At 44.8% G+C, this 72,089-nt stretch overlaps 1 protein-coding gene and 1 pseudogene across 2 annotated transcripts; one reads left to right on the top strand and one right to left on the bottom strand.

Moving 5' to 3' along the window:
- Positions 1-18,324: 18,324 nt before the first annotated feature.
- LOC120843495 lies at positions 18,325-56,828 on the bottom strand (annotated as a pseudogene).
- Positions 56,829-66,851: 10,023 nt separating this feature from the next.
- On the top strand, positions 66,852-70,661 carry LOC121047374 (acanthoscurrin-2-like). 2 transcript variants are annotated; one of them, XM_040502569.1, is made up of 3 exons: positions 66,852-66,954; positions 68,009-68,141; positions 70,365-70,661. In XM_040502569.1, the coding sequence occupies exons 2-3, from the start codon at positions 68,130-68,132 to the stop codon at positions 70,659-70,661; spliced, it is 309 nt and encodes a 102-aa protein (XP_040358503.1). In that variant the 5' UTR covers positions 66,852-66,954; positions 68,009-68,129. The 2 variants fall into 2 exon arrangements, with proteins under 2 accessions (XP_040358503.1, XP_042148146.1); XM_042292212.1 differs by lacking the exon at positions 66,852-66,954 and having other exon boundaries at positions 67,991-68,141.
- The last annotated feature ends 1,428 nt before the right edge of the window (positions 70,662-72,089 follow it).

A 72,089-nucleotide genomic window follows, 5' to 3' on the forward strand; every position in this document is an offset into this window, starting at 1 on the left:
GACACGGCACAAAAATGCGAAACTCGCGACATTGCGTTTTCTATGCTTGGCTTGTTGGGGCACACAAGCACAACGTGGTCGGCATAGGCCAGAAGCTTGACTTCGCAGCTGTGGAGACTAAAGCCTTGAACTTTGTTGTCGTTCAGGATGCTTCTGCAGAGTGGTTCAAGGTAGAGATCAAAAAGGAGTGACAAGGGTCATCCTTGTCTGACCGAACGCTGAACTTCTATTGATCATGTAAGAGCTCCGTTGACTATTAATTTAGTTGATATGTCAGTATAACAAAGTTTTATCCCACGCTCGACATTTTCTCCTACTTGTATGTGCCTCAGAAGAGAGAACAGAAAGGAGTGTTGAAATTTATCAAAGGGCCTTTGCAAGATCGAGTTGTAAAATTGCCGCGGCTTCATGTGTTTGTTGGCAAATCTCTATTATAGATCGAACTATGTGAAGGTTGGTTTGTATATTCCTTCCCTTGATGGAGCAAGTCTGGTGGTCACCAACAATCAAAGATATTACGCTTTGGAATCGACCTGCTAGCACGCGTGCAAAATTTTGTAGTCGCTATCGACTGAACTTATAGTCCGATAACCTTCTGCCCTCTGAAGCTTGTCTAAGTCCTTTGATTTAGGTCTTAACACTGTGTGTGCCTTCCGAAATGATGGAAGTAGACATTCGTTGCAGTACGATTCCTTGAAAACATTTAAGAGTACAGGTGCAAGTCTCTTGCTTCATTTCTTGCAGAAACTGGCTGGTAAACCATCTGGACGTGGGCCTTTCAGTTTTCCTTCTCTTTTATATTTAATTAAACTTCGCTTACATCGATGGGGGTGTTCCGGTTTTCGGTTGTCTCTTTTGGTAGTGTTGGTAGCCCAGATAATAAGGATTCCCGCATTTGCATGGGTGCGGTAAGTGACTTGGACGTAAATATGCTTTCGTAATAGGCTTCAAATGTTTCGCGAATTTCCTTTTCATCAGTCAAAATACAACCATTTCCTTGTAATGTGTCAATTCGCTTCTTTTTCATATATTCTCTCTCGGCATTAAGGTACCTCTTCGTCGGTTGCTCTCCCTCTATGACTTGCAAGGTACGTGTTCTTACTGCGGCTCCTCCGTAGTGCAGTTTATCATGTTCTTCAATTTGTTGTCTAAGGTTCTTTATGTCATCTTTGTATTTCCCTAGTTCCTGGCATTTAAGGCGATACAGGTAAAGAATGTCTTCATTAAGTCGCCTTTCTTCCATTTTTGTCGGTATGTCACGATTGATGACAGTTCGATGCTCATCTTCCTTATTTCTTGTTTAAACATTTCCCATTTCTGTCCCCACCCATGTTTGGTACCCTCGATATTTTTAAGAGCTGATTCTACTCCCTTCTTGAATTCTTCGTTTTCAAGTAGGCTCTCATTTATTCTCCAAAGGGACCAGGCCTGTGGGTTCCCTGTCTTCTGAGATGTTTTCGTGCCTATTGTCACTTGAACCATACAATGATCAGAAAAGAAGGCAGGAATCACGTTGTAGCTACTCATTGCACCGGAGACTTCTCCAGAGATGTAGATTCTATCCAATCGTGCATTTCATTTCATTTATTGGTTCCCCTTAAGACCCACAAGGGGTATTACAAAGGGGGGGGGGGACATTTGGCAGGAGAGTGTCAAAACAAAAGAACGCTAGTAATATAAAACAAGAAAATTATCACAGCTGGAGATAAACGGCAACATTATCGACGAATTTCTGTGGGTCTATTATTGTGACAATGGCTTCGGGTAGTTGGTTCCAGTCACTAATAGCAAGCTGAAGAGGCGACAACTTGTGAAGGTTAGTTCTGGGAATGTCAAGGTGTAATTTGCAGGGGTGGTCAAGTCGGCGTGAGATAAAAGGGGCAGGTTTACAATAGATCGACTTAAGAGATGGAGAGTGATAAAAATGTTTGTGAAGCGATTTCAGTCTGTTTAACGTTCTACGGTCTTTCAAAAGAGGAAGCTGTAGAGATGATTTTAGAGAGGTTACACTTACTGGGAAGTTGTAGTTTCGCAAAATGAAACGAGCTGCTTTATTTTGAATTGACTCTAATTCTTTTTTTAAGAAGACTTGGTGAGGGTTCCAGATGGCTGAAGCATATTCCAGAATGGGTCGTATTAGAGCGGTATAAGCTGTTAGTTTAGTTTTTTGAGATGCGAGATAGAGGGAACGTCGGAGAAAACCGAGTGATTTGTTAGCTTTGGCTGATATACGGTTAACATGATATTCCCAAGAAAGATTACTGCTTAGGAAAACTCCGAGGTACTTATAGTGCATCACTTGCTCTATGTGGTTGTTGAAAAGAGTATAATTAGATTTTGTCGGAACACGTTTAGTACTAAAGACCATTAACTTAGTTTTTTGAACATTAATCTCCATCTGCCATTTTCCACACCAAGACTCGATCTTGACAAGGTCATTTTGCAAAGTGCTACAGTCATTTACATTATGAATTCTAGAGTACATCACACAATCATCTGCGAACAATCTTAGAGTCGAGTTAATACAGGGAGTCAAATCAATAACATAAATCAGAAATAATAACGGTCCCAGCACGGTTCCCTGCGGTACACCTGATCTTACTTGCATGGTCGTAGAAGACTGTTCATGAAGAGAAACATACTGTGTTCTAGATGTTAGAAATGATTCGATCCAATTTATTACGCCTCTGTCGATATGAAAAGAGTGAAGTTTTTGAAGCAATCGACAGTGAGGAACTTTATCGAAGGCTTTTGAAAAATCAATGAAGATGGCATGAATCTGTCTTGGCATATAGGCTTTCATGAATATCTGTAGTTAATTCAAAAAGTTGCAATTCACATGAGAGAGACCGTCGAAAACCGTGCTGGTTTGCAAACAATAGATTATTGGAAGATAAGTGATTCATTATTTGTGAATATATGACATGTTCCATCAGTTTACTAGGTACACTCGTTAACGAAATAGGTCTATAATTTGTTATACACATTTTAGAACCGTTTTTGAAAACTGGGGTTACTTTAGCATGTCTCCAGTCGACTGGTATGTTACAGGAGTACAACGACTGATTGAATAAACTGGATAATTTAACACATGACACTTTTTGGTTAGCTTAAGTAGTTTAGTTGAAATACCATCGGGCCCAGGGGCGGAATTGAATGGAAGATCATTTATTAGTTTTTCAATGCCGGCTGGTGAAACGTCGAATTTGGCCATTTCATGAACAACTTCATGGGGTGAAATGGGCATAGGTAATGGGCATTCTTCCTCTGTGAAAACACTACAGAAAGCTAGGTTCATGGCTTCACATGCTTCTAATTCGGTTCGACCATTCCCATCGGGATCAATAAACTCGGAAGGTAATCTGTCTTGGGGGGGCCGAATCGCTAACCAGAACTTTTGAGGGTTTGTTATGAGTAGATTTTGGAGATCGCAATCAAAATACTTATGCTTGGAGTTTTTTATCTGGTACTTATATTGTGAGGCACTCTCGCGATATCTGATCCAAGTATCTGGTGACCCCGTTGATTTGGCGAGTCTGAAGACGCGTTTCTTTTTCCTTAGGAGCTTTGTGTGCTTAGCAGAAAACCAGGGCTGCTGGGAACTGGATGCAATGCAGACCCTGGGCACAAATCTGTTTAACGACTCAATAAGAGCCCCTTTAACCAGTCTCCAGTTCTCTTCGACAGTTCTACTTTGAAACCCTCGAAAAAACGTAGTGGCAAAATTAGACATATATTGGTGAATGGCATCTATGTTTGCACGCGGGTAGCTAAAAAACGTTTTCTTAAAGGGCAGCCGTCGTAATATTGGAATTGAAAGTACAACGTTAATTGGGATGTGGTCACTAAGCGGCTCTAAATATGTAATTGCGCTTACAAGTTCAGGGGGAGTAGTAAAAAAGAGATCAAAGACAGCTGTGCCTCGTGTTGGCTGATTTACCACTTGTGATAAGGAAAGGGCGGTGGTTATATTAACGAATTCGCGGCTTGAAGTGGACGAAGACGACCCGTAAAAAGGTGTTCCGTATGCAGGTACTGTAGGCCACTCGATGTCCGGGTAGTTGAAGTCGCCAGCAAGTACGATTGTATCCATTGGGAATTGAGACGACCCTTGGAAGTGAGTAAAGCCGATCGCTTGGTTTGATGTTGCTGATGAGTCTACCAAGTCGCAGTCTCGTACCAGTGATTTTAAAACTTCTGCGCTTGGATCTACATTGTTTGTTGATCTAAACCTATCCTTTTTGTTTAGAATGCAGTTGAAGTCTCCTAATGGGATGACATTAAACCTAGTGTCGGCGTAAATTCTAGCCTGACAGAAGAGGCTTTCCCTTTGCGCAACGTCGTCGTAAGCGTACACAATAATTATTCGCCAAGGCTGGTTTTGTAGGAGGACGTTTGCTACCATTAGGCGCCCGCTGTCAGTCCCTTCGAGAACGCTACACATTTTGTAATTCATATGCTTCTTGAACAGAATTGCGCACCCTGCTGAGTAGTCGATTGCGGGACAGTGGACCACGTCGTAGGTCTTCATCCGCAGGTTACATTCCGAAAATAAGGTATTCTGTTCTGACACTTTGGTTTCCTGCAGGGCTAGAATGTCGCTGTCATGTTTCTCTAGAAACCGAAACAGTTGGTATTGTTTCTTTCTCGAATTTATCCCTCGCACATTTAAGGTGGAAATAGTCCGGATGTGGTAGACTCTAGTCATTGACAGCTATCTTCTTCCTCGTGTTTAGGAGCTTCTAAATGTGCTGCATGGCGCGAAATGTTTCTCCGAATTTGAGTTGCTGTGAGGTTACCACCAGGTCACACTTCACCCTGACAGCCGAGACTTAACCGCCCTTTCGGGGCACAAAGGCCTATTCCACTTCAAGCAAGTTTCATTTCATTTCATTTCATTTATTTATTGTCAAGGCCGAAGCATTACAAAAAAAAAGTGGTGAAGCAAAAAAAAAAAAAAACAACATGAACAGAAACACACCAGGGGATTACAAAAAATGGTTGCAAATGGCACTTTTGAAACGGTCGGTGACAGTGATTGAAGCGATGGAGGCGGGGAGGTGGTTCCAGTCGGTGCAGGTTTTGGGAATGAATGAATGGAAGTGCAAATTGTTTCGGCTGCTTGGGACGCCAACTTTGAACTGATGGTCGCTGCGGGAAGAAATGTACGATGGTGGCAGAAAGAGAGAGTCACTGACTAGAGAATTGAAATGATAAACCTTATGAAAGAGACAAAGACGAGATAGTTTACGACGCAATGAAAGATCGGGTAAGTTAAGAATATATTTCATAGAAGTGACACTGGCAGTTCAAAAGTAATTTGAGAAGATGAAACGCGCGGAACGGTTTTGAATGGCTTCTGTTTGAAGAATAAGGGAGTTAATATGAGAGTCCCAGATTGATGATGCCTATTCAAGCTTTGACCTCACTAAAGTTTTAAAAAGTATGAGTTTCAAGTTAGTTGGGGCTAAAGAAAAATTACGCCGTAGATAACCGAGTGCGCGATTAGCATTACTCGTGATGTAGTCGACGTGATCTTGCCATGAAAGGTTAGCAGATATGATAATGCCAATATATTTGTAGTAAGAAACTTGCGTTAGGCGAACACCGTTAAGTAAGTAGTCACACGGCAGAATGTGATTTGAATGACGTGAAATTCTAATTGACCTACATTTGGCAGGGTTAGGTTTCATTAGCCAGGTGTCACACCAAAATGAAATGTTATCGAGGTCAGACTGAAGAGCAGGATGATCAACAGGTTCCAGAATTTTGCGATAAAGTTTGTTTTATAGCATCCCGTCTGCTACAGCAACATTCCAGCATTTTGTGGCAACAATTCTAGAAGGACGCGAAGGTTCCTTGTTTTACCTAGACGACGTCATAGTCTTTGCAAGAACGAGAGAAGTACACCTGGAGTGATTGCGCCCTGTCATCCAGCGAATTGCTGAAACTACTCAAGCTTAAAGGTGCCATGAAACGATATCCGGTTGGATGTTCATGACTTTGCGGAACCGTACTGGTCCTAGCTTGGCCCAAGTATACTCGCACAGACCGCAACTGATTCAGAAGCTTCTATGTCAAGGTGAAATTGCGAGGATAGAAGGAGACTATTTCGTTCAGTCTTGCCTTCGCAAAGGTTGATGACGTGATTATGGGCGGGATCAAAACCACCCACCTGACGACATCCGAGCGCGGCTCATGGATTGGACACGAGAACAGCGTAAGCACTCGATTTCGGCTCGTAACTACCAATGCATATGGCAGACACTCGGGTAGTGACTCGTGTCGATTCTCTGTAGTGATGAGAATAGCTGAACTCTAACGATTCCTGGAGCTCAGCTCGCGTTTTCTACTTTGTCAACCCCAGCGCGGGGGTATAATTAACGTTGGCAGCATAGGATATCCACCAGGCCACACGGCCGCTTGTACCGGAACCGAGTTGAGGGGATGAACGATGTTCATGTTTCTAGAATTCGGCTACTGCCATTGCCCAGGAAGCAAAAATTAAGGCAAGCGCATTCAGCTATTAACGTTTGGGAGTGATTCTAAGTTGTATTTAGCGAAAGTTGAAATATAGTTTCATGGCGTCTTTAACATCAGCGGAGAGGAATCTTACCACTTAAACAAAAGGTAGACGTCATCAACACAGCTCCCATCCCGACGGACATTTCGCAATTCCTATCATTACTTGGGATGGAAGAGTATTTCACAGCCATATGCTCCTCCTTTAGCCACAGAGGTCGAGCCCCTTCGCAGGTTCTTGCGGAAAGGCATTCCATTCGTTTGGGATATTGAGCTTGGAATCATCTTCAAAAAAGAATAAAAGCAACGCTATTTTCAGGAAGCGTTTTGAAGATTTTTGATCCCATCCTCGTCGCCAGAAAGAATGTGGTGTCTGGAGGGCCGCAATAAAACGACTACAAACAAGCGCGACTGACACGACTGATCGTTGTAATCTCTACTACAGAAGAGAAAGTATGAAACGAAAATGACAAAAGAGGACGAAGACAGTTACCCTCTACATCGGTGCACCCAGGATTTTCATCTGGAGGGGGGCGGGGGGGGGGGGGGGGTTCTCGAAATTTTAAAAACTCAGCTGTTTCTTTTTCTTTGGTGAAGGGGGGGGGGGGGGGGAAGGGGGCGGCATGCTATGCAATTTTTAATAATTCTTTTCCGAGCTATTTAAAAAAAAATATACAGCAATGTCATTACTTCAAAATTATTAAAATCATCGACCTAAATACCTAAAGAGAAGGACGAGGAAAATATTTAAAGATTACACCTAAATAACTTAAATTGTAATCTAACCTGATGAATTGAGCACACAAGTTTGGGCAACAGAAGGGTAACGATCCCGAAATAGTCCAACTTACCGACTTGCAGGCGTGTATCCCGAGGTCATTCGGATGAATGGCTTAAAGGGACACTGACAGGCTATTTATGCTCGACAATGTTCCTTATTTTAACATAACACATGAGAGCCCAACCACCGAGAACACAATTCGCGGCTCAAAGTTCGTTTTCTTTCGGCCCGAAAACCGGCGATCGAGAACTGGTCGGTTTGAGTTGCGCTCACTCTCTTCTCCGTGGTCACGCGCCGTTTTCTATGATTTAGACAAAACCACCGAGGGTAATGAAAGTCATGGGTCATTGAAGGCAGACACTCAATACTAAAAATAGACGAAAAATATGATACCCATTTTTTTGTGGCTTTTAAAAAAGTCCAAATAAGCTAATAAAAAAAAAAAAAAGAAAATTTGCACAACCACGTGACTTTTGGTAACTTTCTCCTACACCATATTTTGTCTTCCTCCCCACCTCCAGTTTCGGTTTTGAGCAGTTGCGTTTTTTTTTTACTTGATTAAAAATATACGTGACGCTGAAGCAAAATATTGCTTGGGGTGTCTAGTGACGCCTAAACTAATCGCCTGATATATATATATATATATATATATATATATATATATATATTATTTTTTGAAGGGGGGGGGGTCAGTGTCTTTTATAGGGATTGAAGAAAGCTCGGCACTGACAAATTGATCAGATGATTGTGCTGAAGTCGATAGCGTCTGCTAAATCACCTGTTCTCGAATTCTTAGAATTTCACATTCCGGTGTTCACGGAAAGCCCGTTGAGTACAAATCTAGACTTTTTTTTGAGAAGCAGGTAGGCCTCATAATAGACTGTCGCTTCAGGCAGCTTTTAATGACGTAACTCATCCGGGACTCTTGGATTTCCGCAGCAGAAATCACGCTCGAAAAAAAGTGGCAGCGAGTGAACGGCATCGGTGCACAACAAATTGCGGAGCTTCGATGGGGCTAAAAGAACAATTGTGAGTATAAAAAAAAAGCGATTAATAAGAAAGAGAACAAAAGCAAAAACAGAGAGAGATGCAGAGAGGGACATAGAGAACGAGATAGCGATAAGAAAAAAAGATAGATATGGAAATAAGAAAGTCAACAATATCTGAGCGCATCTAGAGGCTTCTTGTCACGCACAAAGGGGAACCCCTCTTTGTTCTACCCTCGTTCGCATTCTGGCACCGTGGGCGGTCTGCCGCCGGAGCCCACCGTCCATCTCTGCCGCACGTGCAGGTCCGCAGGGGTCACTACTCTCTGGCAGCGGGGTTTATGATTCAACGCCGCCGTACGGCGTCGTCGTTGTCCTCCAGATTAGTCGCGTGTGCGGCATTCAGACAACAAATGCGCCGTCTTAGAAACGGAGCCGAACATGTCCCCTTGCACCGGTGTCTGGTCATGAACCGGTTGTGGGACAACAAGACCCCTTAAATTCAAACCCAGTCTAGTTTTCTTTTTTTCTTGCAGGGGGAGAGAGGGAGATGACTATACAGAAACAGCTAGAAAATGACATCAAGCAAAGGAGCCGACAATAGCATTCTCTTACGCGCTCCCACAACTGCGCCACGACCTTGAAGGCAGGCTGCCACAATCGGTGTCTATTTCCTTCGGTATGCTGTCCAGACAAAGCTTCATAGGAGGGACACTGTTAATGCAAAAAGGGGGAGCGCAGATCATAGTCTGCGAGAGCCTTTTTTGACTTTCCTAAACGGGCCGTGTCGTCGCGTGCCCCAGGCGCCGGCGTTAGGACAAAAGGATATCCCCTTTTTCAGAAACCAGCCTAGGATGGAAGGCAAGATCTGAAAGACACTTCGTTTCACCTTACGATGGACTGTAGCGGACGCTACGAGCCATTCAATGCCACGTGACTTTCCGGAGAGGCGCAGCAGTAACGCGCGGCAAACGAAATCACGTGATACATTCGCTGCCCTGGGTTGGCTGGAATGAAATGCAGAGTCCGCTGCGGTCCAACGCAAGGTGAAACGGAGTAAAAACCGAGATCTGCTACCAAAAGAGGCGGGAGTGTAAGCAAATGGGTGTAGGCCCGTTTGTCATGTGCGCATTCGTCATAGGCCAACTGGTAATAGGCCCGTTCGTCACAGCGGAACATTCGTCATAGGGGAATTTGTCCCTAGGAACGTTTGTCACTGTGCGAACCGGATATTTGAATTTACCCAACATATATTCACCTGGCTGTGCATGCAATGAAGATTAGTACGGTATATTTAATTTTACTAAAGAGAGGGAACATCCAAACAAGTCATCGTTGTACTTAGAAAACAACTGATTTATTGAGCGAAATAAAAAAAAATTAAAAAGCGATATTCCGAACTGCCACCCTCAGGGTTTCTAGACGATTGCGACCATTGTAGCGGCTCACAATGATTTGAAGACGCCGGTTGCTGTCGTCGTGCTTCTTGGACACCCTCGAAGATGTCGTACCGCCCTCTGCTTGAGCCAGCTTCATCTCTGTTAAGGATAAAAAGAAAAAAGAACACACCCACTCGTGGAGAAAGCTTTTTGAGTGGGCAACGCACTGAAATTTTGAGCCACAAACGCAAAAATGTACTACAGAAACCCTCCAAGTTCTCAGAGGATTATGTACGTCAGTTCTTACGTGCAGTCCCCGGAGCCACGCTTCGATGCTGTTGTTCGTCCTTGTTGGCCTTTCTGCTAGTGTTGCTTTTCTGACTGACCAAACCAGAGGAGGGGAGGTGGCCGACGACAAGCCGTTTCGACGGGGTCTCCCGATATACACGTCCTCGAAGTCGTCCGCCACGAGTGAGGCATCGGTGGGGAAAACCTCGAGAAGTTCCTTGAAGGCCTCGGGAATGTCGGCAATTGGCAAGAAGACCAATGCGGGATGCATTCCCATTTGAAAATCAACAAGAAATAAAGTAACCAATTGGCTTACCTGAAGACAACAATAAGACATATAAATAGAATGCCGCATACCAGAACAGCAAACTGGTCATCTGAATTGTAGCGACTCTGGTGACCACTGGAGCACACCTTCCTATCCCCAACTGGGATAAGTGAAAAAAACATCCCTGTATCGTTGATAGCCGCTATCTTGAAGTCCGTGTAAGCCACCTCAAGGCAGTTGGCTCCCCATGTGACTCAGAACGACATCGAAAAACCTTAAAACGAGCGAAGATATTTTGAAGTGTTTGAACACATATCCAATAATAGGACCACCGAGTGTTTCTTTTTATACGTTTATCAGAGCTCTTGAATGCTCACCTTTCGTAGGTAGCTTCAGATTTGTTGGGCAGCAAGCCGTAAACCATTGGCTTTACCACGCCGTTGACGGTGGCATGCTCCGTGTACAGTTAGTAGAACTGTGCCGGGTCACTTTAAAGGTCCCGTCCGCGAACCACGTAGTCGCCTGAGCAAGACAGCTCAAGTTGCGCTCGGTAGCAAAGATCAGGATTCTTTCGCCGCCGCCCTCTCCGCTATCGTGGAGGAGAAAGGAGTCTCCTTTGGCTGTGGTCTACACGCAGGTAAAAGTCATTATTATCATAATATGTCGCGCACTGTGATATTGCGCTGCAATACACTTTGCTTTGAAGTCTGTGGGCATTCGATCGTATGTCGGCTCTGCAAGATGATACGCTCGAAATTTGCCCGCTGCCTTTGCTTCCGGATGGTGCGCCGAAGTGTTGGCGGTGCGGGAATTTGCAAAGCAGTGTCGTCACTGACACAGCCAACCGCAGCCAGAAGTATTTGGTGTGGTGCTAGACGGCCTTCCACTGGAATAAAGGACATTAGTGACCTTGTTTTGAGAATATAAGAGCAGGAACAGATTTTGGTACATACCAGATTTTTCCTTCATCTGATGACGAACCCAAGCACGTTTATCTTGGTGTTGTCAAATGCATGCGTATGGTCTCCTGAATAAGAGATTACACGAGTCTTGGCGTGATTGGTGACTATTTTAGTTTTACAAACTCCTCTTCGCCGGCAGGCCCAATACAACATAGTTTTGTAAACCTTAATGCAAGTGTAGGAATGTCCATCATGAAGAAGCATATCGCTACCTCTCTTAGTAGTAACTACCTCCATTTAGAAATCGAGAGTGATATTTTTTTAATCGGAGGGCAACCTGCATAATAAGCCCTGAAACGGGGCACAAAAAAAAAAAAAAAAGAATCGCGTTCGGTGCGCTTTTTTCTATTGTGAACTTTATGTTCTCGAAGTTCTTTTGTAAGAAAGGTGACCCCGATAAGACAATATGCAGGCAAAAGGCTGCATGCTGCCTTAACTTGGGGTCATTGGGACATGCTTTTGTTTCCCGTAGTCAACCTCACTGGCCTTGTACGGATTTAATTAAGTGGCCCCCTTTCGTAACTTTCCTAAGAAAACAAGATAGAAAAAAAAAGGTTTAACAATCTTGAAGTCATTGTGTGACGAACTGCCAGCGTGACGAATCACCCTATCACGAATGTTCCGCTGTGACGAACGGGCCTGTTACCAGTTGCCCTATGACGAATCGACATGTGACGAATGGGCCGTATCCCTAAGCAAATGAAGGAGAGGTCTCGAAACACTGACGGGGTGGCCCAGGACCCCCGGTCTACAACTCAGGCCCTTTTTTCTTTTTTCACGCGAGCGTTTTGTGTCCATTCTAGTGTCGGCACCCTCGTTTTTAACGTATGTTCGTGTTTTTCAAGATTTCATGAGGTGTTCGCGATGTCGGGTTTCCAAGCACAGAACTACTTTACTTTTCTCTTTTTTTTTTAGTGGCATCGTAGTGAGATTGTACCTTTTTTTCTATTTCCATGAAAGCTGAACGATGAAGGCGTTAGTATTTTGTTGTAAAATATTTAGAAAATGCGCCATGCTGCTGCCCAACCCAGGCCGTTTCGGGTTCAGCCTTCCGTGTTGTTACCGGGCCCGTGCAAAGCTCTAGATAAAATTTTGTCTTTGTCACGGCCCCCTTCCCAACGCAAACGAAAAAAAAAAAAAGACAAACAAAAACAGGCAGGTTTTTTTTTTAGAAAAAGAGGGGGGGGGGTGCAAAATACAAACCTTGCTTTCGCCACTTAGGAAATAGGGTGTCGGAGAGCCCCCCCCCCCCCCCTTGCCCCCCGGTTCTTTACGCCCATGACTACCGAGTAGTGTAGTGAACATGTGTAGCAGTGGCAAGCGAACTGCCATGACGAAAATAGAATGGGCCTTATGGCGCGTTCACACTGGAGGCGGATCCGCGTTCGCAAAGCGGTTGCGAACGCGGTTGTATAAAGATCCAGCACAATTTCACGCGCATTTGATGATGTCAAATGCGCGTGAAATTGTACTCGATCTCTATGCAACCGCGTTCGCAACCGCTTTGCGAACGCGGATCCGCTTCCAGTGTGAATTCGCACATAAGCGTGCCAGTCTTGCACCCGTTACTTCAAAAAGTAATTAATTAAGTTACAATTACTTGGCCTAAAAAGTAATGGATTACCGTTACAAATTACTCGCTCTAAAAAGCAATGGGTTAACTACTTCGTTACTTTATTCAATTATGTTTGGGTAACTCCAATGAAACTCGAAAAAGACGCACTATGCACTGCGTGTTTGAGGGGGAAATTTTGGGCCCCATCATAATTAAAACAAGAATACAACACATTCAGTATTATCTACGCATCCTTTTAGGTTCATAATTTTAGGGGAACGAATCTATAAGGTTTTAAAGGGCTTAAACAGGTGCTCAAGCTAAACGAGTCTTGTGCTCTCTAACCGGTACAGAACTAAATCTTATGAACATGCGACGAATGCACTTGGGCGGTGGAGGCACGCACAATATTCGAATTAATCGGCGAGCTTCAAAACACGATTCCCCCGAAGATATGGTTTTTCTATACTTGCTGCATGTTGCCTATTAGGAGCTGGTTTACCTGGGTGCGACAAATTGTCCCGGAACTAATGGCACCGGAACAAATCGTTCCGGAACAAATCTGTTGTGGCGGCGCTACTGTTGCATTTGTAGTCTGAAGAAGAAGAGGATCGAAGAAAAAGGTTGTTCTTCACCGGTGCTAGAGCAGGGCGGTCGACTTCAGCTGCCACGGCAGCATACAACAGATTGGCGACGAGGATGTACCGACAAGCATGAGCCTAGCCGTGCCGCCTCCTTTCCTTCCCACCACTGGGAGACCTGCTATCCCGTGGAAATAGTGGCGGCGGGTGTTTCAAAATTACTTGCTCGCCTCGGGGGGCGACACCCATGGACCTGCTCGGCGGAAGGCCTTACTTCTACATTGCCTCGGTGTTGAAGGACAGAGTCTTCTACACACTTCCGGAGACGCATCCTCCGGTACCACTGCAGGAAATAACTGCCGGCACGAAGAAACCGACTGCGCCGGACGAGTACAATGTCCCTTTGGCGGCCCTGGAGACCTATTTCGCGGCGACTTCGAACGTGGTCGTTGCACGACACCGCTTCAGGCAGCGAGCGCAGCTACCGGGGAATCTGTCGAAGTATTCGTTGCCGAGCTGCGAGACCTGTCGGCGGACTGCGAGTTGGACTCCTGGCGAGTTCATCCGAGATCAGCTGGTGGCGAAGACTACGAGCCAGCAGTTACGAGAGCGTCTACTGCTGGAAGGAAGTCGTCTAACCCCGCGACAGTACCTAAGAGTCTACCATTGTACTCCTCACGCTGCCACAGGTGAGAAGCCGGCGTTCATCTTGCATGGACGCCATCCAAGGACGAGGCTGGACATCGTGGGGGGCCCGTCCAAGGATTTCTTCGATGAACCGACAAAGAGTCTGGGAGAGCTGCGACAACGAGTGACTCAGTACCAGCAGAAGTTCAAGAAGTATACGGATGCTCGCCGGGGAGCCAGAGTCACCGTGCTGAAACCTGGAGATAGAGTACGGGTCAAGCTGCCAGGACACATTCCAAAAGGGAACCTTAGCTATTCTGCGCCCCTCAAGGTGGTGAAATACCTGGGGAAAAATGCTTACCGTCTAGAAGACGGGAAAGTGTGGAACAGGAAGCGGCGGGTCGTCATACCACCAAGCACGAAGCCACCTCCTCAAGCTGACCTGGGCCACATGCCATGGTTCTCGACACCATCAGTCATCAACCGCATCTTCACCTTCTATGGTCGCGCAACCCCAATCACCTCCCGCGACATTGTGGGAGACTGCGTTGCCGGCATCTCTATCGACCTCGCCGACACCGGGATGTCCCCTTATCAGTTCGCCCAGTTCAGTGGCCATGGAACCAAAACGATCCGCCAGACAAACCTCCAGATCACAAAGATTGCGGGATTTTGTTTTATATTAGTGTTCGTGTTTCTAATGTTGTACATAGCATTTCCTTTTTATTCTTGAAGGGGGGAACTGTTGTGGCGGCGCTACTGTTGCATTTGTAGTCTGAAGAAGAAGAGGATCGAAGAAAAAGGTTGTTCTTCACCGGTACTGGAGCAGGGCGGTCGACTTCAGCTGCCACGGAAGCATAAAACAAAATCGTCCCGGAACAAATCGTCCCGGAAGTACTGGTCCCAAGTCCAAGGTAGGAAAAAATGGTCCCGTAATATATATCGTTTTGCAACTAAGATATATTATGCAATGTACTTCATCCGTTATGCACTTTGTGATTTCAAGGTGGAAGGAAGGATCTCGTCTATATTTTGCGGCCGGTTACTTCGAAGAAAGTGGTCGGGTATGGAACTTAATTTTATTCAAAATCGTCAAAATATTTTCGAAATGAATACTGTCCAACAGTTACGTTCATACTGCTAATTTAGGGACCTTACACGATATTATGAAGTTTTTACTATTTTCAAATGAGGGGCTTTAGAATATTATTAATATCAGCAGGCTATTTTGAAAGGAAAAATTAGTACCCCTAGTCATACTGTTGAAGCCATGAAAGGGAATTGTTTGCATCTCGTCATGGCGTGTGGTGGTAGCACACGTAACGAGCGAAGCTTGAAGCCTTTGTAGGCGTATTAGGTTTTCATGCACATTTGGTGCTCCTCCATGTCTCTAACGAGATCAACAACATAGGCTAAAATATGTGCAGGCCGTATAACGCACCTGCACAAACCGCTTAAGTGTAACTTGTACGGCTTTTTTTAAACAAATCTGTAAAGCTTAAACAAAACGCCCTGTATATGTGCTCAAGCGGTAGAACACAGCATGTCTGCGTGCCTGTTTTGTGCATTTTGTTTATTGCCTGTCATGTTTAAGGAAGGGAAGGTGAATGAGGAACACATGACAACTGTAGATGGCTCCCGACGAAAAATAAGACCGGAGATGACAGTTGACCTTTATCAGATGTTTGAAACCTAGGAATTTACGAGACTTCTTATTGAGTAAGAACTTCCATCTAAAATATGCTTTAAATTGCTAAATGAAAGGAAGAATTAGCACCTGCTAATTGGTCCCCGCAATTCTTCTTAAAATAACGCTTGAGAAACCTCACTCACTTATTCCAGATTAGCAGGTCTCAAATGTTTATTCATTAGATAAGCATCTATTGAAGAAAAATGAAGCACATGAAGTATACAGAGAGAATCTGAAGGCGGCCAGACTCTTAAATTTAGTACTAAATCCACTTTTTAATCAAATTTCGGTGTCAATAGGTTCACAGGTATAATAAGGTGGTGAATTTGTTAAGTAAAAGTATATAATGATTTGTTCACTTACCAAAGGAGCATAGGAACAAAATTCTACATTTTCTATCATTCGACTACAACAAATAATTTTTGGGTCACTGCCGTGTTTATTTTTGACAAACTGAAGAGGATATGTAAGTGAATTTGGATTATTTTCTGTTACACCTTTTTGCATTTTTTATAAATTCTAAATATGCCAACTGAGCATTTCACAAAAAAAGGCTCAGCGTGGATTCGTTAATAGGGGGAAAAAAAAAGCAATCTAGAGTTTCATCTTCTTTTTTTTTACTTGAGAGAGCTTATATTTTCATTCAATGAATTTCCACTGCTGTAATTTATTTTGACTGCGATCGTGGTATCGTTTTTTATACCTTGCACTTGGGACCAGTGGTTCTTAACCATTTTCTTCTACACTATTTTTCAGTGCTACAGAACAAAGCGCCGAACTTGCTCCGCGGGATTTCCAAGATATTTGCGGAAGTTGACAGAGCGCACTACGTCATTTCCTTTTAACTCGGCGGTGCGCATGCGCGGCGAGGTCGCCGGGCCGTCTATGCCGGGCCAGCCGTGCCGTCGAGTTGGATCTGTTCGGATGCGTCGGTTGTTTACGCGGGATTATGACGGCTCGAACGCTTATACCTCGCGTAATAATAATTGGGGTTGTAGGGATATTTATACGGCGTGTAGTTGGTCTGCCATGAAAGTTGCGACGAGTCACACGCTGTAGATGAGCAATTTAGCCAGTGCAGTACAACCGCTAGCCTGGGGTCTTTAACGTGCACCACGCAGTAGTGATACACGACCGCACGCCGGTACGATGCTCATCCAGATCGAAACGGGCAGGGGTGGGGCTCGAGCCCAGGATCCCTGGGTTCTGCAGCGCGAGCTTTTCGCTCCACGCGCGTCGAGCTGGGTGTGCGCTTCAGCCCACTCGGCCACTGATCCCCCCTATAGACGCTTTGCAGCAGCTGTTAATGGACGCCGCCATAACTGACCTTCAGTTTTTGTTTCCTCTTATTTCGTTTGTTCCACTTCATCATTACCATAGCAGGCCAGGTTATGGCCATATTAGAATCAACTGTGTCCTTTTCTAAAGCATCGGCCTTTGTAGAAGATCGTCAACTACCGTTTCAGTTGCTCGGCATCTCGGTAAGACAAGAGAAGGTCAGCAATGGCGGCTGAAATTTGGCGCGTGTGTAAAGCGTCTATACCTCGCGTAGATCAGGGATACAAAGCCGGACTGGAGTCTGGCAAATCGTAAGCGCTGACGTCTGTGATCGTGAGAGGAAGAACGAGAAAAAAAAAAGAAAACGACAGAAAATCCGGAGGCAGACGCTGTTCATTCTGCAGCCAATGATTGCCTACGATTTTACACCGCATGCTGCCTACGTTTCCTCGTGCAATAAACCAAGAACAGATAAGGCAACGACCGTGCACGTTATGGTTTGCTACCTATTTGTGTTTATTCAAGTCTTACCAGCAATCTGAGCTCCGCGATCGCTGTGCGTACCCCGCCGCTTCGAGGCGGCCGAAAGGTATGTGACGGTGGTGAACGCGGACGTATTCCTCGTTATTTGTGACACGGGTTCCACGGTACGGACCCTTTCGCCCGGCCTGTGTCGCGTGTTATTTCTGCAGCTAAACAGTGACAGCTGTGACTGGTCGCCGGAAAGCTCAGTCAGCTGAGGCGTCGGTCGCATTGTCAAGTCCGAGCAGCGGCCATTTTGAATGGCCGGCCGTCTCGAGAGAATCGGTGGGTCTCTCCAAAAATGCGCGTCCATCTTCCGCTCGTCAATCCGGAGCGGGTCCTATAGAGCGGAATGTGGCCTCCCTCGCGGTTTTGGGAAAGCGCTTTCGATCTGCCAGTAGAGTTCGTTATTAATCAGCGGCATGTTGCCTTCATAGAGGAAAAGCAATGCTATCGTGATTCGACGTAATCTGCCACCAAGCACCGCAGAAACGCAGACCCCTTTGTTTTATTCACAGCAACCATTTTTAAGCCACATATGGTAACTTAAAAAAAAAAAAGTTTCAAGATTTTTATACACTTTTCTTGTTATTGCACAGACATCAATTCTTTCAGAGGTATTCATTGCTAAAATATGCTTTTTATTCACTAGTTCTTGTTTTTCACTATGCAGAAAGTACTATTTCTACCCAAGATATCATACAGGAAAGAGTCGCGCTGCTTCCTGCTCTAGTCAAATGTCTTCCACAGTGTTTACATGACTCCCTTGGATACTGCCCTGGTTCACATTGACGGAGCAACTAATGACTACCTCGAAAGATGGCAGATGGTTGGAGAGCAAGGTCCGGTGCAGACCCGGGAGGCGTATTTGCTGAAATGTTTATGCTAGTTACTTCCGTTGGCGTCTCCTGATGCAGGATTTTCTGCTTGATTTATTTTGTCGCAGACTTCCTTGTCATAAATTTTGTATTTAGGATATCCGCAGATGAGAAGAAATGCGTATCAAGAGCTGGACGGAAGTTTCTTAAATAATGAATCGTACGTATACGTTGTTTTATCTGCAATCCCAGACTCGTCCTCGTTTTTCTCACTTTCTTCGTACTCTCTTTTGTAACGCCTCTGGGAATCGACCCATTTTTCTTTAACCAATCTTCCCTCAGCCAGAACTCACAAGCTGCAAAAAAGATCGATATTTTGAGACAAAGGGCATGACGGGCATTTTAGTATATAAAAGTTGCTTAGGACAAAATAATTAAAAACAAGCGTTTTAACAGCGAAAATAAAATTATGAGTTTTTCTAACTTCCCAACGTTGAATAAAGAAAGACCGAAAAGACTCCTTTTGAACTTCGCACAGCAATAAAATAAAAATGAGATTCAATTTTCATAAACACAGTGCAATCGTTTAAATTGGCTTTCAAACGTATGTCCCTCTGCACTACAATTGATTTTTCTGCGAGTTTATCCTTTATGTCAGTCAGTTTAGCTTCCCCTGTGAGCTTTTGCGACTTGTAATGCAGCACTATATCACCGGTGTCGTGGTTAATATAATCCTATCGAGTATATTCAGGAGCACTTTCAATATTGGGCTGTTTATTGAAATTAAAACAAAAATTTAGCACGATGGCTGCCGACTGTTTCCCCGATCTGCATGAAATAACAAAAATAGCACACTTCTTCGGCCCAGACTAAAGCCAGATTGGCGCGAGAAAGAGCCAGCTTGGCTCAAGCCTGGCCCAAGTTTCGCCAAACTGTCCCAGTATTAGCCGGGGAAGTGTGCTGCTGGGGAAGGGGCTTCAACGTCGTGAGGTTTTCTACAAGTAGAGTGAAGATAATGAGCTGGACATCATGTCAGAAAAACGAAAACCTAATGGTTTATCCGACGCTTTTTGTCTAAGAAAATATAAAATACTAAAATAAGAATACACAATATTACACACGACTTGACCGCTGGTCGCCGCTAGTAAGACTGTTTCTACCTTTGTATTAGGGACGTTGCACTACATTATGCCAATCGACTGTTTTATTTTTACATTGTTTTTTTAACAGAAGCTTCGAATATCCGCTGCAGCCGGGTGGCACAAAATTCAGATCTCCAAGCATCATACCCCATAAAATTCAGACCTGGAGATTTATATTTGGATATTTCATAAACTATTGTGTTTTCTGGCCCATTGCTACCTTGATTGCCTACTTCATTTATATCTTTATTTTTTTCTGCTTTAGTGATAAAAAAAACAAGAATGGGAATATGTCTTAATATTAGCATTGGACGAACATGGTAGCTACATAAGCACTTTTTTACACTTTACTTCACCCGGTGGAATAATTTAGTGTATTCACGAACCGTAGATCTCACAAGGACCGCTCTAGGCTTTGATGTGAGTATATAATGAGTAATATAGCCATCCGGCAACAGTTAGGTTGCGCCAGCAGAGTGAGAGCCCACGGTAATACCGTGTCTCGTTTAACTTGGCAAAAGGTGAACGATAAGTTCCAGATTGCGTGCCCGACGGCTGGGATATGCGCTACTTTTATTCGAGCGACACACACAGATATTAGGGCATGACGCAGCGAAAAGTCAGATACTTCGTAGTAGAAGCGTACTCCGGTGATACGTAGTCACGTTCCTACTCGTCTGCTGAGCGCCGTAGCTTCCGCCGTACTGGCATGTTATGCGACCACGGCTTCCCGGCCTACTCAGTATTTTTTGCTTCAGACTCCAGGCTAAGAGGCGCCAAGAGAGAAATAGCTCATGTTTGAACGATGCAACCTACATACTCAGGCATACTCATTGTTTCTTGCTTCAGTCGCTAGACACGCACAGATATTAGAGCATGACGCAGCCCATACAAAAATGTCCTATGGTCGGCTATAGAAAATTCTTTGTATGGTCGGCTTTAGCTATTTGGCCCAATTAGCTAAAGATTCTCGTATGGCTGTCCTTAGCATTTTTTATGGTCGCCCTTATGGGCCTCTTTAGCTTTGTCTATGGCCCTATCGCTATCCAGCCATATCGCTTTTTAGCTTGTGTAATGGTTGGCTAAAGACTTTTCTATGGCTTACCCTATGGCTCTCTTTAGCCAGCGAACTCTAAAAAAATTTTACTTCAAGTTCCCCTGACTTGTGAACGCTATATGGTAGATATTAATACATCTCTGAATATACAGAACACAAGCAGAACACTTCCCCACACGACAGCAACAACGCAGCGCTTTTTTTTTTTCTTCTTTTTAACAGGCAACAGAGCACCGCCACCGGTGCGAACATGCACTATGTTCGCACTAGCTGTATATATGGCAGTCTAATTTTTGAATCCGATTTTTCCGGTGACCCATCATTTGTTGCAAACACACGGAGAGGCGGAGCAAATATTACTCATACTTATTACATTATTTGGATTGTCTCGTGGAATAGCCCCCATCTCTTAATTCAACACCCAGAAAAAAGCAAATGTAGATCATTAGGCTAATTAACTAAAATGTCTTAATTATCTTTTTAATAGGTTGATGAATCACGTTGACAATGCAGTGATGACATGCAGTACACTAGTGCTGAAGATTGCAATCAAGCTATTGCTTGATTGCAGTGTTCAGCGCCACTGTAATTTATTTTCACTTTTGGGGGTAATAATTAATTTTAATTGTTGCACAAGTATTTTAATGGATTTTTCAAACAAACAATATCACTGGTTTTCACGACTCGTTGCAACAGCAAAGAACAGGGTTTGTCACCGGCATTACAGAAATTGAGTATTGGTTTAATTTTCTAACTTGGAGTGTTTTTTACTAAACAAGTAAGCGTCGGTAGTTATTTTCTATAGGCGTGGAAAGAAAATTTATTGGTTCTTAGTCTTTAGACCCGGGGCCATACATTTTTCTATTGATGGGTAAAGACAATTTATTGGTGTTATGTCTTTAAACACGGGGCCAAAGAATTTTGTACGGGCGGGTCAAGAACATTTATTGGTTCACTGTTTTTGGACATGGGGCCATATAATTTTTTATAGGCGTCTAAAGGAATTTTATTAATTCCCAGCCTTTAGACTCAGGGCCATACACTTTTCTATAGACGGTTATAGACAATTTTGATTTCGTAATGTATAACCAACTAGCCCGTCACATGATCCTTGGGCAATTTTTAGGTTCCCAGACTTTAGACCGGCCGCCATAGAATTTTCTATTGGCGGGTAAAAAAAATGTATTGGTTCCTAGTCTTTAGACATAGGGCCATAGATTTTTCTATAGCTGGCTGTAGCTGTTTTTACAGATTTCTATGGCCGACCATAGAGGGCCATAGGGGGCGATAGCCTGCCATATAATTTTCCATGGACGGCCATAGACTATTTTTTGTATGGGAGCGAAAAGTCAGATATTTCGTAGGAGAAGCGTACTCCGGTGTCACGTGGTCCCGTTCCTACTGGTATGCCAGCGCCTTAGCTTCCGCCGTACTGGCATGATATGCGACCACGGCTTCCCGGCCTACCCGGTATTTTTTGTTTCAGACACCAGGTTAAGAGGCGCCAAGAGGGTAATAGGTCACGTTTGAACGATGCGGCCTACGCTCCCAGGCATACCCATTGTTTCTTGCTTCAGTCGCCAGATAGCGCCAAACGAAACAGCATTGCAGGTTGCCTATAAGTTTCCGCATAGGTAAGCTTCGCGGTAGTGTGCAATCCTGCCTGCGACCCCCGACAACAACCCGTCCTATAGATCCTTCCAATAATCCCCTTCTAAACGCTGCCTTCTTTGTCTACTGGGCTGCGGAACGCGTTTTGAGCATGCGCAGTTGCTTACTTCTGCGGAGTATCAGACGGCGCACATGCACCTACATCCCAATGAGTGGGCATTTTAGCCTGGGCGATAAGCGCTGGAAAGGTCTATTGCCTTTTGCTTGTACGGAAGAGGGCTCTCGTCGCATTTGTGTCAGTTATTCTGAAGATGCCACCTGCATTGATAGCGAAACGTTTATCGTTCAGTTATAGCTTTGTTGTGTTAAGTCGGAGTAAACTCTTTACACTTATCGTCCTTTGCTCTGAAGAATTATCCCGGCCTTTGGGACATTTTTGTCCTCAATGAACGCTTAGTTGTGTGATCCCGGACGCCACGTGACTTGAAATATGCAGACTTGTACCTATCTTAAGTACTCTACTCAAGATGCTGTATTTAAAATACTTTTGGTAGTATTTGGGTATCTTGAAGATACATTTAGTATAGAGCATTTGTTACTCTATCTTAATTACATTTGTCACTACTCTTGTACTTAGTATCTCAAATACATATATCAACTCTAGGAAACGATTTTCGCCAGAGCAATCTATGGAACTAAGGATCGCCAGACTCCACGGCAAAGCTGATCCATTTCAAACTTTGAGCCAAGTGACCAAACACACACCAGGAAACAATGCACGAGCAAAACATAATCTCCAAATGCCAACAAGAACGGTTCTTCAACGGAACGTCATGCTTGGAGCTAGCAAAGTGCTGGTGACGTCATCCGGAATTCACACTCAGACCCCACCTTTTGTCTGGAACTGGAGTTTTTCCGTCAGCGGAGGATTGTGATGCCAACACTCGGAAAAATCGCAGTGGACCATTTTCGGAAATCACCGGTTCTGGGCGTTTCAGTGTGAAAATAAGCGAAGACGCTTTCATGCGGGCACAGGGACTCCCTCGGCAGACCCTGCTGGTTTTATTGCGCTGCAGTGACCAAGATTTAGCTTCCCCAAAGCCTCTTGTGTGCCTATTGTGGCTTAATTGTTTTGCTCCGAAGCTCGTTCAAAAGCGTTTCTTTCATCTTCTTTCAAATCCGGGCCTCGTTTCGTCCTCAAAACCCCCAAAACCAATGTTCCGCTGATTTTCAGCTTGGCTGCCGGGGACATAAACACGGCCGGCAAATGTTTGGCCAGCAGTGCTGATTTTCAGCTTGGCTGCCGGGGACATAAACACGGCCGGCAAGTGTTTGGCCAGAAGCGCTGATTTCAGCTTGGCCGCCGTGGATATAAACACGGCCGGCAAGTGTTTGGTCAAAAGTGCTGATTTTCAGCTTGGCCGCCGTGGATATAAACACGGCCGGCAAGTGTTTGGCCAGAAGCGCTGATTTCAGCTTGGCCGCCGTGGATATAAACACGGCCGGGAAGTGTTTGGCCAGCAGTGCTGATTTTCAGCTTGGCTGCCGGGGACATAAACACGGCCGGCAAGTGTTTGGCCAGCAGTGCTGATTTCAGCTTGGCCGCCGGGGACATAAACACGGCCGGCAAGTGTTTGGCCAGAAGCGCTGATTTCAGCTTGGCCGCCGTGGATATAAACACGGCCGGCAAGTGTTTGGTCAGAAGTGCTGATTTTCAGCTTGGCCGCCGTGGATATAAACACGGCCGGCAAGTGTTTGGTCAGAAGTGCTGATTTTCAGCTTGGCCGCCGTGGATATAAACACGGCCGGCAAGTGTTTGGCCAGAAGCGCTGATTTCAGCTTGGCCGCCGTGGATATAAACACGGCCGGCAAGTGTTTGGCCAGCAGTGCTGATTTTCAGCTTGGCTGCCGGGGACATAAACACGGCCGGCAAGTGTTTGGCCAGAAGCGCTGATTTCAGCTTGGCCGCCGGGGACATAAACACGGCCGGCAAGTGTTTGGCCAGCGGTGCTGATTTTCAGCTTGGCTGCCGGGGACATAAAAACGGCCGGCAAGTGTTTGGCCAGAAGCGCTGATTTCAGCTTGGCCGCCGGGGACATAAACACGGCCGGCAAGTGTTTGGCCAGAAGCGCTGATTTCAGCTTGGCCGCCGTGGATATAAACACGGCCGGCAAGTGTTTGGTCAAAAGTGCTGATTTTCAGCTTGGCCGCCGTGGATATAAACACGGCCGGCAAGTGTTTGGCCAGAAGCGCTGATTTCAGCTTGGCCGCCGTGGATATAAACACGGCCGGCAAGTGTTTGGCCAGCAGTGCTGATTTTCAGCTTGGCTGCCGGGGACATAAACACGGCCGGCAAGTGTTTGGCCAGCAGTGCTGATTTCAGCTTGGCCGCCAGGGACATAAACACGGCCGGCAAGTGTTTGGTCAGAAGTGCTGATTTTCAGCTTGGCCGCCGTGGATATAAACACGGCCGGCAAGTGTTTGGCCAGAAGCGCTGATTTCAGCTTGGCCGCCGTGGATATAAACACGGCCGGCAAGTGTTTGGCCAGCAGTGCTGATTTTCAGCTTGGCTGCCGGGGACATAAACACGGCCGGCAAGTGTATGGCCAGAAGCGCTGATTTCAGCTTGGCCGCCGGGGACATAAACACGGCCGGCAAGTGTTTGGCCAGCAGTGCTGATTTTCAGCTTGGCTGCCGGGGACATAAACACGGCCGGCAAGTGTTTGGCCAGAAGCGCTGGTTTCAGCTTGGCCGCCGGGGACATAAACACGGCCGGCAAGTGTTTGGCCAGAAGCGCTGATTTCAGCTTGGCCGCCGTGGATATAAACACGGCCGGCAAGTGTTTGGCCAGCAGTGCTGATTTTCAGCTTGGCTGCCGGGGACATAAACACGCCCGGCAAGTGTTTGGCCAGAAGCGCTGATTTCAGCTTGGCCGCCGTAGATATAAACACGGCCGGCAAGTGTTCGGTCAGAAGTGCTGATTTTCAGCTTGGCCGCGGGAGACATAAATGCGGTTGGCAAGTGCTTGGCCAGAAGTGTTGATTTTCAGTTTCGCCGAAGGGACACCCATATTCTTAACTTTGATCACGCTGACGAAACTTTGGCATGACGACGGGCAGCGACAGAAGCATCATAAGCGAGTGGTTGGCAGGATTGTAGTGTGTGCATCGCGCGAACACTGTTAGCGCAAGCAAACGATCACCGTTTTACTCAGATTTTTTTCGTTAAACTTGAAAGGCTATTTTCTTAACTAGCACTGTCGTGTGATATGTTCGTTGTAACATTACCAGAAGTGAAAAAAATATTTTGCCCGTCGTTCTTTGAAAATAAAATACGAAAACAGCGCCGATGTCATCTTCGCGCTAACAATATTTCTCTTTCGCTGCGCGGCACTCTTAACGCGAATACCACATCCGCGTTTTTTTTGGTTAGTGCTCGACATATTTACTTCCCAACTGCACTCTAAGAAAAAGAAGTTGTAGTCGGGTGCATCGGGCGCACATGCACCCCTTTGGAGGAAGATGCAGCCTCCGTTACCCAACCAGTGTGCTTGTACACCGACCATGAGCCCCCTCCTCCACCTTAAAATTCTATAGGTGTATCAATGCATTCAGCTTAGTACACCGCCAGGCTAGCCACGCGCCCCGATGAACTTGTGTTTGGATCGGATAAGATTGGATCTTTCGGGCTTCGTGTTTTGGATGAGCCTAAACATGACGTCTCTCATATATTGAGTATACAAAAAGGTAGCAATGCTGTGCGGGCCGTTGCTGACAGGCACTGCTGCGTAGGGTACGCCCGGCACGAGAACGTTTTCACGTTCGCACGGCAAAGGATTTTCAACGATAAAGCAGCGTACTGCATCAACAGCAAGCTAACGCTGCTCGAGAGTCCCACGCTCAAATTTTCGCAGAGCGAACGCGGTCAGTCAACGTAGTCGCGGTAAACGTGGTCGCAGTTGATTCTTCATTTTATATTAGGATCTTCAAGCTTCCCGTTTTGGGGGCCATTTTCGGGCTGCGGAGTTCCTTTGGTATTGACAGCAAGGTAGATGCTATGCTTGTTTAAGGCCAATCGTGTCTTCGGGTAGGATCACGTGACTACTGTCTCCAAGGGAAAGAGATAAGAAAGAGCACGGCACCTCCCGAAGGCAAAGGCCACGGATAACATCCACTGCACTATCAACTTTGGGTCGAACTTTTAAGAAGACATAAGTCACAAACCCTCTCGTTGTGTTCATTGTTGAGATACCCCTGAAGATAAGCCTTTGTGAGCGCAACCCCCTTTTGACCTTGAAGGAGCTGTTACTTTCCTACCCCTTTTCTTTTTTCCTCTCTCTTCCTCTTTCAAAGCTGAAAGGGTAGAAAAATCTGCGAACTCGCCGAACCAATCAGTAGGAGACTTTTTTATCACCTGACTCCCCTCTCTGGGCGCGGGTAACTTCAGGAGCGTGATCACGTTGTAAAGGTATCCCGGATGACGCAGTAGCTTTTTTCAATCCCGGAATGCCTGCTTCCTTGCCTAGTTTTTTTTTTGTGCTATGCTGCGACCTGCGGGGCTGCTGTAGATTTCGTCCGTGACAACGTATCCAAGGCAATCAGTGTTTGAAAAGTCCTTTGCGTATAACGGCAACAAGAGATTTCTTCAAGGAAGCCTAAGAAATACTTGTGACGCGTTTAGAGCGCGTTCGGCAAATGACTGCTTCTGCCACATCGTGCTAAATGAATCTTAACGGACCCCTTTCTTCCCGTTTTTGTGAGGTTGTTCTGCAGTGCCCGTATCGACGTATATCTCGCAATACATCTTTCAAGTCCGCTAAGTTTATGGTAAGTGCACTGAACCCGACTTGTTGGAAACGAGTGACCGCTGTTCTACGGGTACTCTTCAAGATTATTTATAGAATCAGGCACTGTCTATTCTCCCGGCAGACGGGACAATAATTTCCCCGAAAGTCTGCCCGCAGTCGCCTCCAAATAGCTGGCTGAAATCATGCGACAATTATCCCGGACAATACTTATTTTCTTGTTCTCTCGGCATTTCGTGAAAACATGCCATAGGAGACTTTTCGTGAATGCACGTTTGATGGACACGTTTTGTCGACACTAACATATCACATACACTCGTTACGCGAATTTCACACTGCGGGGACATTTTTTCGCGCGTGTGTCGATCATTGGCCGGCAGTCCCGTCCACGCAGCTTCGCCGGCGACATTCTGCAACGGCTCATTACAGAAACGTTATCCCACGTGGCCCACCCTACAAGAAATTTGCGGCGACAATCTGGGGTGACTTACAAAAAAAAAAAAAAAAAGCTACTCATAGTAGTTGTTTATAAAACAATCTGTCGATGAGACATCCTTCGACGAACTGATTGTTACCGCCAATGAGAGGCGTTTGCAGGTAGAATTTCGGGGAAATTATTTTCCCAGCTGCCGGAAGAATAGGCAATGTATACCTTAGAATTACCCCTGTTCCTGTATGCTTTGCAATCTTCTCAGCTGTATAAAAGCTTAGAAGCACCTTTTTACATTTCGCAGAGCGCTTCCACGTTTGTACTTATCTACGGGACATGCTGTGCGTAATAAACTTCAAGGAGATTTGAAAACAAACTTTTGTGTCTGTCTTCCTGCCCGTCTACAAACACCTGCGCGAGTAATTTTTTTACGGGTTTCCTTCATGTTTTAAGTAGGTTAATTTAGTTCGGGACATCTTTAATAAGTTTGAGATATCCAACCTTCCAGATGGTGCCCATTTAGGGCTAACGAATAATTAGCCTGGGTGCCAAATTCTAGCTTGAGAGCAATTTATTTCAACAAGCATTGGTCAGCGAAGGGAATGCCGCGGCTATGCTTCTGCTAGAGCAAGTGAGCCAACCCTGCCTTTCGTGGCTTGTTCGCGTCTGTTCATTTGCTTGTGCGTCATATATTCAGCTGCATAGTTCAGAAAGAGCTGATGGTGGCCAGTCATCCTTGACGTCACGACGACTTGGTTGACGTTACGGAAAACCTTCTAGCCTATTGTGAGCCAAGCTCTTGAGAACATCTCGATGATAGACAAACGAGTGAACTTATGTAGAGCCTTAGGCATCGTCAACTTATGCGGAAGAAAACTGGAGCCGTCGATAGAGTTGGATCACAAACAATGCTCGAGAAAGAGCGGTATGTGTGTGTGTATGCGGGCATATCTTTTCGATGACAACCCGCACGCGGATACTTTTAATAGGTAAACGAGACCCTGGGTAAGTGATTTTGAAATACTGATAATTATTTGAGCAATTGCGTTCATTTTTGTTTTGCTTCAACTTTATTCAATAAAGGGAAACCAGCCGTTCATTCCAACATTACTTTTAACTTATTAATGCGCTAGGGGCTCCAATAATGCCATTTTTACTGTAATTGCATGTATTGCCCTGTACCAGTTCCTCTTGCTGCAAGCTGTACCACTTGAGTTACAATCATAAAAAAAATCAACAGTATCAGTTAAAAAAATCAAGCTCCTTTGACTTCGTTAAGAATGACGTGAACCCTTCCTTGATCGAAGTTTTTTTTCTTGTTTTATTTTTGATTAGTACAAAGAAGTCAATGCACATGTATTCGTTTCATTATTTAAAGGGAGCACATGCAGTGCTTGCAAGCTGCTCAGATTGACAAGCATCGAATGAAAATATTGAGGTTGAAAATTTGTCGCGATTCTTCTATTTGGTTTTATTTTAACGCACACGCTTCCACTACATTCCGGGAGTATCAGACTCCGTACCGGAGGTACACAGTACAAGTTTTCACACCTTTAAGGATATAAAAGGGGTGTTGTAGCAACTTGCACCCTGGGCTACACTTTTTTATTACCTTTAAATCTAGTAATACACCCTCATAATTTTACCAAAAGGCGCGCTGTTTCCTGTTACACTTTCCATTTAGTGAAGGGTGTAGAAGAGGGTGATAAACAAATAACACGAAAAGGTTTTGGGAAGCTGATATATGGCTCTCTTCATAATGTACAGGTTAGATTTCTGCTTGAACACCAACGCTTGTTAGCAGTGTTCTTTTTTATTATGTCAGTTGTAATTCTTGCAAATAGCTGATAATAAAGTGCCTCTTATGCATACAATTTTTATGTTTGCCAACAAAATTTTATATATGAGTTCATATTTAATTTTCGTACAAATTTCTCCGCACTCAGAAATTTGAAACCATGGAGAAATGCTCAATACTTGCTTTTTTTACAAATATTTATTGATGGAAGATTACAGTAAGATATTCAGTTAGTCTCGAGTTTATATCTGACAACACAACATGAAATAAAAATAAAGTAAATATGTTCGAGAAATATTCATGACGTGCTGCTACAACCTGTCACATGACCATGTGAACCTAGGTAAAATATTCATTTGAGAATATGATTACATGCACAATAACTCACATACATAAAGAGGCAGAACCCATAATAAGCCAGTCCGAGACATCCCATAAAAATGGTCTATGGTCGTCTATGGAAAATTATATGGCAGGCTGCCACCTCCTATAGCCTTGTATGGTCGGCCTTAGAAATCTATAAATACAGCCACAGCCAGTTATAGAAAAGTCTAGAGCCCTCTCCCTAAAGCCAGGAAACCAATACATTTTCTTTACCCGCCTATAGACAATTCTATGGTCCTGAGTCTAAAAACTCAGGGCCATGCTTCAATCACAACGACAATAATCATAATCATAATAATAATACTAATAAATAAGTGCGTTTTTAACAGTGGCCAGGGATATTCAATTGGTCGTCTTGCTGGCGCAGTTCAATAGAACGCGCAAACAGAGGCCTGCGCGCGCGCAGGCACACACACGCACGCGCGCAGGCACGTACACAGGCATACACGCGCGCAAACGTACGCCCGCGTGCAGACGCACACGAATGCACAAGCACAGACGTACACACGCATGCACGCGGACGCATCCACGAGCGCGCGCACGCACATGCACGCAAACAAATACGACGAAGTAAACGTTGCTTGAGTTAGTTTCGGTTTTGCACAAAAAAAGAAACCTAAAGTTTAAATAAAACCTAAGATTTAGTAAATTTTTGTTAAGTATTACATTAAACATTATTTTGTAGTGAAATTCTTATTGTTACTAATATAATAATGGTTTGCTTCCTTTCGTTCTAAAAAAGAAAAAAAAAGTATCTTGAAAACTGCGCAAGTCCATCGCTATTGCAACCAGTTTCGGTTGCGGCTGACGTTGAATGGCCGTTGTAGGTGCAGTGGGTTCAGAAATCTCCTTTCTTTTTACGTTTTAGCCATTTTAGCGGATATTTTAGTTATCTTCCTTACGAGGACCGTGTTCAAGAATAGCAAGCGATGACTGAGAGTTCTGAGACGCTGCGTCGTGCCAACGCCCGTAAGTTTAGGACAGCATGGACTACTCGCACAAACGCCGGTAAGCAACACTCTTTTGTTTCTGCGAAGTGGGCTGCTGTTTCAAACTTTGTCGTGTACCGTGTGCTTGCTAAGCTATGCTTGATTCTAACTATGCTTCTTCCCTGTGTTATTTCGTTATTTGAAAAGAGCGTATCTTCTTCAAAACCTGTGGCTCTCTCCGCAGTGCGAGAAAGATTGTCGTGCGGCGGAACTGTGGGCATGTTCTGGGCGCCGTCCTCCGACGCTCCTCCAACGACGCTTTTGTGGAGCGTTCAAGTGCCGTCTGACGGCAGTTCAAGCATTCAGTCGCCGTCCCAAGTGTTAATCACAGGTCATGCTAGTTCTGACGTCTTGTCCCAACAGCAGCTCGCCACCGATTTGTTTCATAAAGCGGGAGCGAGAAAAACGTTACAAGAGCGAGCAGCATGATTTTTTGCCCAAGCTAATTAATGCCTGTGCCGTAGAGACGCGCGGTCTCTTCGCGTTTGCCGAACCGGCGCACTTTCCAAGTTTGCGATTGTGTGATGTAAAAAAAGAAGAGTTTAGATGTCACGTTTTTTAGTGGTGGCGAAATCCCTAAAAAAAAATAGAGCAGCTAGAAAAAGCAAAAGAGTTAAGCTATACGCACTACGGAGTGCACTTCGGACGGAAATGGCTATACGCACTCTGCGGAGAGCTCATGCCGCTCGGGCCACCCTTTTCGAACGGCGCGTGTATCACTGGGGAGCTCGTTAACACAGCCCCCCGCCTGCGTTCACGCCGCTTCGCGGCGACAGTATGCGGCTGCTAATTACAAAACTTAACCAGTACACGCCGCTTCGCGGCGTCCAGCCGGCAACCCAAGCCCCGCTGTCCCCGATCGCACCTCCGAAAAGGGAGTCTCATTCCATTTAGTTCTGCAAAGCTTTGTCGACAACATTTGTTTTGTTTTTTTAGTGTTTATTATAAAAATAAAATGTCATAAATATCGCCAAATGCCTCGAAAAAACAAAAGGTTCGAGAAAAACCAAAGTAGGCCCACCGCGGATCGACCTGCGTCTACTTGCGTATAAAGCGGACACCTTAACCCCTATGCTATGCCATCGCTCAGAAAACTCGTTGTGACCATTTATTTTATACGAGATTAGCGGAGTGTGTATAGCCATTTCCGTCTGAAGTGCACTCCGGAGTGCATATAGCTTTGAGATAAGATAGAAAAAAATGAACTTAAACGCCTAATGTCCAATCTGATTACTGCATGGAGTTGGAAGACTACCACCGTACCAACTCGCCCGGTTAATCTTTCTGTGAAAGAATAATAGCCAATAGTAAGAAATAAATAAATGCCAACTGTTAATTGGTTACAAAAATCGTAAATGATGCAGTACAGCCCTACCCTGCTCTACTCTTTTTATGATATCAGATAAGGTGCAAATGTATAGGACAGTTCATAGCAACCATTTATGTCCGACCCATTATATTGAATCTTTTCTCTAAGAGCTCGAAGTTATATAAAAAAAGTGTTCTTCATAAATTAAGCTGCACCACTGAATGTACAATAGCATGTGACTTGTATGTATGTTCTCGGCAAAAGAAAAGGATGCATTCAAAAAGCGCCAATCATTTTGTTTCTTTTCTGTTAGAGCTTCTTTCAGGTATACACAAAATGTGGGTGCCTATATAGGTCTAAACGAGTGGAATTGACGTTTCCTGCAGGGCTGGAAGGCCTGACTCAATTTGGGTAGCAGCTTGCAACCTATGGGAACCTGGGGAACTGAACCACAAGAGTGAGAGTGACACCCGCCTTGCACATTCCCAACGATGGCACCACGAGGAAGGGGGAGCTGCCCTAAAGTGAATGCAATGGCAGGTGGGTCGTTCCAGTGAACCCCTATACAGATGATGCCAAGCAGAAAGTTGTTGAAAAATGTATTATTAAGAACATGAAGTGTGAAGGGCACGGACAAGAAGGAGGAGATCAACACAGCGCTGTGTTGTGTTGGTATCCTCTGTTCCCATATTCTTCATGATTTATTTTTAATGATTGGCTACCAACTGGTTCAATCATCAGCACTATAGTGCTGATGCTTGATTTTGTTGGTAGCCAATAGCAGCATGCTTTTATTGACTATCTTCAATACAAGTATGCTGCTATTTATTAGTATGCATTAACACTGTGCTTGTAGTTAAATCCTAGTCATTCATTAATAAACAAAAATAAAAACGAGGGTACAAGCTAGCTATACAAGCTAAACACGAATAACTTATTCAAGACGGGTTCTCAGGAAGATAATACAAACGCAGAGAAGTGTCCATCACAGCTGAGCTTTAATGGACAAAAAACTGAATAGGTGACCAAAAAGAGGAAACACAGGGGAAGACATGAAGTCACTCTTTACAATTTCTCGTCTGCTTACCACCACTTTACGGGGGGAATTCCTTCCTGGATCTTACAGCGTAATACTGTTCACAACTCCTAACATACCCAAAAACAGTAAACGTAAAGAAGCAACCTACTAACATCTGGGTAAATCTGATTAAACAAACAGGGAATGCTCTTGAGCTTTCAACAGGAAATAAAAAATATGCACAACATCAAGATTTCAAAACACAGACGGACATCACACCTGTTTCTAATGAAAAATATAGGCCAAGAAACTTCTTCCACTCGATGGCAAAACACAGGGAAGGCATTCAACTAATTTCTGGGTTTCATCATTGTTTTTGATTGTTCCAGTATACACTTGTGGTCACTCTCGTTAGTCAAAATGTTTTCAGAAGTGTTATATAAGGCCACACAATTATCAGTCCTTAATGCGGGATTCTGTCGCATGAAGTGTTCTATGAGTCGAGCGAGACTTTCTACCGGTCCTTGGGACATGTCATGCTGTGGCTTATGCATTACTGGATTTTCTTTGTTACTTTGTGGTAAATGGCAAGCTGTATTAAATCTATTGCAGGTCCCAGCTGCACGAAGCGGGTAGACTCATCGTCCAAGACCGCTAGCCGCTCTCTTCAAGCCGCACAGAGTGTTCTAAGAGGTGAGCAGTCATTCCTGGCGGTCCTTGGTACATGCCGTGCTGGGGGTTTATGTAATACTGGCCTTGTCTTTGTTACTTTCTGGTATATGGCAAGCTGCATTAACTTTCTTGTAGGTCCCAGCTGCACCAAGCGGGTAGACCCACCGCCCAACACTGCAAGCCTCAATTGACGTGGAGGACCTTTTTTATTCGGTCCCCCATGAGCACCTTTTTGAGGCTGTTAGACTTTGTATTGAGGAAAATGGAGAAGTCCCATTTCGCAATGCGTGTGGTCTCACAGTCGAAGGTTTTTTGGAGCTGCTGAACCACTACCTCGACTCCACTGTCGTTTCCTTCGAGGGAGAGCTGTTTGTGCAGAAACGTGGTATCTGCATCGGTTCCGCTGTAGCACCGGTACTGTGTGACATTTTTCTTGCAAATTGCGACAAGCGTATCTCTGAAAAAATTCAGCAAAAGGAACATGTAAAAATTTTTCGTTACGTAGACGATTATTTGGTGTGTGTTTCCCGCCCTGTAATTGCGGATGATCAAGCAATCACCGGTTTCTTAAAATTGTTCGCAAGCTGCGCTTTCGGCTTAAAATTCACCCACGAGACGTCGGTCTGTGGTCGGCTGCAGTTTTTGGATCTTGGGATATATTTCGGAGCGGAGCACACCTGCTGGGCGTATGAGCCCCGTTCCAAGAAGAGGAAGAATGCTTCCATTCAGCTCGGCGCATTCCAAGTTAGTGAAGAGGGGCATTGCTTCATCTTGCCTAAGGGCTGCGCTAAAGAAATCATGCCCCCACAGGATGAACAACAGTTTTCATTCTCAACTCAGCAGACTTGAAGCGGCAGGCTACCCCCGTCATGTTCTTCGACATGTTTCAGAGACCTTAGCAAAAAAGATGAGAAAAGACAACAGCGCAGTGTGCGAAAGAGCTCCTAAGAGAGTAGGTAGGCCTGTTGTCCTACCGTACATACATAAGATGTCCCACAATCTGAAGAAGGTGGCCCATCGCTTTGACGTACCAGTCGTTTTTTCAGCACCGAACAAACTTTCTTCGCTCTGTAAGAGGATAAGCCGATTAGGAGACGAATCGGATGTGACACGAGAGTCATGCAAAAAACGACATGTCACCAAGTTCCGCGAGTGCGCTACCAGTGTCACGTATAAAATCCCCTTGTCATGTGGTAAGGTGTACGTTGGCCAGACGGGGAGATGCATTGATGATAGGGTCAGAGAGCATGCGTTGGCGATCAGACAGTCCCCGTCTGGCCACTTAGCGGTTCATTGTGACCGTTGCGATTGCGGGCCCAACGCTGAAAAGTGCAGCCCCATCTTTGGTGACACCTGTGTCATGGGCCATTATAAAACAAAAACGGCAAGAGAAATTCATGAAGCTTTCCTGATTAGGTCCCACCACGATAATACTTGCATAAGCGCTCCCTCTTTGTCATTGACTGATAAAGAATTCTACTATTTGAAGAACCAATGACACTGGCATTTGAGGGGGGGGTGTTTTTGGACCTTATCTGTTGTTCTGCCACGTGTGCCTGCTTTTATATTATATTTTTCCTAAATTCTGTCTTCTAAATAAACAATTCAGTTGAAAGTTACGCCGCGTCCTGTCTAGTTCTACCTTCGTTTTGTCTGTCCCTGTTGTTTTGGCGTATTACACCATAACACTGCACGCCGCTCTCTTCAAGCCATGCAGAGTGTTCTATGAGGTGAGCAATCATTTCTAGCGGTCTATGGCACATGCTTTGCTGGGGGTTTATGTAAAACTGGCCTTGTCCACTTTGATCCAGTGTTTCTTAACGAAAAAGTGGACCGCTATAGTTGGATGGTGCACGGCTTCATGCACATGCACCCGGAACTATATATATTTTTATATACATATACGCAAAGCTTTCTACTTCAATTCAAACAAAATTAAAAAAGAACAAAAAAAAAAAAAAACAGCGTTAGTGTTATTTGGATGCCGCCTTCACCGTATGTTTGTGGGGCTCTGAGGACATTACATAAGGGGAAAACCCTCGCAGTATGTTATTCAAAACTATTTAACCAAAATTTTAATAATATCTTTAATAATTGTTTTTGTGGGATATTTTTCAACTCTAGTTTCAAAGGCAGTGAATATTAAAGACTAACCCGATTGACACAATTTGCGAATGGCAACAATTTTGAGATATTCAATCTTAAACATCTGCATTTTTGTTGCCCAATAACAAAATCTTGCGCTCAGAAGGCCTCAGGATGTCGTGCGGACGTGGTTGCTTCGGACGCACCTTCACTATCCTGGAAGTATCACGCCGATGCTTCCACTAAGGACACACTCTCGAGATAGTGACGACGTACTCGGTACGACTATGTCACTCTTCTAACCACCATTAACGGCACGAACTCTTGAGCTCAAGCTGAGCGCGGTTTTTGCACCCGACATTAAAAGTGCAAAAGTTTGACAATGAATACCTTGAGGCCGCTTGGCTTTTCGTGATTGGTTTAAATCGGTATAGCCTTTCAAATTGACTGGCTTTTAACACTGCAGTTGCAACATGGTCCATAAATCCATTAATTACAAAGCTAACAGATTATGGTCAATTAGTCAACATACTGTGACAATCATTCCCCTTTTTATTGTCCGCCGAGTCCCACGAACACGCAGTGAAAAAGGCATCAGCGTAACTCTCACGGCCTTTTTTAAAAATTCTATTAGCTTTCAAATAGAGTGCTGTGTATGCATGTAAAACGACTTGTAGAATATAATCATGCACATAATTGTTACAATGGTTTGCTTTTCAACCAATTAAGTATTGCATTTTTTATCGCAACCTTTAAGAAATAAGCAAACTATCCAGTCTGGTACTCAAAATGTATTCTATTCGGCAATAAATCAACAGACTACTACTTTGTTCGCCTTTGGCTTCATACTTGAAATAATAGGCATTTACGAATCATAGATCTTGGGCTTAAATTGAGTAATGATTTGAGCTTATTAACTTTTCAGTTGAATATCACATATCTTCTGCACCTCTCTCTAGGCTCGAGAATTCTGGGTCCGTTTACAGCAAGTCATCCAGCCGCCGCAGGTTACCTTTAGGGCCTCCGAGATTGCTCTTCTCTTGACCTAGACAGCTCGTTTTATATTTTGTCAGAACACTTTTTGTCTGTCACGAATTCTAAGGGTGCAGCGAGGTTCAAACTCAACAATGTCTCGTAGATAGCTGTAGAAATATATCACGAGCACCTTTTTATGTGCACCCCCCCCCCCCCCTCTACCGTTGATAGCCACTACCGTCAACCTCGCCAGGCTCGACGCGCTGCGTGCTAAATTTCCGCTGCTCCGGTTGGTGTTCGACGGGGGAGCTCATATGGCCAGCGACTAGACATAAAATGTAGCTCGTGAAAGTTAGTTTCCACAGCTATATGAGAGACATTATGTTTGCTGTTTTCGGTAACCTTCATCTTTGGGTTTTTCAGTGTAGAAGAGGAGGCAAAAAATTAACATTGGCCAAGGGACAAATATTAGCATGTACCGTTATGGTCAGTCGGCGGCCCTATACGGTTCATAATGCAGAGTGGCGTGGTGAGAAGGGTGCGTCCGTGGCAGACATAGATTGTAGCACCTGAGCTCCCCACCTTCTGTCTGTTTGTCCCTTTTTTTAAAACTTGCCTTCCCTTGGCTATGTTCGCTGATACCGTTAAGAACCCATTATCGCACCCAATCAACGCCGGCGACCGATGACACCGCCTGGCAAAGTGTGTCTACCCAAACGTCCCTGCTTTTTGTCTTCTGACTCTTTTGGACATATTGTTTCTCAGCTGTGCATCCTCTTACCCAAACAGTAACCTCAAATGTACACAGAAAGGCTGCTGTCTGAGAAAGAAAACCGGGCCGCTGTAAAAGCGAAATGTGATAGCAAAGCAAAAAACCACTCTCATTGCGAAAACGAACCAGTGATGCGTCGGATTTTTGGCGTGGCTTCTATTTTGTTTTTATCTCCAAACCTGTCAGTTCATTTCCAACAATTAATGTAACAAGATACATATGTCTAGCAGCGTATCATAATGCATCGCGAAAGTATTTCACTACTGAAACACAAGTAGATTTCGCAAATGTATCTTGATAGAGAAATATAGATACTCAAAAGTGTCGCTAAGATTATATAGCAATACTTTCATGTCGTGATGTTGCCCCGATTGTAATTCCTTATTCGTTTTACATTGCTGCAGACGCCGGTTACTTGTTTGAACATAAGCACTGTATGTCTGTGTGGAGGCTGATGCTGATGGCCTTAATGGCAGCGAATAATAGCAGCTGACAAGAGCAAACATGTCTATGGCCTTTTAAATTAAAATATATTGTGCTTTATCCTTTTACCTAACGCAGGGCGAGAACATCCCACCGACACCATGTGTCCTCTACACCAAGCAGGAGCTGGACGATGCAGACTTTCTTCACCTTGTTGAGGATTGTGAGCGCTTGTTCCCCGTTTTTAATGCAGAAGAGGGGCTGTGCATGTTGTTGGCAGCATATTGGCTGCTCAGCATCCAGTACGAATGCAAGGCCTCCAACACGCTGGTTGCTCTGGGGAGGCTTTTCCTTGGCTTGAGCGACATAACTCCAAGGACAATCGTAATCAAAATTTTAAACAAAGTTTGCAGATAGGTATGGGGTCGAAGAGATGTTTCAAAATGAGTTGCTGGGCGAGTTGGATAGACATCTTGACTTAAACAGTTCCTTACGTAACTTTTTTGCGCTGTTTAAGTCAAGAAGAGATGTTTTTTGAGCCGTTTTAAAAGTTTATAATGCACTTTTCTCGCCAGTATTATCAGGTTCATTTTTAGTTTGCTTTCAGAACGAATGATAGAAAGTTTTATGGAGGCATGTTTTATTTTTCTTTCTTTAAATGTTGAGCACTTTCTGTGATAACTTATGCTAACCTCCTGGAGGCGAGGCATGCTTAGAATTTAGCTGTACGAGTTCCTCATACATAGTCGTCTTCCAGAACTTTATAATTTTCTTTGTACGTGAGCAAGAGGATAGCGTCTTCTACCGAAACATTCGCTTTTTTGCCATAGAGGGAAAGTTCATGTGATATTTTTCATTGCATGTTTGCAGATAGCATTCTTAGTCATGGAATGGCATACATTGTATTTTTCATTTGTCTCTTAGGGTTCAATAAATGTTCAATTTAACACATTCTAATTGATGTCGTAATGAGCTTCCCTTACTGAATAACTGCTGTGGTTACGTCAAGGGCTAGACCACCCCCTCTACCCTGTTTCCAATTAGTAATCAGATGCGCATAAAGAGACAAGTGATAAGTGAAGCGTGTTGCCTGCAATCCTCTGAAACGAACAAAACATGTCACCGGATCTTCTAACAGGAAAGCTCTCTTTGCCTCGTTTGTGGCAACCCATGATGCTTACAATGGTTCAGCCATGCAGTGCGATGCTTGGGGCCACTGCTTGCTCGCTTAGAGTTCGAGAAAGGGGGGCGCCGTAGCACTTCCCAATTGCCCTCGGGGTTATGATCTGGCTAAGAAGGAGCTGTTTTGTATTACTTCACAAGTTGCGTTCAGTGTGACACGTTATTTCTTTATTACGTGCCTCGTATGTGGTGGTGTGGCTATCCCCCTAAGTGAAAAAAGTGTAAATGTGTTCAGTAAACATGATAAGTTGCAAATCATATCATAATAATAATATAAGAATATGCAATACCATATATGATTTTTGTACAATTTACACATTCTGATACGTGTATTGGACACATTCCTATAATATTTTCACTGAGGCCTATACTTCATTTCACCCTTCGTCCGAGCGTGGCGGACACTACCAGCCAATCCAGCGTCGAGAGAGCGTCATATGACCTTGGACTGCACATAACCAAAACTTCGCGTGATACTCTCCCGGCGCCGGATTGGCTGGGGTGACCCAGCATCCACTGGGTCACCCCAGCGGGCGCCCATCCATGCCAAGCACCCTTTCCCAAGGGTGTTATCAAGCACCCATTATGAAGGGTGCTTGCCTGAACATTATGAGGGTGTTGGCCCTGGTACAGGCTGATTTACACCCTTAAGTGTGTCAAAACTTTTACTGTGTACTGAAGTCTTCGCTTTCCCATTAGTGCCAGCAAGCTTGTGTAAAGTGAAAAATATTGTAACTGAATATCCTTGCACTGTCCCTTCACCTAAAGTTACTTTTTTCTTTCTTTTTTTACTGCTGCATTACCGGGGGATCTTAATGGTGGGACCACGGACGACTGAAATCGTGGTCGCAACCGGTGTCGTAAGACGTAGTGCTCAAAACGTCCAATAAATATTGAGCAACCTTCCAGCAGCTTCGGTTGTCATTAATATGTAAAAGTTTTTGGGGTTGAGTTCTCAAACTTGAGCGGCCGAAATTGTTGACAATCGTCTGAGGAACACCGACATTTTCTGACTGTCTGTGATAAATAATATATAAAGTGTAAAACTACAGCCACTTTCTGCCAGTGACTGGCCAAAAGTCAATGGTCAGTGGCTGGCCAAACGGGAATGGCCAGGGGCTGGTCAAACGTGAACGGCCACTGGCTGGCCAAAAGTGACTGGCCAATGGCTGGCCAAAATCGAATGGCCAGTGGCTGGTCAAAAGTGACTGGCCAGAGGTGAATGGCCAGTGACTGGCCAAAAGAGAATGGCCAGTTACTGGCCAAAGGTAGATGGCCAGTCACTGGCCAAAGGTGAATGGCCAGTCACTGGCCAAACGTGATCTGCCAGTCACTTGCCTAAAGTGAATGGCCAGCGACTGGCTTAAAGTGAATGGCAAGTCACCAGACGAGGACGAAAACACTGCTATTGCCGGGCACTTTGGCCAAGCTTGGGCCGTCAAAAATCTGGTTGGCCATAGTACACTTGCCAGCGATGGCCTAGTCACAACGTGCTGCTTGGCCTGATACTGGAATCTGAACTGTTGGAAGGTTCTCGCTTTTCACCGGAGGGACAAAAGCGCTCTCTCCTGAGCTTACACGCGTGTCGTTCAATCGCCTACTCATCAACAAGACGGGCTGCCTGATCAACTTCTAGTTCGGTGGCTATGGATATGCGATTCCGTACCACCTGTCAAGTACGCCGAATCACGGCAGGGCATATTACAAACTTATTGCGGAATGCCTCATTAGCCGAGCCTGCCGCCAATCTAAAGTATGACAGGTGTCATACCTAGAATACCCGAGTCCTGTATGTCTCTAAAATATTTCGGCACGCATTATGTGGCATATTCCGAATTATTTCAGAGTAGACATCCTTATCAGCAGCTTGAAGGTCACAAAGATTACAGAAAAATGTGATTTTCAGAGAAGTTATCCCAAGTAGAGCACCCCTTCCTGACTTTTTATTCCTGAATTACCAGATTGCAAAGCTTGCCAAGTATCCTAGAATGTAATTCAATTACTCCTTCAAAGTAGTTGTGCTCTACTCAAGATAGTAAAACTTGTTGGGTATTTGGCACAACGCTGGAAAAAATGTTTGAGTTGGTAGAAATAATGAAACGACTTTGAATATCTTGCTGAAAGGTATGTTTGGGCTAGTAGATTGATGGAACATCTTGGTTTAAAACAGAGCGGCAAATTAAGGTACAGTAGAGACGAGAGAAACGACGGTGCTGTCGTCTGTCTCGTCTTTGTCCTTGTTTTGTTGCGCTGTGTTAAAACAATATGTTAAGTATCTTGCATTATTTTAAATTCAATCAATTTCTTTTTGCGACTAGAAAATGTTCATTATAAGTTGCCGCAGTTTGTGAAATCATTTCATTATACTCACATTCATAGTCCTCAGCATCTTGTAGTGATCTCAATATATAACAAAAAGAATTCTCAAACAACACGTATTTTTCGGAATGTTGAGTGAACGGTTTTTACCAACATTCTTGATGATATATAAGGCAGCCGCCTAATTCACCGATGAAGTTGAAATCGAGATTGTAGCAGGTTCCATTTGGTGATGTGGCCTTACGCTGAGGCTGGCCTTGGAAGGAAAAGATGGGAGAAACGTTTTTTGTTGTTGTTGAATTAAGGGGTAGATTGTGATCTCGACACCATACGCACTGATCGTGTTTCAGGCGGGACCTGGCGTGTGGAATTAACGCCCAAAGTAATACAGTGCAAAAGAATTAAAAAAAAAATGGCACGAACAGCTATAATTGCAGCCAACAATGAACGGCGTCAGCAATTAGACAAAAACAAGCATAGAAAAAAGGGTATGTCCCAACGGCTCATACAACCTTTCTAAACATGTGCACACCTAGTAGCTGCTGGGTCAACTATCCGAGTACGTCGTCGTTTGAGCACGTGCTGTGAGCTAATATTAAAGACAAGTGCAGCGTCAGCGTTCGGCGAGGGCTCGGAATAAATCCCACGCTTCGTGCCCGAAAAATGGGGACGGCCAGTGCTGCTGTGATGAACTTTTCGAAAATAGTGTATTGCGTTGATTATTTAAGGCCCTGTTATACTCCGACGTCGAGCGTAGCAAGCGCGGCGTAGCGCATCGCACACAGATACTGATTGGTCTTAGATGTCGATCTCCTGCTTGATGGCCAATGAAAAGCCCGCGTTCTGCTCTACGCTGCGTTTCCTGCGCTCAATGTCGGAGTTTAACAGAACATTTAGACTGTTTATTGAATGCTCACAAAGTACCGAGTTGAAGATTCCATTAATCTTTTGGTTCGGGAATGTTGGTGGAGAAAATCTTCAATGTTCACGCCCCGAATAAAAACGAAAGAAAAAGGTTTTCTATACCGCATTCCTACGCAACTGTTGGCCCGTCTACTTCTTGTAGGGGCATTTCGCTTACACCCCGGAATTGGAAGTTGTTGCCATTTTAAGCAACTATCACTCATTTTTCTCCTGCCTCCCGTATATTTCTGATAGCTTACTCCACGTTTTAATATTCTATACGTTTTGTCCCCCATACCCAACACACAGACTACGTAGGAATTTAAGTGAAGACAAGAACAATTCAGGAAATAAACAGTAATCTCACACCCACTTACGCTTCAACTTACAGGGTAACACGAGATCGCGGTTTCGGAACATGCTCTCGCTGAACAAGCACTCCAGCAGGAATGTATGTCTCAAATTAAGGGTTGAGCGCCAGCTTGCCCGTGTTTGTCAAAAGTTACTCCTCATGCGCTAGGCCTTGGCTTTGAATCGAGGGGTCTTAAAGCACGAAAGAGAGACCGAGTACAATACGTAGGTCCTGCGACAACTTGGAAATATTAAAAGGAACTGTAATTAAAAAAAATAAAGAAAACAGCAGCGCAGTGCGCACATGAAGCGCGCGCGAACAAAAACGTTTAGACACTAACACGGATCGCTTTAAATGCAGATGTGACGGAGTGTACTACCGACCATTCGGTGCTGTGCGTGCGGGCACGTGTGTGTGAGTGTGTGTCCCACCGTGGCGTTCGCGCCAGATTACAAAGAATCCTCGCCTCGCGGCTAGGGGAAGGGAAGAGGACAAAGAGGAAAGACAGCAAAAAAGGACGGTTAGCCGTCGCAAGCCTTCGGACAGAGAACGTTGTAGCAGTTGTCTGTGTCGCGAACTCAAGCCGAGTTTAGATAAAGTTCTATGTGCCGGAGCAAGCGCTGGGTACTGTCTCTCCTCAACGTCGGGCCCCGACGACGGTGTGTGTGCAGCTCCTAACCAGAGTCTTCACAATCGGTGGCAGCGGTGGGATTCCACGTTGAAGGTTTCGCGGGAAAGTAAACCCCCGCAATCGAGACAGTGCCCATGTCGTCTGAAGAAGCAAGTACGGCGGCCATCAACACCGTAGCCGAAATCATGGCAAACTCGATCGGCGCCGGAGTGCTCGCGTTGGGCTCAATGGTGCCCTCGTTTTCGGGTGAGGGCAGCGGCCCCACTGCGCCAGACTTTCTTCAGGTGCTAAGCCAAGTTGCTCAGATGGGAGGTTGGAGTGATGAACAACAGATTGGCATCGCTAAATGCAAGATGATCGGAAGGGCCTACAACTTTGCCTGGCACGATGAAGAAATGAGAGCGGTGAAGAAATATCCCGAGTTCAGGGATCTAATGCTCAGGAGATTTGACAATGAACCGCAAAGTCTGAGGCTTGAGAAGTTCATGGCTGCCAAGCAAGAGACTAAAGAGGACGTCCGAGAATTCGCAAGTCGACTGCGGGCGCTGGGTGCGAAGACTATCCCGAAGTTCGAAGGGGCCGGCGCGGCTGAATCACGAGCAGCTGCAGATAGTGTGCTGCAGCGACAGCTTCTCTCCTTGTACGTAAATGGACTGCGAGATCCTGTCAGACGCTACGTGTTATCAAAGGGTCCAACTAGCTTTGCCGACGCCGTGGAGGCTGCCGCTGCAGAAGAGCGCAACGAGAAGTTAGTTGCACCCGGGGCTGCATTACGTGCGGTCGATGCGCGCGAGGAAAATAATGAGACGGACTTACTCTCTCAGCGCCTCGACAGGCTTGAGAAGATGTTTGCTGACAGCATCGCTCTTCAGCGGGCGCCGATGGAGAGGGGTCTCCCTCGGAATACGTCAGTGCGTCTCCCAATGCGTTGCTGGTACTGTAACCTGGTCGGCCATAGAATAAGAGAGTGCAGAAGTAGAATCGAGAATGAAAGGGGTTCACTCTCGAACTCCGTACAACAAGGGGTACAGCAGCCCTACAGGAGCGAAGAAAGAGGAAAGGCCGCTTCGGGAGGGTCCCACGGGCAGGGAAACTAACAGGTCCCCTTCCGAGCGACACCGGCGGAGGGGGAGAAATAAACGTGGCCATTAGGTTGTGCGGGGAGAGCGGTCCGGTGGTGGCGGCAAATATTGGAAAAATGGAGCTACGTTTTCTGGTGGACACCGGGTCGAAGGTCAGTCTCCTTAAAGAGTCCGTCTTCAGAGAACTGAGTCAGAGTGGTCGGACGTTCAGCGAGCACCTCGGGGGCACGCGCACGCGGTTGACAGGCATAACAGGAGAAGAGCTGGAAACCCGTGGTTGCTATATCATACCACTTAGGATCGCGAAGACCTCGTTCTGCCATCCGTTTTTTATCTGCAACGACAGTGCGATGATCCCCGTGTCCGGAATCCTGGGGCAGGATGTTGTGCGCGCCCACGGCTTGGACCTGCTGACCACGAAGGGGGTGGTTGTGCTCGACGGGGAAGAGGTTCCGATCTTGAACTGGTCACCATCGCAACCTGTGCGGGGTGTATGCTCTGCTGAGACACCTGACATGTTGGTGTCGGAGTGCGTCATTCCACCAAGGACAGAGATTATCGTGGCTGGTAAGCTCCGGGGGAACCCACCCCGCGGCGCACTTGGTGTGGTGGAGATGGTAGAGATTGAGCCTCATGGGCTTCTGGGGGTTGATGCTCTGGCACGTGTAGATCAGAGGGGACGTGTGCCGGTCTGGATAGCAAATCTTACGTTGTCTGAAATGCGCCTGCCCAAGAACAAGCGGGTCGGAGTCTTCGTTGACGTAGAATCTGACCCACAACTTGAGGAGATGATACTGAGTTGCGACACGGTCGACGGCATGTCGGAGGCGGCTTTCTTGGGAATGTTCGAGCTGTCCCACGTCCACCCCGGGGAGAGAGGAAGGATCGCTCAGCTCCTGTGGAAGTACCGGGCGGCATTTGCTTTAACGAAGCTGGACCTCGGTCACTGCACACTCTAAAAAAAAAGGGAGGAGAAATGGAGGAAAAAGCGATGTTCCTCCCTGTCACCTACGGAAGGGAGGAAATCGCACCCGTTCCTCCATTTCACCGATTTAGATGCAGCGCAACCTGGTGGCGTATGAAAAAGGTACGAAAATTCCTCCCCCATGCTCCCGGCGGCAGCGGCGGTCGAACCGCCGCTACCGCCGCGAACATGTTCAATGGCGGTGACGGGCACTGACGGCTACTTGAGGGACTGTTTACCGTCACCTAGAGCAATCCCACTACTGCCCATGCGCGGTGCTAGGAGGGAAAAAGTGGAGCTGTGGGGGCTAGCGGAGGTACACTAATTTAACAAAAAAAAAAACAACGGCGTGCGTCTCGCAAGAATCACGCCGTATGTGCCCGCTTCGAGATGGCGCTTATTCATTGTGGATGAAACCTTGCAGCTGCGATAAGTACAGGTGGCGACTTATCACTGGCATGGCAAGTACGACCGCTTTCGTCGCGTTAATTGCTACATGACAAGTAGACATAGTGACCCCGGAGTGAGGGAACAAAAAAAGGACGGACAGACACAAGCAAATAGGCAGGCGAGCCTTAACAGGCTCGCCTGCCTATTTGCTTCGACTTTAGTAACAAGTAGAACGCACAAGAAATAATCGGCATAAGCGTTGATTTTTTTTTTTTTTTTTGCTGAATCCCGTAGTTGCTAAGATCACTGCTCTATTCGAGTCGACACGTCTATACGTTCCTAGCCCCGTCACCTCCGCGAGAAACATATACTCTTGAAATAAAGCGTACGTACCATACAGCGAAAGGTAATCCGTGCGGCGTTTATTTCAGTTCTGTGTAAAACAGAACAGCATATCCAGTCGATAGGAACGAGCACTGCGTTGTGGCGAGCGACTTCGTCCGACACGCGCTGTAGTCCGTCAACATCGGGATCACGACCGGCTTGCGGAAAAAGGCGAATCCTTTTTGTTTTCAAAAACCTGAGCTCTGCACAAGAAATGACACTGAAATGACGATTCGGCGAAGGAAGGAAGCAGCCGATCCGGGAAACAAGGTCAACCGTTCATTCGGGAAGAGTCCACTTGGAAGAAAGGGTAGTACAGACGTTCCATTCTCGTTGCGCGGCGAGGGGGGGGGGGGAGGGAGGGGGGGGGAGGGAGGCCGGATCCGCGGTCTTGAAGGAACGGATGATCCACCACAGCCGACGGTTCACCGCCGCTTTGTTAGTTTGTGCGGCATCTCCTGGTACTGTGTGCTGCATATCAAATAACGCACTCGCAACAAAAAAAAAAAAAAAAGTATAGTGAACAAATAATTCCGCCGCACTTTTGTTTTCTTTTATGCGGCCGACTTAGTCCCTCATCGCGCGGTTTCTCTCGTGTCGCAAAACAAGCGCTGGCTGGCTGTAGTACACGACCAAGCCGACCCGGCGTCAACAACGTGGATCTCAAAACTACTCGTCGCAAATGTACTGGACGTACTTTTAAAAGAAGCAAGGATGAACATAAGCTTACTCGATAATAAATTAACGTTCTATTTAGATAGCGACATGAATAGAGTATTACTAGCAATTGCTGTACAACCTTTTATTTTAGCTTTAGTGTCGGAAATAGTTGCACTGAGTTAGCTCTCGTAACGCTATATTCTGCAACAGGTTGCAAACGTTCTTTAAAACATGAAAGCACGGCTCCGCCACGGTATCCATAGCAGAGGCCATACCCATAACGGGTTGCTTATAGAATTGCGGAAGTGACTGAACGATAAAAAAATCTCAATACGGGCTTTTTAACTTCCTGACGGACTTGGACAACGTGATGTTTTTCAGCGGTTGCGATACCAAAGTCATGGTTCGTGGGTCCTTATCGCTCCCACCACTTACTTTTTATGATAAAAACGCTGCAGGTTAGAGAATTAAAACAATATTAAATTTCTCTAATACGGGTGACAGAGCATGACCCAAGATATGTCGTCTGCTCTTGCAACGAGTCTCGTTAAAGCCAGTAATATTTTTTGTTTTAAAAATTCATTGAAATTCTTGTGCAAAAATTAAAAATAATTATTCCCCCGTCAAAACTTAAAATAGATTACACTGGCACTGAACACTCCAATCAAGCAATAGCTCGGTGGCAAGTTTCAGCACCAGTGTACTGCATTTCAACACTGCATTGCCAACATGATCCTTCGAACTTATTAAAAAAATAATCATTAAATTTTAGTTAATTAGCCTAATGATCTGCATTTGCTTTGATCAGGGTGTTGAATTAAGAGATGGGAACTATTCCAAGAGACAACTGAAATAATGTATGAAGAACGAGTAATATTTGCTCCGTCTCTCCGTGTTTATGCAACAAATGATGGCAGTCACCGGCCAAATCGAATTAAAAAAAAAGACTGCCATATATAGAGAGAGTGCAAACATAGCGTACGTGGTGCAGGGTGGGGGTTCGGTGTCGCTGCGCTGTTGTTGTTGTGGGGTGTTCTGCTTGTGTTTCGTGTATTCTGTGTTGTATGTGTATATACCATGCAGCGGTCGAGGGTGTGGGACATTGGAAAGCAAATTGGCACTTCACCAACATTTTTTTCTGTTTTGAGCGCCATCTGGTGGAAGCTATATGAATTACTCGAGGGGAGAAAGTTTCCTCCATTGGGCGAAAAAAGGTGGCGATTTTCCTTCCTTCTTAGGGGAGGAACGTTTTGTCCACGAGCAAAAATAGGTGGCAACTTTCCTCCCTTCCTAGGGGAGGAAATTTCCTCCCGTTTTGTAGGAGGAAATTTCCTCCCTTTGTAGAGCAATATATGATACACGCGAGTTCCTCCTTTAAGGGAGGAAACACTACTCCCTTTTTTCTTAGAGTGCAGTACAATCAAACACAGAATCAACACGTCGGAGGCTGCACCCGTATACCGCCGAGCGTATCGGATACCATTCGCTAAGAGAGACGAGATGGAGCAACAGGTCCAGGCCTTGTTAGACAAGGGTATTATAGAACACTCCGTTTCTCCCTGGGGTGCACCCGTTCTCCTAGTTCAGAAGCCCGACGGGTCGTTCAGGTTTGTGGTCGATTATCGCGAACTAAACAAGGTGACAAGAATCGACCCATACCCTCTCCCAAATATTCAGGAGATTATTGCTCAGCTGGGCACTGCTAAGTACTTCACCGTGGTCGACATGGCCTCAGGGTTCTGGCAAATAGAAATGGACGAGAGTGACCGAGAAAAGACGGCCTTCAATGCGCCGTCTGGACACTATCAGTGGCGACGGATGCCCATGGGGCTGGTTAACAGCTCGGCGGTATGGCAGCGCACAGCCGACGTAATCCTTGCAGGTATTTTGGGGAAGTCGTGCCATGTGTACTTAGATGATGTGATTATATACAGCCATGACTTTGACCAGCACCTAGCGGATGTGGAGTCCGTCCTGATGTGGTTCCGGGCAGCGGGTCTGAAGTTGGGACTCTCCAAGTGTCAGTTCTTGTGGGAGGAGGTGAAGTACTTGGGACATATCCTTTCGAGGCAGGGTGTTAGGCCTGATCCTGACAAGCTGAGCTGTGTCCGTAATTTCCCAACCCCTCGGAATGCGAAGGAAGTACGACAGTTTTTGGGATTGCTTGGATATTACCGCAGGCATGTGAAAAACTTCGCGGAAAACGCCAGGCCCATGACGCGGCTCACCTCGCCAAAGGTAGACTTTGTGTGGGACGAGGAAGCACAGACGGCTTTTGAGCTAATGAAGGATGCTCTAACCAGTGCCCCCCTTTTGAGATTCCCGGACGTTTTGAGGGATTTCATCGTTATGACTGACGCATCCGGCCAAGGCTTGGGCGCAGTGCTGGCCCAGGTTTTTGATGGACAGGAGCATCCGATCGCATTTGCGAGCCGCCAGCTGAACGAAGCTGAGAAGCTCTATGGTGCCACTGAACAAGAGTGACTGGGCGTAGTGTGGGCTTTGCGCCACTTTCGATGCTATCTATTCGGACGGCATTTTCGTGTTATTACGGATTGCAACGCCCTCAAATGGCTGATGTCCGTCCGTGACCCAAACTCGCGCCTTGCGAGGTGGAACTTGCTGCTTCAAGAACATAGCTTCGAAATCGTGCATCGTGCGGGGAAGTTGAACCAGAACGCAGACGCGCTGAGTCGGGTGGTCGTTCGCGGCGTGGCGGACTTCAGACCAATGCTGGACCTAGAGCGTTTTCGACAAGAACAGAGGAACGACGATGAGCTGGTGAGCTTGATTAAACAATGTGAGAACGCTCCGGGTCGGCACAGCGAGTACTATTTAGACAACGAAGGTCTACTTTGCCGACGAGAGGGAGACAGGCGGACGACACCGGAGACATCGCGCGGCCACGTCGTCGTTCCGGTTTCACTTCGCGATGAGCTGCTGAGAACAACGCACGATGCTCCTTACGCCGGACATCTGGGAGCACGGAAGACGGCGGAGAGGCTCTCCCGCGACTACTACTGGCCGCACATGAAGCAGGACGTCAAAGTTCATTGCGATCGCTGCGGCTCCTGCTCTCTGCGGAAAACTCCTAAGGGCCGCAAGCCTGCACCTCTACAAATATTCGAGGAAATCTCAAAGCCCTTCCAACGGACGTCGATGGACATCATGGGACCCCTGCCCCTATCAACCCAGGGAAATCGCTATCTGCTCGTTTTCGTTGAACACCTCACCCGGTATGCCGAGGTGATTCCCATGCCCGACCAACGGGCGGAGACCGTGGCCCGCCTCTTCGTCGAGCGCGTTGTAATGCGCCACGGGACGCCTCAGCAACTTTTAACAGATCGTGGTGCAAACTTCACGTCAAAGCTCCTGCGAGAGGTATGTAATCTCCTGGGAATCCAGAAGATTCTTACAACGCCTTATCACCCCCAGTGTAATGGAGCGGTGGAGCGCCTCAATCAGACTATAAGCGGAATGCTGGGTCACTATGTGGCCCGTGACCAACGGGATTGGGACGTATGGGTGCCTTACATCACCTTCGCGTACAACTCGGCAACCCACGAGAGTACTAAACAGAACCCCTTTTTCCTTCTTCATGGCCGCCATCCTGAGATGCCATCAGCCCTTTACCAGTCACCGACGGGAAGTTACGGCACTCTAGATAACTACAGAGATGAACTGCTTCAGCGACTCTCATCCGCCCACGAGTCTGCACGCCTGATGCTGGCTGACTCTGCCGAAACAAGGAAACACCTATTCGATAGGGAGGCCGCAACTTCGAACTTTGCCGTGGGTGACGTCGTGTGTATCAACGACTTGGCCGGCGTCCGTGGGCTCGCCAGAAAGTTGCAGCCTAAATGGCGCGGTCCGCTTCGGGTCGAAAAACTGTCGGAGGTCACCTTCCGAGTAAAAGACACCCGAACAGGGGAGCAAAAAATAGTTCATGCTAATCGCCTTAAGCGATATGGTGCCGGAAGCGGTGACCGGGGTGACATTGGGCCTCTTCGGGGGCCGGGCATGCCGAATGATGTTGGGACTCCTACTGCCATGCCCGCCGTTCCAAAGCCCCACGGCCCGTGTCCAGCAGATGAGAACAGAGTGGATTCTGACGAGAAGAGGTCAAACGATTTCATCATGCTGGCACTCTTGGAGGAGTTGTCTCACAGCTCGGCTGCTGCTCCTCCTAGAGCAAGCGAACCCGCGCAGGAACACCGCTATGCTTTGAGAAAATACGGACCAGTTGATTGACCTTAAGGGACACACGTACGAGAAACCTGCGGGGCCCACCGGGTGGTCTGTAATCTGCGGGAACATCCTTAGTGAGCTCCTCATTGTTCTGGGTTCAATGTGTTGTCCCATTCTGTTCACTGTTCTTAGCGACCACGTGATGGTGTATTCTGTGCACTTTACCCAGTGTTTCTATAGGTATCCTATAGTGAGTTCATTACGGTCCGAAAATTAAGTGTCTTTATAAACCTGAACATGAACATCCCTTTAAGTTTTGTCAGATGAATTTTGTGTAAGAGAAAATTCCTTTTTTGTGTGGGCGAGTGTGACGGAGTGTACTACCGACTCATTCGGTGCTGTGCGTGCGGGCACGTGTGTGTGAGTGTGTGTCCCACCGTGGCGTTCGCGCCAGATTACAAAGAATCCTCGCCTCGCGGCTAGGGGAAGGGAAGAGGACAAAGAGGAAAGACAGCAAAAAAGGACGGTTAGCCATCGCAAGCCTTCGGACAGAGAACGTTGTAGCAGTTGTCTGTGTCGCAAACTCAAGCCGAATTTAGATAAAGTTATATGTGCCGAAGCAAGCGCTGGGTACTGTCTCTCCTCAACGTCGGGCCCCGACGACGGTGTGTGTGCAGCTCCTAACCAGAGTCTTCACACAGACAGCCGCCATTTTATTGCTCTCAAATGCTACGTTGTGACGTTATTATAAAAAAAAGAAGCTTGTAAGTGTAGGTAATCTGAGAACATTTAGTGGCTTCAGGTTAATGCGAGAAAAGTGTCAAAGATGCATTAGACATTGCCTGTCTATGCATCTATATTCAAGCCTAGAATAGTAGTTTAATAACATGTGGAAGTAAAATATCATAGAGAAAGAGCGTAACTATTTCACGAGTGTCTATAACTGAACACGCGTACATTTTGAAAATGAAAACAGCAACACATATAGTAAAAATATGTTGAATCTTTTCAGTTTACTCTTACACACGAGGAACAAAATGTTGCGTATCAAATAAGAGTGATAGTTTGATTGGCAACATCTTAGTGGTGTGAGGCACTTGGATATTGTCAGCGACCTCGTATTCCTAGCAAGGTTATACCAGTTTATGTGTACCGCCAAAAGCTGGATACCAAATAGCTCAGTGGTGTCTATTCAAACTAATATTAACTCCTATGCATCTAGAAAAGTTATTCAAACATGACCCCACACCAAAACCCACTTTGCGGGCAAATAAAGAAAAAAACTACTTGCACGCTGCCGCAGCCTCAAACACATGTGAGAGGTTAACCATATAAATAAAGAGAACACGAAACATGCAAGAACAGTATTGTTAGTCAGCGGATGGCCCGTTAGCAGCTTTCAATAAAACTGCGGTTCATAAATTTATAAATTGCAGCTGCACTTATTGTGAGTATCCCGGTGACAGCTCGTTCGCGCTCAATGCTAGCCAGAATTTGTGCGGTGACGATGTTAGCGTTAATTATTACTACAAAATATATAAGATACGTACCCAGATGCATAATATTTTCAATGCTGTAACCCTTTTGTTTTAGAGCTTGAACATATTGTGTTCTCCATTTCCTGTCGCACAAAATGGGATAAATGGCTATTTGTAGAAATCATGCTTACAAGACGGTTGGTGTAAATTTACGGGAAAATAATAAGGTCGGTGAATATTTTCTATTCATAATCTTGCACGCATTTTCTTAAATCCATAGTGATAAAATTTTAAGACATCGTGTATTTATATTCTTTCAAAGTTAAAATACAAAAATATGAAGGGCAACAAAAAGTCGCCGCCAAGCTATCATTTAGCAGTTTGCCTACGTTCAGAATAATTAAACTTATTTCAACCATATGTTATAGACTTAATGCTTCTGTGAAAAAACGCGTTCCAAGAATTAAAAAAAAAGTTACCAGTTCTTGGTCTTCGTTATAAACAAAAATGGACGTTTTCTTTGAAAGAGCAATACCATCCAAAATATAATAGATGCAAGCACCTGAAAGTTACCGACTAGACTAATGTTTGGAAACTATGTTACAACCATGAGATTCTTAGCCCTAGAAACTCCGCATATGTCTGCTTCAATGAAAGTGCCACGTTTGCGAACATGTTATATTTAAGAAGGCATAAATGAGACCGTTTCCCATTTGGAAGTTTATTTCGTGAGACCATTTTTTGTCATTAAGATCATCTGGCGGGCTAGTTGCTTGTACATATTGAGATATTAAAACGAAAAACGGCAGTAACGTGATACGAGGGAGACAGGAAAGAGCGCTATTTCCTTCTTCGTCGTTTTGTGCATTAATATCCCACTTTTGTCAATTCTAGCCAGCTCCCAGTGGGAGCCGGCGATTTATTTCTGTTTTCCGTAAACGGCCCTTTTTGGTTTCTTCACGCAAAGCGGTGTGTGTCGTTATGGCGTTTTTTTTAATTTTCTTGCCCTAATGGAATTAATGTTTGTTTACTTTCGTAATTTGATCAATGGGTCACGTTTGTGCGTTCAGTGAGTTGAGATTATACACTTTAAAGGGGTGCTGCGACACTTTTCTGGTTTTGGACAATTAACTGCGAACATTGGTCCGTGTCACCTGTACATTAGAGAACACAAAACCATCTTTGCTTCCACGCTGGTTTTTATTTTAAAAGAATTAAAAAGAACTGGATGTCGCAGTACCCCTCAACTTTCAATCCGACTTTTGAGTGACGCCACTTGTAGTAGTACTACATTGTCTCCCATTGGTTTAAGAACCCAGAGCTGTTATATTTCTACAGATTAGCGTCGCCAAATGTTGCGGCGTGTGATCGAGACAAGAGGCGGTTCACCAAGGGGCTTGCGCGGATTGTGGCATCGAAGGGGGACTGGTTTTGTTGACTTTGCTCCCAATGACGGGGCACCGTCACTCCTATAACTGCCAGACCCGTATATATATATATATATATATATATATATATATATACCGTATTTACTCGCACAATGAACGCACTCGCGTAATGAACGCACCCCCCAAGTCGGCTCACAAAATTTCGACTTTTTTTTTCACCCGCGTAATAAACGCACCCCCAACTCCGACGTCAAAATTTTGACCCCCTCCCCCCACGCGCGCGAAATGAATGCACTTTTCTATCCTGGTGCAGCGAGGTCGCGAATGCATGGGCGAACAAAACGCCTTGCAAAAGGCGTAAAAAAAATTCAAAAAGAGCAAACCGAAGCAAAAAAAAAAAGAAAAATGGAGAGCTTTTTTTTTTTTGCACAGCGCAGTCTGGACTTCGGGGTCGCGTGCGGCGCGCAAGCAGGTAAGAGAAGCGGAGAAGCCCTCTAAGCAAACGAAACAGCTTGCGAAAGGCGGCAAAAAAAAAACAAAAAAAAACCCACGAAACTAAGAGAAAAAAACAAAGAGCTTTTTTTTTTCTTTTTTGCACAGCGCAGTCTGGACTTTGGAGTCGCGCGCCGCGCGCAAGGAGGTAAGGAAGAGTAGCGGAGAAGCCCTCTAAGCAAACGAAACAGCTTGCAAAAGGCGGCAAAAGGAAAAAACAAACAAACCACGAACTAAGAGAAAAAAAACAAAGAGGAGCTTTTCTTCTTTTTTTGCACAGCGCAGTTTGGTTACGGAGGGGGAGGGGGGGGGGGGTCGCGCGTCGGGCGCCGCGCGCAAGGAGATGAGAACGATAAGCGGAAAAGCACTCGCCTAAGCAAACGAAACAGCTTGCGAAAAACAGGCGGCAAAAAGAAAAATGCCCAAGGAACTATGAAAAAAAAAAACAAGAGGAGCTTTTTTCTCTTTTTTTTTTTTTGCACAGCCCAGTTTGGTTACGGGACGCGCGCCGCGCGCAAAGAGATAGGAAGTTACGTCGATTTTTCGTGATAAAAAGTCCGTTCATTATGCGAATAAACACGGACGAAAAAATTTTACTTCGCGTAATGAACGCCCCCCTAACTTTGCATCGATTTTTCGTAAAAAAAAAGTGCGTTCATTCTGCGAGTAAATACGGTATATATAACTAACTAACTAACTGAGAAGAAAAGAAAACCCTAGGTGAAAACAGCAACGGGCGGTTTATTCTTCGACGTTTCGGCCGGAGTCCGGCTTTCTTCAGGAAGGCCAGACTATATATATATATATATATATAACTGAAAAAAAAGAAAGCTGAAACAAAATAAACGTTTAATGGGGCGAACTTGTGCCCAAAATAAAAAAAAATGAAAAGAAGATAACAATAGAGCGTGGCGGGCGTCGATGGCAGCGTAGCAGCAGGATCGAACGCTGGGGCGAGACTGAGAGCGGGTTTTACCAGTTGTTTTCTGTTTTGAAGATTTGTGTTTGTCCTTTGTTCCCTTTTTCCAGGAATTCTTATCGTCGTCTGTTAATATATATTTTTTTTTAATCCGGCCACGTATAATAAAGATTTGCTCATTCTTGGAGCCTGTACATTATCGTCGAAATGAATTTTCGCCGAGTATATTTACAACGGCACACCTATATATGCTGCACGCAAGTTCGTGTGCGGGACTCTATTCTGCCATAATATTAATCCTATCTTAGATATCAAAGCCTTTTTGTACTTTTGTATGCGTCCTATATTTAAGCCTCAGTATACAGTTTGAAGTACTATATATATATATATACCAAATTATTGACTAACAAATGAACTTGCTCAAGCACGCCGACCGTGCTTTAGTAGTACTCCTAGGTGAATAATTATCGGTTTTCTAAATGACAACTAACCACTTCAGTGAACACCAAAATATTATGTATAAATTGTTGAATATTTTATCGAACCTGTTTATGTTGAGAACATTATAAAACAATAAAAATACTTACACTTTTTTAGATTTTGTATCGTACCATTTTGATGTGTAATTGGCACTCTTCAATATGCGATTAAGGTCACTTCAATGCACTTGGAGGCATCTCACATTTTTGTTATGTTCTTGGGTCCCCAGTCCGCTACTATAAATGAGATAATAGCTCTGGTTCGCCGTACACTTGATTGTCTGAAAATATAACAATGTATATTTTTAAATTCTTTGTACGTATATTAAATGCTGTCCTCTGGTTTAACTTTGAATGCTTTGACGAGGCCGTGGTGTGAAGACGGTTCTACTGAAAGCTTAGCTAAACGTAAGAAGACTATCAAACACAATTTCTTTGCGTTGATCATAAATTGTGATGAACATCGTCGAAACGCACGTTCCAGTTTCGTCCATGTCGTCTACGAGTGAAAACACTACATTAATTCTCCAGAAAAAAAAGTGACAAGTGCATGAACTAAAGAGCATACTGAAAAGGCTTAAAAAGGAATGTGCCCGCTTGTAAAAGTGACATTAGAGGACAATATTGTTGAAAAAAAACGAACGAACAATCAATATTGATCTTAAGTAAGAAGAACGGCGGCGTTGTTTTACCTTTATTTAGAATCCTTCATTCAGCTCGGTTTTTATTTATGATTATAGTCATCACATTTTCTTCTATCGCCCTTTGAAATTCGTGCCACCTGGGAAATCAATACATCAAGCCGCTGACAATAAAACAAAACCGCTTTCCACTTTTTCTAACACTTAAGAACTACACATTTCCGAAGGCTCAGACTTCGCCCAAACGTAGCGCAAAACGTTAGTGAAAAAAATTTTAACTAACGGTCTCGGGATATAAAATTGTACGGAAATTAACAGCAATCTGTTAGCAATGGGGTTTGTTTTTAGCAGGGGCATTATTCGCGTACATGTATTCGTATGGTCATTCGGCTGCCATCTCCCCACTTATATAAACAGGATCTGGACTGAAACAGCGATCGCTTCATGACAGGCAAGATGACCAATATTGCTAAAATAATTGTATCCCCGGTGAAAATAAATCATACCTTCAATGCATCCTGCATCGCGCCAAGGTCTTTCCTGTTTAGGTCAGGATTGTTGTCCGGCGGTTTCTTCCAACGTCTAAACTCTACGTCGGCGTATACCACAGAAACGCTTAGACAGAGCACCAAATGTTTCAGGGCCAGCATCGTTGACGACCTCTCAAACGTAGTTGCAATATGGGCAGACGTGTTCGCTTTATAGCGTTCCATAGATTACGTCATTCTTTGAAAAATCGAAATTTATTTTTCTTCTTATGTTGTGAAAAGAAGCACTCACTTGCGTGCAGTTACAAAAGTCACGCTCTCCCAACTTTCGTTTTTTGTCAGATTAGGTAGGTGTGTCTGTTCTTCATTTTGTCAGCAAGGAACCCCCCGCTTGCAAGGATGTTTAATACCCTAGGACCCGGCATAACATTATGTAAAGCACTGACGCCTAAAAAATAACGCAATCCCAGGCCGCCTTGCGCACCGGCGCTGTTCCCACCATCTGCTCGCCGCTCGGTCGGCTCGATCGGCTACGTGAGGCACAAAGCCGAGTACGTCTGCTCCGTGCTTGTGATCTGTTTCGTCAGCTCGTTGTTACGGCTGGCTTTCGGTACGATCACGGCACACAAGAAAATATTGGTGGCTTACGAAATGGCAAATTTAATGAGATTTTGATATTTGTTGAGCATGAATCGCCAAAAACTTTCCATTTTGTTTATTCACTCCAGAAAGGAATGCTTTATTGTCCTGTCTTCTCCTGCAAGCCCTTCTGTTTTGCAAACGTGTTGACGAAACGGCGTTCCAAAGAACAACCTTCATGGAACGCGTTTCTTTTAGAAGGAAAAAATGAACGCCGCCGTTCTATCTTGCATCAGTGGAACTGGAACAAGAACGCAATAGGTTTTCGAGAAAAAAAAACGGCAGAAGGGACGGCAATTTTTTGAATATATATTCGCAAGTTAATTGAAATCTATGGTAGAAATTTATAGTCAGTGAGAGGCCGACTTGTAAGTAACGCGTTACAAGTAATGAATTCCTTGTAAAGATTACATTTTACTGTACTTTCGTAACGCTTCAATTACTTCCTTTAAGGAGTAACGATCCTTGTAATTGAATTACTTTATTGCTGTAATCGATTACAACATTACGCGTTACAATTTTTCTCTTTTTTTTTGGGGGGGGGGGGGGGGGTAGATATGCTTGAGTCACTCAGCTCTGGACAGCAGTCAATTTCTTCTTTTTCGAAACCACTAAGCACGGTACCTCAAATATTAGTATGGCACTTCACGATGCTTCGTTTCCTGGGTACATTTTTTGTTTTGTACACCGGAGACTACGTACGGGTATGAAAAATGACGTTATCCAGCTGAAAAATGACGTTATCCGGCTGAAAAATGACGTTATCCAGCTGAAAAATGACGTTATCCAGCTGAAAAATGACGTTATCAAGAGCTGAAAAACGGCGCCCATTTTTCATTTTATTTTTTCATGAGAGGGTTTGGGTATGTTGGCGTCACTCACTCAGCTCTAAGCAATAACAGTCAAGGCTTTTTTTTTCCCGGAACAACTGAGCACGAGACACCAAGGATTATGCTACCGTAATAAAAAAAAAGTTGAATGACAAGTAGCGTTGGGAAGTAATCGATTATTTTAGGGTAATTTTGCGATTAATGTTTGAGGCTGTAATTGTAATTGTAATCGGTTACTTTTTTCAGTAACGTGTACAAGTCTGCAGCTAACCCGCTAACCCCCTGCTAATGAAAAATTCCTCGCAAATTTATTTATTTATTGACTTTATTTATTTGGTTGTTCGTGTCTCAAATCGAGCAAAGTCTTTGTATGAGACACTTAGGTACAAAATACAACATGCTCAGAAACAGCTATACATTCTTAACATGCATACATTCCCTCATTCAATCTCATAGAAAAGGTTTCAAAACAGTATGGTTGCTATATGTGCAAGAGTGACTCAACTTCACGTTTAAAATGTTTAAACGTTTAAAACGTTTAAAATAAAATATACGCGGAGTCAGTGGGGACATTGCTTGTTCCGATGTGAATTATAAAATGGAAAGGCAGGTCTACTACCAGGAATAGGTCCGTGGGAATTCACAGAATATAACGTGGCACAATCAAGTTGACCGTGAATCACTCTATTAAAGAGCAATACGTCTTGCACGACTCTTTCGCTTGATAAAGTTTGTAAGTTGAAGTTGTTAAAATTGTACACATAGTCATAAAAATACTTTCTATAGAAATTCTGATCATAAATCATACGAATGAGCCTCTTTTGAAGATGTTCGATTAGTTCTGATTCGGAAAACGTAGGATGGTTCCAAACAACACTGGCGAGCTCAATCCTTGAACCCACTGATCTCTATTGTAGTAGGCTGGATCGCGGATCGCGGCCTCGGCAGCTGGGGCCGAGTGTCGCCACCGGCGGCCATTGATTGACACCAGCCAATGCATGGGACTCTATGGGAAGAACGAGAAAAACTGCCGTTTTCCCCTGTTTCTAAGCTGTTCTCGGCACTGAAACTTTTTGGATGCTTTTCGATAAGCCCGTCAAATAGATTACTTACAAACATTAAATTTGACAGCCCTCTCAATTCTAATAAATAAATATTTTGTGGTTGAGAGTGATTCCGCAGTAGTGCAGCTCAATGATGCGAGTTACCTAGAGTTACCGCGGAGTCGGTGGCGGTTTCGTTGAGTTGGGTTTAGCAGACGACAAGCTCCAAGGCTTTGCAACGCGGAATTTGCTCACTCCCGGAAAGCCGCTGTCGAGATGGAACTTCTTTGTCATTCATCAACTTCTGGGCTTTCCCGAGGACGGTCTTATTGACGGCAAGTTCCTTTGTTTACTCCACTACGAGAGCAAGCTTGCCTGCTCAGCCGTAGGTGCTCCGGTACGTTTGATTTTTTTATTCGGCGACCGGACGTTTGACAAATACCGATTCGATCTCCAAACACCCGACATAAGGATCGCAGCGCACAATAAAATACTCGACTCCGAGCACAGCGTACATGCTTCAATATGCTTACTTTTGTGCGTTTCTCCCATAGACTCGCGTGTATTGCCTGGTGTCACGCAATGGCCGCCGGTGGCGACACCGACGGGCTCCCGATCCGCGATCCAGCCTACTAAAATAGAGATCAGTGCTTGAACCACTGATCTCTATTGTAGTACGCTGGATCGCGGATCAGGAGCCCTTCGGTGTCGCCACCGGCGGCCATTGCTTGACACCAGGCAACACACGAAAGTCTATGGGAGAAACGAACAAAAGTAAGAATATTGAAGCATGTACGCTGTGCTCGAAGGCGAGTATTTTATGTACTGCGATCCTTACGTCGGGTGTTTGGAGATCGAATCGGTATTTGTCAAACGTTGGAACACCGATTAAAAAAACCAAACGCACCGAGCACCTACCGCTGAGCTGGCAAGCTTGCTCTCGTAGTGGAGTAAACAGAGGAACTTGCTGTCAATGAGACCGTCCTCGGGGAAGCCCAGAAGTTGATGAATGACAAAGAAGTTCCATATCGACAGCGGCTTTCCATGAGTGAGCGAATTCCGCGTAGCAAGGCCTTCGAGCTTGTCGTCTGCTAAACCCAACTCCACGAAACCTCCACCGACTCCGCGGTAGCTCTAGGTAACTCTCGCCTCATTGAGCTGCGCTACAGCGGAGTCACTCTCGACCACAAAATATTTATTTATAAAAACTGTGAGGGCTGTCAGTTTTGATGTTTGTACGAAATTTATTTGACGGGCTTATCGATAAGCATCCACAGAGTTTCAGTGCCGACAACAGCTTAGAAATGGGGGAAATGGCACTTTTTCTCGTTCTTCCCATAGAGTCCCATGCATTGGCTGGTGTCAATCAATGGCCGCCGGTGGCGACACTGGGCCCCAGCTGCCGAGGCTGCGGTCCGCGATCCAGCCTACTACAATAGAGATCAGTGCCTTGAACAAATGAGGCTACAATAAAGACGAATAATACACGCGGGATTAGTAAATATCCTTCGTCAAACGGTAAGTCATACCCAAAAGTTTAAAAATAGAGTTAACAATCTGGGATATATGAAAAGAAAAAGAAAGATGGCTATCGAAATATAAACCAATGTCACGAACTGTGGTGACGCGTAAAATAGGAATGGTACCGAGAACTTAGTCGTTAGAAATCGGTTGCCGTGTTCTATACATTGATAATACGTTGGTTTTATTAGGATCGATCATTAAATGATTGGATAAATACCACTCATGCACATGTAGCGTTTAGCGGGGTGCGAGGCTTCACTTCGAGGTAATATTTGGGCTGTGATATTTTTTGTCACTAATGCGATACGAGTAATTTGTCTTGGTTTAACTTTCGTTCGAAGTTACCCTTCAATCATGGAATGTTATTCAAACGAGACATCGTTTTTGTTTTTTTTCACCGGGGAAGTTTTTTGTTTTTACGAAGCGGTAGCTGCGTGCCCTTGTAAATGCGTGTTGCATTTACAAGATCGCTGGCGCAAAGATGCGTCCTGATAGCAAACCGAAACCTATAGGGGTTATTCACTGTCAGGCGTAGCTGAGTGCATAGCCATTCAACGCGTGCTGACGGCGGGTTTCCACTGCGCTTTTGCGACGTGCATTCCATACCACCAAGATTGACGGTCATAACAACCTATAAGTGTGCGCCCGTTTCGAAAATGCCAAGTGTACAGTGTACTCAATATGGCGTCCAGTGAATACCCCTTATACTCCGTGAGTCCCTACGCTGACAGTGCTATCGTAGCTACACGCTTGCCGGACCAAGCCACCCCGTCCCTTTCACCACCCGAACCCTCTCTCTGTGTGTGGGTATGGGCGGAAGCGGGATCGCATGTCTGAAGATGTGCTAGACGACTGGGTTAACAAGCACGCTGCTTCCACCGAACTGTCAGCTTAAAGGGAAGCTGAAGAGTTTCTTGAAGTCGAACAAACAGTAAAAGTTGCAATGTAGACAACTTAAAGATTATGTGTCTTAAGTTTTCTTTCGGTCTTATTAGTAGGAGCGTCGCAAAGTCAATTAAAATTTCGACGTAGACCCACTCGCTACGGCGCGCCGGCAGTAGGAAAGCTCGAGAGGTGAAGAAAACAAGCAAAAGTGACGTCATCACACGGGTGACCCTTGCTCGCCACTAAGCTGGATCGGGTAGGCTGTCAATGACGTCACGACACCCTGGAAAGATAGCAGGGGGCAGATCGGATCGTCGCATGCCCGACGGCAGTCCCTGCGCGTAGCTTGCAAAAAAATAAATGCGGGTCGCATTTACCTCTGGCTAAGATGAGCGCGATAACTGAATCCACGGGACAAAATGCTATAAAAATCCACTCCTAACTTAGATTTCTTGAAAAGTGCTTTAGTGTCCCTTCAAGAGCCAATGCAGTATAGAAACGCTTCGTGATTATGTATTTCCTTGAACATTTTAAATTGCTTTACACACGTTATATCTTTCTAAGATGATTTAATAATTTTTGACCATGCCTTGAAAGTTTGAAATTTAAACCATACCCTTAAGTCTCATAATTAAGAAGCTATTTATGCTAAACTAGTTAATAATAAACTTACACCGAACGTTACTAATTCTCTCAAATAGGTCCTTTGAAAGACACCATACCACATTTTTTTTTTTTTTTGGTATGACGCGTAATTTTCGGGGGAACGATTTTACCCACGTTTCAAGGAACAGCAAGTAGAACATTCGAAAATATCGTTTATGAAATGGTCCACAAATTGTATGCAGAAGTCGGATGCCTGTAACATACTCCACACCAGTTTTCTTGGAAACAACCCAAAAGGAAGAAGCACACTAAATCGCACATAGGCGAGGCTACAGTGTTTTTGAACTACGTTTCAGCGTTAGTGCAGACACAGGCGACGCTATGAGCTAATGGGATCAATCTAGCAGTTTTTAAAGTGCAAGTCACTGGGCCTTTTTCTTTGGCCGTGTTTCAAAATTTACTCCATCTTACTCCAGGGTAAGGGTTTTGTACCCTTGGCGTTCTAAAACCTACCCGCGTCCAGCGTTTTTCAATTTGTGCTGTAACGTGACACGATCCGCCGGAGTAACTCGGATCCATTTGGGTAAGACATGGAACACAGCCTTTATGATTGGTTCAGAAATTATATAATACCGAAAGATACATGACGACCACCATGATGATGCTCTTTTGACGGTGTCTGATTGGTTCCATTCGCTTGTAGCGTCGGCTGCGTCTGGACTTGAGCTCAAACGAAGTGTAACAGATGTTGGCACTGCCCTCCGCCTCCTTCCGTGACGCCTGGAACTCTAGTCTGGACACTTGGCGAAAAATTGGGGCACGATCATGGGGTCATTTGGACGGCGGTAGCTGTGCTGCTGATTCGACGATAGGACGATGACGATTGTCATATCGTCACCAAATCTGCCCGCCAAATTTATCGGGGAACCTGAGTTCATCTGTAGGTCCCGTGACGGCAGGGTGAGGCAGCATCGCGATACAAATGTGTCGCGATAGTATTCCAGAAATACATGATGTATTTACATGTCTGTATTGTGATAAACCTGTCCAACTATATATATATATACGTATAAACGAATATGTGCAGATGAATGAACCGTACTTAATCCAATGAATTAAAGAATCCAAGTTTTCAGGAACCCGCCGAAAGCCAAAAATTGGCGGAGCCAGGATTTGAACTCTGGGCCTCCCAATGTCCGGTCGGGTGTGCTAACCACTACACCACTCCACCTTAGCTTTCTGGCGTTTCCTACCTGTCTTATTAATGCACAAGAAACGAAATGTGTCCAATCGGAGGTGTTCTGGAAACACACGCCGCCGCGTAGAACGCGGTACGACGCTTAGTGTCACGTGGTACGTGCTCGTTTGTGCTCCAGAAATCCTCCCACTGTTTGTCTCGCCCCGTGTACATGTAGTATTCTTTGTTTATGAGCTTTTTTTCGTTACACTATTGTTAGTTATCATATCGGGTCCGATGCATTTTGTTACAATTTTAAAATGATTTTTGACCTCCCACAAATTTCGAGACCAGGTTTCGTATGAGACGTGTTGTGTGTGCCTCTGAGCGCACATGACTCCCTTCTTTATTGTGCAAAAGTTAACACACGTTTTCCCACACTTGGGACGGTGGACTATTCCAGCAGATTCCAAAAGTTGAAGGCACAGTCGACGCGCCCAACTAGCAGATAAAAGTATACGGGTTTCTTGAACTTTATTCAGCGGTGACGTCATAAGGTCACCGCTGAAAGAGGCGTTCGGACTGGATAAAATCGTAGTGACTTCTCGAGGTTATTCGGGAGGACAGAAAACTCATTTATATGTCCCTGTGGCAGTAAGTACTCGATCGCTTGCTGGTTTAAAGACAATATCACGTAATCTAAATTGTGCTTCTTTTTTGTTCCTTGTGTTGATTGAAGAGTGCACCAAAACATCCAAAATAATGTTTTTATAACAATGTATTTCTGTTTCTGTATTCCAGCCCCACCCAATTGTATTCCTGTATTTGTATTTGCAAATATTGTTCAATTTTTCAAATGTATTTCTGACACGCATCTCGATATATTTTTATAAATGTATTTTCAGTATCAGTATTGCATGTGTTTTTGCCATGTTTCCCAGTATTTGTGTTTACAAATAGTTTCGAGAATATTTCTGCCCAACCCTGCGTAATGTCAGGTCGCATGAGATCAATTTTCCTGCCAAATTTAGCTGAAAAACTGAATGCGTTCTCACGCCGTCGTGAATCATGGGGACGAGCACGTAACCACTACCGCTGTGAAAAGTCGGCGAATCCAACCACGACGGTCAAATTCCTTGCCAACGTTTTCGTCTACTGCTCTTTTTGGAGCCCCTTATAGCATCCATGATTTTGAACGAGTGGATTTAAACGAACCAGTTAATTATTGAAACGATACACTGGTCTTCGCTCTTAGATTATAGGCATCAGCTCGGGTATTTTTTATATCCTGAAAGATGTACTCGTTTAAGCATAGAAAAACACTGATTCTGCTGAACATGTCAGTATGCGGGAGATTTTTAGAATATACCATACTTAAACATAAATTTAATGCTTAAACATTATGAACGTTCTTTTACACGCGGTGCCCAACCTTATCGTCTTTTTTTTTTTTCAACATACCCGCGTCTATCACGTTTTTCTTTTCACATTTCATAGATGTTTTTAGTTCCACAGTTTATTTTGAACACACTACCCTTTTAAATGATGTTGCCATTTCATTGCGTGTCTTCTAACGGGTAAAGTAGTTAAATTATTTTCTTAACTGCGTTTCCTCCGGGGGGCTCTAACTTGCAGGATGTTACCTCGCCGTCAGAATCGTGCCAACCTAGCGCCACTCTTCTTCTCTTTCCAAGCTTACTATACTCCGCCACAACTTTTCTTGGCACTGCAGTGGAAGGTACAGGCCCGCGTCCCCACTCCCATTCTTAGTGTGCGCAGGCTCTCCTCCTCCCCCATTTCCGGGGAGAGGAGGAGAGCCCGCGCACACTCAGAATGGGAGAGGGGACGCGGGCCTGTACCTTCCCCTGCATCGCCAAGAAAAGTTGTCGCGGAGTATAGCCGTAGATGAGCAATTTAGCCAGTGCAGTACACCCGCTAGCCTGGGGTCTTTAACGTGCACCACGCGGTAGTGATACACGAACACACGCCGGTACGATGCTCATCCTGATCGAAACGGACAGCGGTGGGGATCGAACCCAGGATCCCCCGGGTTATGCGGCGCGAGCCAATATACTTATATTGTTTAAATAAATGGTGTGTTTTAGTACAAGATTAAAATTTAGTCCTACCTCTTTTTTGAGAGGTGACCTATAATATGTATTAACTTTCATAAATTGTCCAATAGTTGTCAAACTTGTTTAGCACAAATACCTACAAGAAAACAGCATATTTACTGTTTCCTTAAAGTAAAGCAAGGTCGCCTTTTGATACGATAGAAAAATGTTTCCACAGCAGAAATGGACTTCAGTGTTTTTATCTAAAAAATTCATAATGCATTATGGTCAAACTCATGACAAGCGGCTCTAATAGAGAACGGTGAATAACCCCCATTGAAAAACAAACAAACAAAAAACCTTTTGCTTAGTTTTGGCGCAGCGCTTTTAATAATGATTGTGCTGTTATAATGCCCAAAGGAGGTTTTCGATTACCAAAATACCAGAAAATAGTCCGGTATATGTATGTCTGTGTGAAATAATATTCTGGTTAAGAGTCTGTTATTGTTATCAAATAATTTTTACAACAGATTTAATAAGTTTCATTATGAAAAAAAATATTGATTATAGTACGAATCGATTAAAAGTGTGTCAATTGGTATCACGTGTGGATGAATAGTACAGAGCAGACACGAACTTTCACCACAATGACCATTAAAAAAACAAAACACTAATGCAAACGTTTTGTATCTTCGAATTGAATAAAGCGCTTTGAGAAACAAGATATATATTTTTTTAAATGTGAAATTTTGTTATGGGTTTATTAAGCGAGTTCAAAGCATTTAACAAAATCCTTCAATGCGCGCACGACAATTCGGCCGGAGATTAGTTGGGTAGAAAATTTTAATGACACTTTTCTAAACATTTTCGTGATAAATTGGAACAAATTTGGTTACAAGGAAGGAACACAAGGCGCATAGACTTCAAACACCCAAGCACTGAAAGATCACGTGAAATTTCGAGCCAAGAATGCCACCTCGCGTCGCACAAAGAGAACGCGACTCGAGATGAGACCGAACAAAACTAAAACAAGAGGAAACTAGGTGTACGAGAGAGGTGCACCTTTAGGGAATCAGAGGCCTTATACCTCCGTACGAAGAGGGGCGAGCGATAAAAGAACACCTCTATTGGCCAGCGGGGCGAAACCACCATCCGTCTCAGGAACTCCTCTTCGCGTAAAAAAAGTTCCGAGACCAGAGGCCGGAGCAAGTTTCCACGCAATCGCGACAGCAGGGGCCACATTGCTCGTGTTTTCATCGTTGCTGGCCGACGGCTGCACAACGGTTCTTCAGAAGAAGCAGTCGGCCGATCCCCAAGAGTAGGGCGTCGCCCCATGGTGGGCGGCCTTCCGAGACGTCGTTTGCGAGACCCAAGCTTCGGAAACCGCCAAGAACCGCCAATCGCCAAAACGAACGAGCGACCAACATTCGACGGAAACCTGGACGTTCGTCTCCTCACATTTCGTGGCACGGGGATCGGGAACCGTGCGGTCAAGTCGCCGTTTGGTAGGCAGGAACCCCCGACGATTAGGTAAATCTTCTTGGCCTCGGGGACTTCCATTAAAATCCCCACACGAATCCCACGACGCGTCGCACTGTTGCCTCCGTGGTTGTACAAGGTTTCTGCAGACGTTTGTACTTGAGCTCGCCGTTTGAGGCACGGGTTTCGAACCTCTTTTCGCGTTTGTTTTCAAGGTACCTCCATCGCCCTCTGAATTCAGATACCGACAGTGCATTCTTTTGCCCGGCGCTTCGAATATCTCACGCGAAATGATTTCCTATGTTTCAAATTTTTTTTAGCAGTCCTTGATTTTTATGACGTATGAACCCCGCACTTTATTTGGGGCAGGTTTATTTTTATTTTTCTCGGGTTCACATTAAAGTTAAGTGCAACACCTAGAGACAAGAAAAAAGATGTTTCTTGGAGAAATATTAGAGGGCTCCTTGTTTTATTGTTTCCCATTTAATACATCTTTGTTTAATTGCATTTATAATATATTGTTTTCTTTTTCAGAAAATACTTCGTTTTTTTCCATTTATTATACATTTTTAACGTGCCTCTGGAAATAAGAAGAAATCATATTCGTCGGGACTCAACAATCACTTTATATACGTTTTTGTTTCATTGCCTACGGGCACTGATCTAGTCCAGACGCCGAGTGATTGTTCGATTATTTCTAGCGAAGGCAGCAAGACTAACACGTTTTCTGTCGTTTATTAGGCACATATATAGATACGGACGGATAGTAACGTACACTCGGACGCCGTGCCTACGGCCGACTCGACACAAATGCGGATAATTTGCGACGGAAGTGACACAATCGCTTCCGCCACTCCAATAGGAGAGGCCGCTAATTTTTATTTCCGCTTTTCTGCACCGCCACAGCAGCGTAAGGCGTGTTTTTATTTGCGCATCTTTTTATCGGAAGAAACCATCATAGTCAAGCAGTTGGCAATAATAAAAAGAAAAGTATTCCCGAATGATTACGTTGGTTGCCAGATTGTTGCTTGTAGATTTACGATACCGCGAACGTCCGAAAGACGGCTCTGTCGAGATTTCGAACAAAATGAGGGCATCTCAACAGGAAAGGAGGAGCGAATTTCACGAGCCGTGCGGACGGACTCGTTCGGATATAAAAGCAGCGCGGGACACGGCTGCAACCACGCATTCGCTCTTCCAGCTGCCAACTGCACTACACTGGAAACATGAGGACTGTGGTAAGTCTCGTCGCTTAAAGGGGCGGTGCAACGATTTCCGGGCTTCGGTCAAAGATTTGCGGAACTCTGACACTTCTGAAGAACAGAAAAGCGATTTCGTCTGCGCGTCCTAGTTGCTGCGTAAAAAAAAAAAGATAAATATTGGCATTTCGGGCACCCTCAACTCACTCCCAGTCTTCAGAGTCACACCTGGTCCCCCTCCTAGTGACGTCATTCGGAGTGCCGTGTAGCTTCCCGTGTGCTCTCTCGGAGGGCGCTTCCTCTCTCTGCTAACATTAGCGGGCGTTATGCTGCAGCTTAGAGCCGAGAGAGGTCACGTAATCTTCAAGCCGTAGTTCCTTCGGCGGCCACTTGGGACTGCAGGTGGGGGGAAAAGCTTGACTTTTGGTTTGCGATTATGCACCTTAGTCGTGACATTTTTTAATGAACGAGATGTTTCTTTATCCTCCGGGACACGATAAGCAACGTAAAAATGACGAGATGCAAATTCTTTTAATTATAAAATCGTTGCACCGCCCCTTTAATGTCCATGTTCGTCTAGGTTGCTTTCAGATGAAAACAAGAAAAACACGCGTGTCGGAGTGACAAGTGATATATTATAGACCCATTTCCTCAACATACAAAACCACCTTTTACTATTTTTTAAGATTATATTTGTTCACAAAATATTTCGAGAGGAGCAAGTTGAAATGCTATATCTAGGATGCTTGACTATTGTACCGAATTCTATCGGTAGCTAAAAAAGGCGAAAACAAATACACTCGCAGTAATTTTAGTTTCGAATGTACTACGCATGTGTTATTTCGTTTCCCGTTAAAGTGCTTTGGCATTATTTATATACGAGAAAATGCCAAATATCGAATCTTCGTTTCGGTGACATATTCAGAGCCTCGTATGTTGGACTCATTATATGTTTAGCTTATCAAATACTACGAACCTGTAGGCCGGATACCTGTGCTGTCGACTGCTACCTACATTGTTAGCTGTATTGATTTTCACGGAATAATTACATATATTTGTAAATGTCGTCAACAAATGAACTTAGCCATAACTCGAACCCGATGTATTAAAAAAAAGGATATGTTTTCACTTATTTCATATTTTTATTGTTTTCATTATTGTTAACTTTCTGCGTGGCATGACCACAGTTCCCAATTTGTTGTGGTATTATATGTAAAAACGCTCAAACAGGAATATATGCACCCACATTGGCAAAAGGGTAATTTTGAAAATTTGCTTCACTGCAAGGTTTTTATCCTTAAAATGCTAAGGACAGGAGGCGTCGGAAGTCTCTTGAGATGTTAAAGGGCGACGGAAAGTGGCGGTGGGGAGTTTGGATGGGGGACAGTTGTGTGGACACGAAGAAAACAAATGTCAGCCCCTACCCCTGCGCTGTTCACCCCACTGGCTACGTTTGCTCAATTTCCGCGGTAACCGGCTACAAGTAGCGGCGTTACCGGCACCACGTTGGGTTTTTGGTAACGTGTAACGTGTAACGTACCTACGTTACTTATTTCGAGTAACCTTTAACTTAGTTACGTTACTCGTCGCATATTCTCCCGAACACTTAAACATATTTACATCAATTTGTTCCGTGTTTCAAGGCGCCAGGCCATACATATTTCTGAGCTTTTGAGGGCTTTTTTTAACGTTTTTTGTCTGTAATTAAGAAAGTAGAACCGTAAAAAAGATAAGGTAATTATGATCACTTCCTGGACGGACATAAAGTCTCTTGATATGGCGTTTATGCATGCCTGTAAAGTCAAAGACTTTACAGGTAGGCATAATACTTTACTGGTATGCATGCATAATGTTATTCGTAACAAAAAGAAGCGGTGACGCGTTCCTTTTATTTTAAAGTAACAAGTGACGTATTTTGTTACCTTTTCGGTAGCGCCTAGCGAAAAAAAGGGGCGGGGGGAGGAGTTTAATTTAGGACGCTGGAGCCAGGCTGCTCATTTTTGCTTATCTCAGTTGGTATATAGAATATTCCTTTATATCTCATCTCGTCTCTATTTATAAGCTGTTAAAAAACCAAAACACAAGCTAAACAACAAATAAGAAAAGAACAAGAAAATTAAACAATTTGCAGCGTCGTAATTATTTTCTCCAATTTATTTCCCCAGTCACAGTATCCACCCGAATATTGCAGTTAAACGGCTAAGCTCGAGTTATCCCATAAATGAAAGGCGTATGTACAGCAACAACGACGATTCCGTGCAGCTCGTTGCTCTCTTCGTGTCCGGCCTGGCCGCCGTCTGCCTGGCCGGCGGCTTCAAGGGTGGCTACGGCGGCGGCTTCGGAGGCGGCTTCGGTGGAGGTTACGGCGGTGGCCACGGCTATGCCAGGTCCCTCCCCGGGCCATCGTTCCTCGTCAAATCGGTTCACCACGTGAGCGGATTGAGCCGGGGAGGAAATCTGGTGGGCGCGCATCTCGGAGGCTTCGGCGGGGGAGGCTTCGGCGGGGGAGGCTTCGGCGGGGGAGGGCTCGGGGGCTACGGACTGGGTCTCAAGGGCTGAACGCGACTTGTACGAGCTTGACATATGAGCAGCGAGACCATTCATCTTCATCCGGGCAGCGCTGGCGAACCACCAGCCCGAAAACCTGAACTGAGTTCCCTCTGTAAAAAGAACCTATTGCCTCGGGAAGCACCTGTATTGACCCCCATGTTGACGGAAATAAAGCAAAACTGTACATACGAAAAACATGTTGGTTCTAGTATTTTGAAGCGATATCAAGTTTTAAGACTTATGGAATAATAAACCCGCGAACGCGTTACTGCCAGCGACGCCAGCCAGTCATACGGGCCGTTCCAGTGTGCTTCGACTATCTTTTGCTATACTGTGAAAGCTAGTGCAGCTTCGGCAGTGTTCTAACGCTGTGAAATCATCTTCAACGAACTCGTGGGCGAGCCATAAAGCGACGTAGTAAACGTAAAGTGCGGACACACCCTTACCGAGAAAATACTATATTTTAAATATGTTTTAAGTGTACTATCGTGTCTGCGGTGTTATACGTACGCGCATTTTTTCGTATTTTCTCGTTCGCATTTAAAATGCATTTTATAAATACATTCGAATACATTACCAGGTGCAATTAAAGTATGGTTAAAATATATTCTAGGCGAATTAAAATGTATTTCTAAGTGCATTAAAAGTGCAGTTGTGGTGCGTTCAAGAAGATATTTAAATTTAATTTCTCACTTACATTAAAATGCATTATAGCGCTGTATTATTAATACATTCTGTATATTTCCTAAATAATCCTATTCAGTATCCCTCTCCGACCTCAAAACGTCTAGTACAGCAAGTGCACAAAATAGTGCTCACTCATTGAAAGTAACCCAGAAACCCCTCCCAGGATGCTAGTCACACAAAAGAGAGCTGTAAATCGCCTTGAGCACTTCACACACATTGCAATTAAAACTTGTTTATTCTGTACTACCGATACAATGGTAAACTCTATCCCCACAGTCTTCTGGCGTTTTTATTTTTATACAAAGCTTATACAAAGCTTTATATTTTCATTTCGCCACAGAATGCACTTTTACGCTCAACATAAGACAAGCACTTGCTACAAACAATACTCACACGTGCAACAAAGAAAAAAAAAACAACAGAGGAAACAGAGGACTGATGTGCTTAAAGTTAGAGGATAAATAGTTTCCTCCTAAGCTCGACTTCTGGGATCCGAACGCAGCCTGGACGCACATGTAAGCAACTTGATTACTAAAAACGCTTTTCAAAAAAAAAAAAAAAAAAAATTAATAAATAACGTTTGCCGTGTGCTGTCGATGGTGAGAAGTCGTCCGTCCATTTCGGTCGGCGTCCGATACCTAAAACTTAGGCCGATGGAGGCGGATTTAGCGTTCGGCACTGGCAATGGCTGCAAACAAAGGGGATCGGTCTCCGCACTAAGTTTTTCGCCTTGACATTGACTGGTCGTCA

This window comes from Ixodes scapularis, unplaced genomic scaffold (genome assembly GCF_016920785.2).
Source record: "Ixodes scapularis isolate PalLabHiFi unplaced genomic scaffold, ASM1692078v2 PGA_scaffold3__209_contigs__length_174095766, whole genome shotgun sequence".
Classification (NCBI taxonomy): Eukaryota; Metazoa; Arthropoda; class Arachnida; order Ixodida; family Ixodidae; genus Ixodes; species Ixodes scapularis.